Source organism: Salvia miltiorrhiza, chromosome 7 (assembly GCF_028751815.1).
Source record: "Salvia miltiorrhiza cultivar Shanhuang (shh) chromosome 7, IMPLAD_Smil_shh, whole genome shotgun sequence".
Lineage (NCBI taxonomy): Eukaryota > Viridiplantae > Streptophyta > Magnoliopsida > Lamiales > Lamiaceae > Salvia > Salvia miltiorrhiza.
The window spans coordinates 25113842-25185930 of NC_080393.1; the positions used below are offsets into that span (position 1 = coordinate 25113842).

Genomic DNA, 72089 nt, shown 5'->3' on the forward strand with positions numbered 1-72089 from the left:
AAAACACCTCTCTCTTCCAGAATAAACCATTGAGTAGTCGGTTTAAGATTAACAACAATTGTTGGAGGGTCAAGAACCAATACAAGGAAAGCAAACCAATAATAAAAGCTCCATTTTTTCAAGTCAACAAATGAAATGACAAGGAATCTTGATAGAAGGCTGCAGTCCTCCTCAACTTTCTTAGATAAAATATCCTCCCATATCTGACATTTCACCAAACCAAATTGAAGCAGAGTTTTCATCATTAGGATCAGTTCAAACAAGATATGAGTTAGGAGCAAAAAGGAAATCCCCCAACTGAATAACATGTTCATACTTAATGAATAACCATGAGAATAAAATATACTTATGTAGTGAATATAAATGTTTACTGAATAACTATGCAATACATAAGGTATATATAGCCATATCAGTGAACAAAGCTCATTTAACTATTGAATAATATGGCATAGTTCATTGAATAATAAAGCTTCGAGGTGAAAGAAAAGAACCACTAGTATTGAAAAGGCAGGAGAACTTTGCCGTCACCTTCGTGTTTTCTCCACAACAACCCGTCAAATGCATTTTTAGCACTAAACATAGCAACTTGGTTTGTTCCATTACACATCACGGTTGGGGTAGCTCCAACCCACATACCAAACAAGTCTTCTTCCTGAACAATCATATGAGTTCAATGCATAGGTCCCTGGTACTTGTAGAGCTCGGGACACAATCCTCTCTACCGGTGCTGTCTAATTTTCACCACCTCAAACGGAGTGACGATAGCGAGAGCTCCCGAGCACTCCTGCATAGAATCCGGAAAACGATCTCCCACGGTGGGTGAGCTCCCCTGTCATCAAGTCCTTGAACGTCGACTACTGTTACATGTTTGACCCCATCTACAACGCCTATTTCAACATCAAATGCATAGAGCCTATTTTCAACATCAAATGCATAGAGAAGGGAGTCAATGCCTTCCACAATTAAATATTATAAATCAGAAATGAACTGAACCAATCTGTATAGTATTGACTTTTTAATGAATAAAACCAATCTGTTGTCGCACTACTGCTAAAATAAAATGAATAACTTCTGTATGTCATCATAAAAACTCACAAAATTCTGATACAGTTTTAATTACTTTCTCCACAGCTCCATTATCTTTGTCCTTGGTAACCTCCACAGCCTCTTAATAATGAATTAATGATCCTAAATATAATGATCCATCCATATTTAATAGAATATTAATTAAATTCTTTAGTTAGAATGCTCTCAAAAATATCCAAAGCCACAATTTCAAAAAATAGAATGCTCCCAAAATCACCATTAAAGAAAACGAACAGGAAAAAAATAGAATACATTATTTCTGCTAATTGTACCCTTAATTGAATAATAAAAAAATAAAAAATTAAACATAATCAGAGAACCTAAATTGTATTATTGTAATTTGTGAAGTGAATAACTTTAATTCTTGTGTATTACCTCTAGGTTTCTTCTTATTCTTCTAGCGTCGTTAATGTTGCTGCACCAGAAGCAAGATTCTTCTTTTTGTTGTGAACCCTATTTTGCCTAATCCAGTTTTCAAATCTTTTAATATTCACCAAAAAAATATGTCCGCTAAATAATAACAAGCACATTGAATTTTTCAATTGATTTTGCAAAATTTTGAAAAACAACAGCAATCAAAGCTCAAAAATCAGAACACAACACAAAAGACAAATATTCTCTAAACAATCTTTTTCCACATCCATTTGCATACAGTCGTACAAAAATCGAAACTTCAATACTAATAAGAACAAATCTGTGCGTTTTCGATGAACAAACTACTTTCACCTCTTTTCCAACCAGATTAACACCTTGAAAAAGTGAAAAAAAAAACACCACAATTAATCGATTTTGGATATCGTGTTGAACAAAATGAGATTCCAAAAATCAGGAAAAAAAACCATTGAATAACGAAAAAATCGAAAACTCCTATAGATCGGAACTTACTTTGGACGCTGCTTGTTCACCAAGAAGATCTTCGTCTTCGCCACTCGTGCCTACTTGGATGAAGCCCTAGATCTACTGACAACGAAAGAAAAGTAAGAAAAATCGGTTCCAATTTTGCATCTTATTCATTTACCGTGTGGTTGGAGTAAAAATGATATGTAAATCTTCACATTAATTAATCCCGGAATCGAGGAAGTGGGTGGGACGACATTTCAGGAGTTAATAAGAAAATTACCAAAAAGTCCCTATCCCAGTGTGAACGCATGAATTATAAGTGAACAATTAAAATCGGTCATAATCTCACAGATTATTATAGGCCATTGGATCATAAGATCCGATGGTATATATTTTGTCTTAGGTCTAACATTTACATATGGGTCTCACTGGAGCGCGCCCCTATATATATATATATATATATATATATATATATATATATATATAGGGAAGGGCTAAAATAAGAGCATTTCTTAAGATATAAAATAAGAATCATTTTCAGCCCTTAGATCACCAAGATCTACGATTGATTCGTAATCCTATTGGATGGATTTATGGTCCTGAGTTCGAATCCCAAAGGTAGCAAAAATTTATTTTTCACAATTCATACTTTTATACAGCGAATTCATACGTGTTCTATATAAAATTCATACATTAAAAATTACTCTTATTTCTTATTTTAAGATGTGCTCTCACGGTAGCCCACCCCTATATATATATATATATAGGGTTAATTACGCCAAAAACCATGAACTATACCCCAATTTCCAAATTTACCATGAACTATGATTTTTATCAAATTTTCCCTGAATTTAAGGGCGTGATCAATTTTTCCATGATTTTCGAAAATCCCCAATTTGACTGCTGACTTGGCACCATTTAAGTCACCTGAAAGCTGACTTGGCACCGGCGACGATGTGAAGAAACGACATCGTCCTATACTCGTGAAACGACGTCGTCCTGTTTGAATTTCCAATTTTCAGATCGGGATTTGGGGCGGCGGATCTGCGAGGGGTGGAGGTGACTGGCGCGGCGGCGGCAGGGGCGCCGGAGGCAGAGCAGAGCCAGAGCTGCTCTCGGCCAGAGCAGAGGGGGTGGTGGAATTCGCCGGAAATCGAGCAGCAGCAGTCGAGCCCAAACCCCACTGCTGCATCTGGGAGGCGGCGGATCTGCAGAGATGGTTGGTGGGGGCGGATCTGGTTTTGCGAAGGTGGGGGGAAGGTGGTGCGTGGTGGAGAGAGAATGGAGCGGCGGCGATGAGAAAAAGAAAAAAAGGGGGAAATAGAGGAGGAGTTAGGGTTTACCGATTTCGGGCGGCGGCGCGGCTTACGCCATGTCCGTGCGCGTGTGAGAGTGTGACAGAGGGAATGAGAGAAGAGGGGGGAGTAGGAGACGGCGGCCGTGTGGCCGGAGAGGAGGAACAGGCGGCGGCGCACCGCGTTAGTGGTGTCTGCTGTCCTGTTTCCGGCAGAGTGAGCGAGAGGGATAGAGGCGAGAGGGTGAGAGAGGAGAGTTCAGGGAAGGAGAGAGATGGAGCAGCCGCGCCGCTCGCCGGCAGCGGCGGCCGCGGACAGAGGGACCGAGAGAGAGAGATGAGTGTGTTTGGGGAAGAAGAAGAACGATCCACGTAGGAGCCGAGAGAGAGAGAGAGATGAGTGTGTTTGGGGAAGAGAGAGAGAGAGAGCCGAGCCACGTAGGCGCCTTGTCAGCTCGGTATTGCCACGTAGGAGCCAGCTCAGACCGGAGTATTACCGGAGGTCAAAATCATGGAAAAATTGATCACGCCCTTAAGTTCAGGAAAAATTTGATAAAAAACAAAGTTCATGGAAAATTTGGAAATGGGCCCAAAGTTCATGGTTTTTGGCGTAATTAACCCATATATATATATATATATATATATATATATATATATATGGTCAAGTTTAAGTATATATTTCATTTTGAACAAGTCTATACATTTTACGAACAGATCGACATAACTAACGAACAGACGTATTTAGTAAAAAAAGAGAAAAACTCGCCACCAGCAGGATTCGAACCCGGGGCAAATTGCTGTTCATGCGGTACATTCATTTGTTCGTAAAAATTGTAGATCTGTTCATTTTTATTTCACGAATTCTCTAATCTCTAAATATTTAGCATTCTCTGTTTACATTCTATATATATATATATATATATATATATATATATAGGGGGCCGCTCCAATGAGACCCCCTAATTTTAATGAGATCTAAGGCACGATCTGGTGCGTTTATTTTATCAATCCTATGGCTGATATTGTATCTGAAGGGAGAATTTTTTTCGCAGGGTTCGAATCCTGGAGGGAGCAGAATATTTTAAATTTTGTTATTCATTGTATATACTGCATTGTTCATCAATATATATTATCTTGTTCATCAGTATATATGTCTTATTCATTAACAATTTTTAAAATTTTGTTTTTCATCAGTATATACATCTTGTTCATTAGAAATACGTTTTGTTCATTAGTATTATGTGTCTTATTCATTGTCCTAGTGTTTCACGAAAAATAGAGGGTCTCACTGGAGCGCGCCCCTATATATATATATATATATATTAACAGATGGATCAAATTACACAAATATAACATTAAGAAGTTTATTATTTTTTGGATGTAAATGTTAGGGATGTTTTTATTAGTTGAAACTATTTTATCAAAGTTGCATTTGGGATGGTGCACTAAACTAGATAGGAATTAATCCGAAGTTCTTTAAGCCATAATCGAAGGTTCCCCACCAATCAATACACTTGTAATGCCATAATTGTGTCGTGTTTTTCCTCAATTATTATTGTGACAGTTTATGGCATTCCATAAAGTAACAAATCTAAGTGCTATATCTATGTTAGACTATACACACAAAAGGATTATCCGCTTAATTGTGTCTCCCTGTGCCCTAAAAATAGTTGAAACATTCCAACAGTAATCGCAGCTCTTCTGCAAATTGTCTTGTTTCTTATTCAAAATAAATAAATTATTTCTTATTTCCACACAAAGAAAATCAGATCCAAAACCAAGCTCGTGATGTCCACATGTGTTTGACCAAAGTCCAATTGAAAAAATATATTCTTTTTCCTTCCCACATATTATATAATAAACATTTTACAGATAAAACAAATTAAATGTAAAATATAATACTACTTGTGCCAGTTTCATATTTTGTCAGCAGGCAAACATACAAATTGCACAGGGATAAGGGGTGGTCAAAATAATACTACTACATAGTAAAAAGTAAAAAGAGTATAAATTTTTGGTCTGATAAAGGGCAAATGAGATGGGCAACAATCATTTTCATGTAATGACCAGTAATTTATATTTAATCCACACAAACTATCACGATTATCATGCTCTAATGTCTGCAAATTATATGGCAGCCCTTCCAAATTGACACGAAATCACCTCGTTATGATTCTTTGTATTTTTTTTTTTTCTTGCGTTTTGAGATTGGTGTGTTGTTTAGTGACTGTATCTGTACTTTACTTTTTGGGGATGAGTACCGCTGGTACTCTTCCACATTTGTGTTTATTAATGAATTTATTTACTTTTCAAAAAAAAAAATCACCTCGTTATGTTGGGGGAACAGAACCACGTTAAACGTACGTGTCGCCTTCTGATTGGTCGACTTCGTGGACATGTTCCTGTGCCTAACTAATCATTTTTGGTCCACCTCAACTTCTTTCCTTTTACTATATTTTTTCAATCTTAAATTCGAATTTACAATACATCTAAACTTGAATTTAACCACATATGTTTTTAATTAAACAATAACAGGGGTGTGAAAATGTAGAACTGAAACTATAAACCGAATCCACCTGATCAATTCAATTAGAATATATTACTATTATTTTCAATTTTGGTTTTCCCCTGTCAATAGATTCAAAATTTAACTATTGATGCAGACGCCATACCTCCTCTTCCACTTTTTTTTAAAAAAAAAATTCTAAGAAATATCTATTATATACTCCAATAAAATAAGTCACCAAAATACAGACGAAATCTCTACATCACACAAAAATGATAAAATAATCGCATACAAGTGGGACCATTACTCACACAAAAATAGAAAAAACTACACCACACGTAAACGAGATTGAACCAAAACCTCATGTTCCTCCTTTTATTTTCATTTAATCTGTTTGATCCGAGTTTCTATTATTATTATTAGGTGGGTGTGATGAGGCACATTTTTGCGGGTCGGGTCGGGTCGTGATATAGGGCAAATTCGACCTGTTGCAATTACAACTCCATACTGCATGTATTTGTGGGTAATTTGTAAATCATTCATATTTTCAGGAAGACTTGTGCAATTTTACATGCAAGTACATGGAGTAATTGACAAATAAATCAACCTTTATTAATTGTAAATTAGAAGTCGAAATTTAATCATTACCATGGCGTAAGTAATTTTCATTTTCTTAAAGCTAAACACATATGCACGGTCCTACATTCTTGGTCCATCCCCATCACATTAGTTATTGCATGTAGATTCGTTTTAGGTTAGTTTAAATATTGATTTCATTTTACTAACAAGAATATATGCTTCTGCTGAAATAAGATTTTATTAAAAGAAAAGAAACTTAACAATGGAGAACCAAAAACCCTTGAAAGCACAAAGCTGCAGACTAAGGGCCGAGCCTCGTTAAAACCTCATAACAGCTGAGGAAAAAGAGTACTCGTCAAGGACCAAGGTTGACAGAGCTGAGTTAGGAGGTCTCAAGGATTCCGGCCGAACCATTACCCTTAGGCCTCCCGGCTCACAACCGATCCAGAACCAAGAGAAAAAAACCAAAAAATTAAGCGAAACGAGTAAAATAGGGAATAGAAACATCCTCCTTGACAAAATCATTTAAACCAGCAATGGCATTAGGCCAAAAACCCTCATCCGAAGCTTGAGAAGCCAAAAAATCCGCCGATCTGTTGCCTTCGCGAAAAATGTGAGAAATGCGCCACGTGAAAGTATGGAGTTTGGAGAGAGCAAGCTGCCACCGAGGCTTGAATCTCCAAGGAACCGTCTCAGATAGCGACTGAAGAAGCTGAACCACGTAAGAAGAATCCGACTCAAACCAAACTCTCTCCCATTTTGCGCGATGTGCAGATTTAATCGCAATAATAATAGCTAAAAGCTCTGCTTCGAACGGAACCCCATGGCCGCCTGAAAAATGATAACAACCAAGAACGTCGTTGAAGGCATTCCTAAAGACGCCCCCCGCATGAATCCTCCCTTCCTGTACCGAGCCATCAGTATTAACTTTAATCCAAGACGGCGGGGGAAGGTGCCAAGCAATGTAAATAAAGGAGAAAGGCTTCCTGGGTTGTCCAGCGATGGAAAGATTCTTAAGAATGAGAAGATCAGTAACCGAGTTGGCCATAGTGCCAAGGACGAAATTGTTGGCAGCTTCACAAAGAAAAACCCTGACCTGCTTGAGAATGAGGTGGCGCGAAGGTGCTAAATTGTTGTGTATGATGTTGTTGCGGTGAGACCAGAGACTCCATAGGAGAGAGACCACCCCAACTTTCCACAAATTGCCAACTTGTTTGCTGTTTTTCTGGTGGATAGAGAAGCGAATCATGCTGCCCACATCCAACGGCAAAGTTTGCTCAATCAAAAACCAACGAAAGACATCCGCCCAAATAGAAGCCGAGAAGGAGCAGTTCAACAGAACGTGATCCATCGTCTCTTCTGCTGCCGAGCATAAAGGGCAGCGGTTAGGCCCCTGAAAACCAAGTAGGCGATTCATATCAAAGGTAGGGAGCTTGCCAACAATAGTGCGCCAGACAAAGAGAGATCGTCGAGCGGTGATAAAAGGGGCCCAAATCCAGGATCCCCAGTCGACCTTAGGGAACTGAGGTCGTATGTGAGCAAAGGCCGAAGCAGCAGTAATGTTCCCGAAACCCGAGTGAATCCAGGATCTGTCGTCCGCCAATCCAGGAATGGGGGTAGATATGATGTCGAGAGCAATGCGCGGGAAAGACTGTATAAAACTATAAGTGTGGTGCCACTTATTATTAAAGTAGAAGTCTGAAATCTTCTGAGAAAAATAGGGTGTCATGAACTCCGGAATATGAAGTCTGTCGATCAGCCGATACCCGAGCCAATTATCTCTCCAAAAATAAATCGTATCACCATTCCCAATCGTGCAGAAGGTATCCGAAACAATCTCCCGAATTGTCCTTCTAACACCAGTCCAAATCGACGAACTCGCCCATTGGGAAGCCCAATCCATGGTCTGAGTGAGATATTTCTGACGAAGCAGCCGATAGCCGAAGCTGTTCATGTTCAGAATATACCAACCTAGCCGAAACATGAAACTATTATTGATGTCAGAGAAAGATTTGACTCCAATGCCGCCCTGTTCCTTCAGAGCGCGAGCTCTGATCCAACTCACAGAAAAAGAAGGTTTCTTCATAGTACTCCCAGTCCAGATGAACGATCTACAAGCTCTGTCAAGATCATGCAGAAGTTTCACCGGCCATTTATAAACAAGCATACTATGTACCGCAGCACTGTTGATAACAGAAGAAACTAAGCAGAGCCTGCCCGCCATAGAGAGTTGACTACCTTGCCACCTAGGGAAATGTGCAAGAATACGATCAAAGATAGGTCGAAGTTTAGCGGAAGAAGCTCGACCCGAGAAAATAGGCACTCCCAAGTATGTGAAAGGCATGGAGCCAATGTTGAAGTCCAAAATCCGTTGGAGCCTAGAACGTCGCCCAGGCGACACCCCTTTCCCGAAGTAAAGAGTAGACTTATTCTTGTTGCAATATTGACCAGAGACCGTGGAATAGAGCTGAATAATCGAGTCTATCATAATGCAATTACGCTTGATGGCCTGACAGAACAGGAGCACATCGTCAGCGTAAAGCAGATGAGAAGGGAAATTCAAAGATCTCGAGAAACGCATGCCGGCGATTAAACCCCGATTACCAGCGTCCAGAAAAATACGGCTAAGAACATCTTCCGCCAAGGCAAAAAGAATGGGAGACAAAGGATCTCCTTGTCTTACTCCCCGACTGCATTCGAAATAGCCAAACTGTTGAAGCACGAACAGAAGAAAATCCCATCTAAGCGTATCAAAGGCCTTATGAATGTCGACTTTAAGAGCCATGTTTTTGCCGTGTAAAGATCTCTCCATGCAGTTCGCCCCTTCAGAGGCAAGAGTGATGCACTCATGAATAGAACGTCCCAAAATAAAGCCAAATTGGTTGTTGGAGACGATGGTGGCAGCAGCAGCATTCAGTCGGATCGCCAGAATCTTGGCAATAACTTTGAAAAAGAAATTGCCAAGAACGATGGGCCGATAGTCAGAGATAACCTTGGCATTAACTTTCTTGGGAAGAAGGCTCAGAGTATTGGAATTGAGACCCGAAGGGAGATAATGATGAGTGAAGAATCTTGTGATGGCGGACGTGAAATCATGCTCAATAATATCCCAAGCGGAACGATAGAAAGTACCTCCAAAGCCATCCGGGCCGGGAGCGCTATCTTTGTCCATAGCAAAGACCACTGCTTTGATCTCCGTCGCAGTCGGACAAGTAACCAAAGCCGATTTATGATCCAAAGTGAGGCAACTGGTGATATAATTAGTAATCCACGAAAGATCGCCCCCAGGATTGATATCCGCCGCAAAAAGAGATTTATAAAAGTTTTCCACATGAGACGCCAAAGTGTTATGATCTTCAACCAGGACGTCGTTAATCTCAAGATGCTTGATAGTATGGCTAGCGCGCTTCATTCTCAACATGTTATGATAAAACTTTGTATTTCGATCGCCATCCTGGAGCCATCGAATTCTACTTTTCTGGCGATGTAGGTCCTCTTGCCGAGAGAGCATGACCGAGATAGAGGCTTCAAGCTCAACTTCTTGATCAAAGAGCGCGTCAGAGTAGCCAACATTATCGATATGTGCCTGAAGAGAAGAGAGCTTATTATAGAACTCTTCAAGCAAAGTGTTGAAGTTCCCAAAAGTGGATTTATTCCAAATTTTGAGCTCTTTCCTCAAACGTTTCAACTTGTGCATCATACGCACCATGGGGCAGTTCGTGTCAACAACAGTAGCCCAAGAACGATGAACCATTGGAATAAAATCAGAGTGAGAACTCCACATGTTCAGGAAACGAAAAGGACGGGCGCCATAGGTATTAGGAGGAGTGGAACATTTAAACAAAATAGGAGCATGGTCAGAGCCAAGACGAGGCAAAACCCGACTCTCAGTAGAATGCCATTGCGTAGCAAAATCCTCTGAGAAAAGAGTGCGGTCCAGGACAGACTCAGTAGTCATAGGAAATTTACGCCTGTCCGTCCAAGTAAAAAAAGGCCCAGAGGTGGGAGCTTGAATGAGAGTATGACGATCAATGAAAGCTTGAAAATCTCTACAGGAAGCACGGCTGGGAAACCTGCGTCCACGCCGCTCATGAGCTCCAAGCACAGCATTAAAGTCCCCAAGAATCACCATTTGAGGGACCATACAAGAAGAGATATCATCCCAAAGAATCAAGGGTTTTCGATCGGAGATAGAGGACGAGAACTGCATCATCCGTTCCGGAGGACGACTGATTTCCGCCGCTGCGGTCTCTTATCCGGCGGGAGGTCGTGCAGCGGTGCTTCGGTGCAGCGGTGCTTCGGTCGGCGAGTCCACGGCTGGAGGCGTGAAGACGCTGCGCTAGGAGCAGCGGAGCGTGCTGCGCTCAACTCTGGATCCTGGTCCGCAACTCTCGATCTCCTGGTCCGCCGCTGCGGTCTCTTTTCCTCGCACCAGACCAGCCGTGATGGAGCAGCAGCCCGCAGCTCTCAGTCGGAGCAAGCTATGGCGGCTGCCGCGGAGGGGCCGAACGTCGGGTGGCGGTGGCGGACGGCCGTACCAGACCAGCCGTGAGTGTTTCGGCGGCGCTCAGCTCTTAGTCGGAGCAAGCTAATGGAGTGGCCGAACGCCGGGTGGCGGAGGGGACGGCCCGGTCACCGGCAAAGGGGAGACGGAGGACGTTAAAGTCAAGCCCGTGGGCTGCGCGCACTCCCTCAACGGGAGAGAGAAACTTTTCAGCCGAAAGCTTCACTGTAGCATAACAAGAATATATGCTTCATTATCTCGTAATTAAGAGTTATTCTTTATGTTTGTAGGGTTCCTTTAGATAGCTAAGAACTTCTCTGATGATATGCTCTTCAAGTCCTTTTCATTCAAAAGATGGAAAAAGCCGTCGACTTAAAACATGGATTAATTAAATAGTGGTTGTATCATCAATGTATACCAATCGATCAGTTTTCTCCTTTAAAGTCGAGCTATTAAACATAACTAGCAATTGTATCCCATGCAATGGACGGAAAATATTTTTATATTTATATAAAGTTGATATAAACTCAATTATCATATTTATAAATATAATAAAAAAAATTAGTTTTAACTGAATATATTTGAGCTGAATATTGAAAAAATAAAAAAATAAGAATAATTCACAATAATAAAAATTGATATTATGAAAAGGCAAAAAAAAAAAGAATTGAGAAATAGATTTATTCAAGAAAGAGAGAGAGAGAGAGAGAGAGAGAGAGAGAGAGAGAGGAAAGAGAATTTTATAAAATTTTAATCTTTAAATAAATAAGATTTTTACAATTTAAATCAAATATTTATATAAAATATATCTAATTAAAGTTTGTTATCGTGATCCTTAATTTGATATGCTTATTAAATATATTTTACAATTACTCCAATTTCACAATTTTAGAAAGAAATAAAATAAAAAGATTAAAAAAAAGAAATAAAAAGAAAAAATATAGTTTACAAATAAATTTTTAATTTTGTGATAATTATAAAATTTTCGCTCAATTTTAAAATTGATTTGAAATTAATTTTAAATTAAAAATTGCCTCTTTAATAGATTATTATATATCAGTAGATTATAGATTGGCACTCGATAATTAAGATGAAACAGCGAGAATGCATTTCATTGAATACTAGCGTTTAGTCCCTCGAAATTTGATGGGAATTATTTTATGTCATCATTTATAATTATTTTATGTTATTTTTATTACTATAGCATATGAAATAGTTTATATATAAATTATTTCTTTAATTAATTTGATATGATCAAATTAAATTAGTAATATAATATTTGAAATAATATTAATCTTAATCACTTTCGCCAATTAAATGTAGGTTGTGATAATAGAAATACATTTTTATATAAATATTCATTTGATGAAGTTTATAAAAAGTTGATGTGGGATTGAAGATTTTAGAAGAAAAAAATATGTAAATTTAAAGTATAATATGATGTACGATTGATGTGTCGCATCTGCTGTTAAGCGTATATCGATAATATTTACTCTCTCCGTCCCTCAAACATTTTCCTTTTTTTATTATTTTTTTTTTCTATTTTGGTTCGTCCCCAAAACATCTTCCTAACCTATTTTTGGAAACAATTTCACTAATTATTATTCTTACAATTTCACTTTTTGTGGGACTCGTGTTCCACTTTCACTAACTATCACTCTTATAATTTCACTTTTTGTGAGACTCATTCTCCACTTATCAAATACATAACTAACTTTTATTAAAACCTTTTTCAAAATCTTTAAATTTGATGGATAATAAATAATTTAATTAAATATATGTCATCTCTTATGGACCTACCAGATAATCATATGAAGCTCTAGAGACCAAATATGACATTTGAACGTCAAAATTTTGAAAATCATATCCTTTGGAGTTTTAAATACCACATCTGAATTTTGAGCATCATCTTGTATGGAGCTTGAAGATTATAACTTACTTTGTGAGTATCATTTTGTCTAGAATTTGTGAAACTATAATTAAGTTATGAGAATAATCTCGTCTCAAACTTTAAACAACATCGTCAAATTTGAAATCATATTCAATCATATATATATATATATATATATAGTTAATTATTTAAGTAAATACATCTATATATAAACGTATTATTAATACATATTAATTTGTGAATATGATGTGATAAACTTAAACTAATATTATATAATAAAATAAAATACAAATATAAATCTTTTTTTAGATATGGAAATTGATTAAAAATTTAGAAAAAAATAAGAATGAATGAAAATTGAAGAAAATTAAAATAGAGTGATTATACGGTGCCATGTAGGATATGATTTATTTTGCTATTATATATATATATATAGATTGGGCATAGGCATGTATTTTATTTATTTATAACATTTAGTTGAAGAATATATTTTCTAAAAAATGAATTGACATTTGAATTGATTGCTTTTCATAGATTAATTTATTGGTATGCTTTATTTAAGTTTTAGTCACACTTGGAACAATCTCAATTAAGTGGGTATAAGGATTTCTATTCTGGATGCTATCATTTTATTAAGTTAAATTTTTCGGGTGGAAAAAAGGTGGATTGTGAGGCATGATGAGTTCTTGTTGGTCATTGAGTTTATATATATATAAGAAAAGTTGGTATAAGGTTGGGAGGGATTTCAGGCGTTTGAAAACAGACGAATGGACCCTCGAAGTGCTAATGTGTTTTAATTTGACTGAGTTCTGATAATCAAATGGATATGTAGGATTTATAATTAAATGAATATGTTGGATTTATCTAATAGTTTTATACAATTATTTAATAGTACGGACTTTATCTAATAGTTTTATACGATTATTTAATAATGTAGAATTTATTTATAAATTTATATGATTATTTAATAATTTTTAAATGTAAAAATTAATTAGAAATGTATAAATAAATAAGAATGAATGAGAATTGAGGAAAATTAGAATGAAGTGATTATACGATGCCACGTAGGATATGATTTATTTTGTTATAATGTAAAAATTGATTAGAAAAATATATAAATAAATAAGAATGAATGAGAATTGAGGAAAATTAGAATGAAGTGATTATACGATGCCACGTAGGATAAGATTTATTTCTCGAAGTGCTAATGTGTTTTAATTTGGCTGGGTTCTGATAATCAAATGGATATGTAGAATTTATAATTAAATGAATATATTGGATTTATCTAATAGTTTTATACAATTATTTAATAGTACAAACTTTATCTAATAGTTTTATAAGATTATTTAATAGTATAGAATTTATCTATAAATTATATGATTATTTAATAGTTTTGAAATGTAAAAATTGATTAGAAATGTATAAATAAATAAGAATGAATGAGAATTGAGGAAAATTAGAATGAAGTGATTATACGATGCCACGTAGGATATGATTTATTTTGCTATAATGTAAAAATTGATTAGAAATATATAAATAAATAAGAATGAATGAGAATTAAGGAAAATTAGAATAGAGTGATTATACGATGCCATATAGGATAAGATTTATTTTTCTATAATATATATATAGAGATAGATTTGTAAATTGTATAGTATATCATAGCTTGATTTCAACTTTAGCTAGCAAACATCCTAAATATATAACTTAGTATAGAAACTCACTACATGAAATACACATGATATATCCCGAGATTCAGTTAATCAGGTCAATTGTCGACTTTATTAATGAGTTCAAAATTATTTCATTCCCAACTATCCATTTCTAGTGTATATATGTATATATACTAGAAATGGTTATTTCTTGAACCTCTCCCTATATATATATATATATACACGAACTTCATAAGTACATTAATTTAATATAATCATATACTCTCTTTTTTTGATAGACCCTTTTGGACTTTCTTTGAGATACACTGTACTAACACTCATAATTAATTATTTCTATTATTGATCATATCAAATAATTAAAAAATAAATGTCTTAAACAAATTGTTGTGCCCACATCCTATAAAAGTAGGGGTACAATCGAGTCGAGTAGAGACAAATAGTGTCTTACTCAAGCTTGACTAATTAGCTAATCGAGTTGCTCGTTTAATTATAGATCGAACTTTAATCGAGTCAAATACAGTATCGAGCCAAATCGAGCTTTTTAAATTTAAATTTTTATTTAAAATTTTAGTTATTTTTATAATACATAAATTATTTTTCAAATATATAAGTTATTTTATTCACAACAATGTAATATATTTACTCTTTTCTTGTAAATAAATGATGTTAATTAGATACTTAATTCAAATATTACTAATTATAGTGTACAATATAAGACATTTAATTAATAATCTTATGTTTTTAAGATAAATCACTTAACGAGCTTGTTCACGAGCTAACGAACCGAGTATCGTCGTGCTCAAGCTAGCTTGACTCATTTAGTTAAACGAGCTGCTCATTAATTAAATTACCGATCGAGCTTTTATCGAATCAAGCGTCGAATAGCTCACGAGTAGCTAATTGACTCGTTTACAGCCCTATGTAAAACCCATAAAAAAATTAAAATATAATCTATATTCCCCTATTAAAATGTTGTATGTACGATGGTACGAGAGTCTCTCATATTACTGAATTAATTAGGGTGTGTTTGATATATAAATTGAGATAAAGGGTGATAAATAAAACTTAGATAAATAATATCAGGGGGAGGAGATATTAAATTTCGCAGTGAAACAGTGATATAAGAGCGGGCCTCTCGCTTAATACGGGTCTTCTTATTAATCAATATTGTTATCAAACGCTTAGATAATTATTTATCTATTTTGCTTTAGTTAGGGCTGTCAAAATACATATCCTAAAGTATATACACTAGCTAGCTTATATATAATCATATATATGTATGCTTACTAAATTAATTGCGCGGTCCATTAACCATATATGAGGTTGAAATTATTACAATTTTATCTTTTAATATAATCAAGTGTTGTATGGTAGTCCCCTGGTTAGGTCATGTTTGAACAGGAGATAGTCCATTTCATCATTTAATGTTTTTGGAACTAAGATCCCCAACACCTCACATGGCTTACACAAATTCGCACTTTAGTCACAAATTTTGGGAATTGTGAGAGACGTGTGTATCTATGTACGTAGTGGAACAATATTTCAAACCTAGGGTTTCTGATACAGTTTAATGTAAATCAGATTTACAAAAGTCAAAGATCTTCGACAAGATTTAGGAAAATTTCTGCATTAATAAATTTAATGTAATGGGAATCTTTCACAATACACAGAATAAAAATAGATAAAGAGTTTTATCACAAAAAAAAAAAAAGTTAATTGATTGTAAATTTATACATATATTATTATCAAATTCAATTTTTCCCACACATTATGAAATTAGTACAATATAAACACTATGTTACTTTTTGAAATTATTTTTTGAATTTTCTCCCAAATTTTAATTTCTCTCAAATTAAAATTGAGGTGGCAAAATTAAAATTGACGTGACAAGATATTATTGATCAAAACGACATTGTTTTAAACATTTTTTTTCCAATAAAATTCAAAAATCTATTTTTCTTTCGCATCTTCTCATCTCTCACATCTTAGCACCGCCCCACCAAGCCCGCATCGTGGAGAAGCATATGTGCAAGGCTGCTGTTAAATTGTTGTCGTCGCTTCCGTTATTCACTAGCCCTCCATATCTTCCTAATCGATGTAGTTTTCTCACCGCACGCTCGACCCTTTTCCACCCAATCAAGTCGGCTTTCATCACCCACATCTACAGTGATAATCTACTTGTGCCCATCACAAAAATCAAACTCCACTCGCCACGGTCGCACTTCTTCGTCAGCCACCATTCCAAGGAGTCCTCCACTAGCCGCTTCTCTGACTCGCTCAACTGAGATTCTACAAGGTCGCGCCGCATGATGTTAGATTTGGGGCAGGTCCCCCCAGAAGGTTTGCCAGATGAATTGGATGGACTGCAATGTGATTGAAGAATGGTACGAATGATTTTTTTTTCGTAGCATTCGTATCAAGTATGACAGATCTTGGAGTGACTGGAATAAATGGTACTAAAGTGCCTATTTGCATCATTCGTGCCAAGTATTGGCACGACAAATCTTGGAACGGACAGAACGAAAAAACTCATTTGTACCATTTCGTGTAAAGAAGTTGACAGTTTGTTCCAATTACAATTCATAAACAAAATTCGAATGAAATGAGCAAAATAACACAAAATATTACATACTAATTAAACTAAATCTACATTTTCTCTCTAGATCTGGAACTCAAACTCACAAATCTTGTAGATCTGAAGACGACGGCGCAGTGGTGCCTTGGTGGAGTTCACTGAATTATGGAGATGATGGCAACAATGGCTATGAATCGGAGAAGATGATGGTTTGGTGCAGGTGATGACATCGACAAAGAGAATCAGAGAAAGGGGATGATGACGGCGTCGCCGAAAAGAATCAGACAAGTTGATGGTGATGATGAAGAAGATAATAATAAATAAATAAATAAAAAGCGGACCAAGAGAGAGGGACTCGTCGGAGAGAGATGAGGAAACGAGAAGTGCAAAAGAAAGAGAGAGGTTGGGGAAGAAAGAGACAACGTGCGTAATTTGTACGTATAAATTTAGGATAATTTTATATACGCAAAAACTTCTGTACACCCGGTCTCATGTATGAGATGGGTCTGAGTTAAGGGCAAGGCGTGTATCGAGTACAGGCAGGGCGAGGGGCGGGTAGGGGCAGAACGCGGGTCAGGTTTGAATACTAAAAAGTAATTTATCGTGACTAGAAATAATAATTGGTGTTAAAAAAAGTAACATTTTACAAACATTATAACATTTCTTCATGTTGATTATTACTTTTCATCATAATAATTACTTCGAATTATTCATATTTTGAAACATTACCTTTCTTCACATCAGTAATTACTTTTTCTTACGATAATAATTACATGATCAAATAAGTACAAGTTCTCTGCCTCTGCCATTCACACCGTCGTCGTGCCGCGCTACCTTTCTGCCGATGCGCCCCAAGCCCCGCGCCCGTGTTACCTCTCTTTCCAGCCAGCGTGCACCCTGCATTGCTCCCATGCTGCTGCTCTGCCAACCACCCACTGGCGCACCCTCAACTCCGCGCCCTTAGCCACTCATTTCCTACTACGTGTAGGGTCGGGTCGAGTAAGACCCGTTTCTTAGGTGAAACTGGTCTTACTCAAGACCTAATCTTTTATCTACAATACTGAAATTTTAGCTAAAAATATTTATAAATTAAACCTATGATTAATTGTTTATTTACAATGGTTAGTACAAATTTCGCCAATCGTTTTTTTGAAACAATTTTATATTTAAGTTAGATGTAGGTGGAGGTAGGTGTTGGACTATAATTGTCACTCTTTCCACAGAACAAATTTAATAAATAATACTTTCTCTATTTTATAATAAATGTCTTTTTTTTTTCAGATCGAAAATTTAGGTGATGATGATTAAAGAGTAAAAATGATAAAAAGTGGTGAAGCCCACTTTTATTTTGTGACATAAATAGAATTTAAGTGGAGATGATTAAAAAGTAAAAAGATAAAAAATGGTGAAGCTCACTTTTTTTTTAAAAAATGGACTATGGAACAACTCAAGTGAACACTTGTTATGGGATTGAGGGATTACCACTTATGTGTCAAATTTATAAGAGATTAATTAATTTCATTTCCATAAATAAAAATATATTAACTCGATGTAAAGATTTTATTTCATGATTAAGCTGATTCGTTTCCCATTATTATGCTCTTACCTTAAAAATGAATGATGTTCTAATTAATGCTCATTCACACTTTCAGAAACTACCAAAAGTTTACACCATTTTTCTTCTCCTTTCGGACCCGTCACCTTTTGAGTTCAAAATTTTGTAGGCCACTAATTTAGGGGTGTTTTGTAAAATTAGACCATATTTTTTCGGGCTTATAAATTTGAGCCATTTATTATTAATTTCGACGTAAATGAGTCACATTTGGGCTCGGTCAGGCTATAATGTGGCTCACTTATGCCGAAATTAATAATAAATGGCCCAAATTTGAAAGCCCGAAAAAATGTGGCCTAACTTTGCAAAGTGCCCTAACTTAGTGGCCTATAAAATTTTTTTAACTCAATTAAATTGGTGGCTAACATTTGATTTTCACTATCCATTTCGCATATTTCGCACCATTAACACATTTGAGAATGTATATAATGAGAATAAGTATAAATAAAAGAAATATGAGAAAAATTCAAATAGTGAGATTTTAGATTGTCATGTAGAAGAGAAAATTAATATTTTCTTATTATATATAGTATAAGATGTCTTTTTATAAATATATAAATAATTATTGTTATCTTGAGGAACATATATATTTTTTTACACGGTGCATTAGGATATCTTGAGGAACATATATATTCCTACAATTTATTTTCGACCCTCCAATGTGTCGTCGAGCAAAGACAATTATTTGTATATTTTAATGTATTTTTAAAATGTTTTTTTAATTCATTTTTTATTTGTGTTTTTTTAATTAGGATTATTTTGTGATTTACTTTTACATGTGTATAAATATATCAAATAAAAGAATGAAATAAAATTCAACATCAGTGTTCGGGCTCTAGCTATGACGTCACGCACGTCTCACGTGCAAAATAGTTCGATCGAGCCCAAATGTGGCTCATTTACGCCAAAATTAATAATAAATGGCCCAAATTTGCAAGCCCGAAAAAATGTAGCCTAATTTTGTAAAACGTCCTAAGTTAGTGGCCTACAAAATTTTTGAACTCGTCACCTTTTAGACACATTGTATAAGGACAAAAACATAATAATAAATAAATAATATGTTTACTCGACTGATTAGCTAAAGAAAGAGACGAAATTTTATTCTAATTATGATATTAGATCATCAAGAGTTGAGTTTTTGAAGATTTAGGGTATAAATATTAATGAAATGTGAAGTGATAGTTACACCTAAACAGTTGACTATTTTTTTTATTTTTTTTTATTTAAGGGTATATGCCTATATTAATTAGGGCAATTATTTTGTAGCTAGGAACTCCTATAAAACAGAGCAATTTCCTAATAAACATTACTGTTCGGTTTGAAGAATTAGATAGGATTGGATTAGATTAATCTTATCATATCTTGTTTGATTGGGTGGATACGGTCCGTGATTCAATCTTGAGAGAGTGCCACATAAGATTAGTCTTGGTGTATGAGTCTTGGCTTACCCCTTATGACAAAATTAGTTTTGGGCCCAAGCTTGGCCGGTCGTGAGCAAATTGAAACTATTTCTATGCATGCTTAGGTAAAGTATGAGTCTATTTAAAAAAAGGGTAAATATCATGAAATGTTCCCACCTCAATACTATGTTTCTAAAAGTTAGTATAATAAGATTTTTTTCCAAAGATTTATAAAATATCTATATTTTTTATTTAATATTTGGAAGTCATACTCATCATTTAATTTCTATGTATTTTTAATTTAATACTTAACATAAAATAGTTAGATGTAAAAATTTGAAAATGATAATCATTTAAGAAAAATGTGTGCATCATTATCTCTCTAAGAGATGAATATTAATTATTACATAAGTCAATATTGAAATATCACTTATTTAATTTTGCGTCTATATATTCATCTCCATTCGTGACTATCAAGCATATGTTATCATTGTTTGTACTTCAAAACATTCAAATTTGTATCAATTGATCTAAATTGTACCCAAACATGACATCAATGAAACATAACAAAATCAAATAAAAAGATATCGCATATGTGCAAAATTCCAACACAACATGCATGATACTCCCTCCGTTCCAATAGTAATATCCCACTTTTCTTAATGGGACGATCCAATACAAATTTCTCATTATTTTTTTGGTAATATATTTTGAGTAAATGGGCTCACTTAGCCCTTCCAACTTAATAAAAGGAAAAAATGTTCACTCAAATTAAAACATGGAAATAGTAGCCTTTAAGACTTTTTTACCCTTATTTGAATTTTTAATAATTTATAAAAACTGAAAAATTAAATCCTATTTTGTTCAATTAAAAATATAATTAAATTAAATAAAATTACATCACAAAATTACCATATCAAATTTACCACACCCAAAATTCACACTCAAACCCTAACATCTCCCCATCGCCTCTGAGTTCTCACGCCGCCGCTGTGACGTCGACGTCCGACGCCGGCCGCCCGCTCCGCCGCCGTTCCGTCATTGTCCAGCAGCCGTAAAACCCCACGGCTGCTGCCTCTCCTCTCCCGTTGGGACGTCCGAACCGTCGCCGTCTCTCATCGGCTGCTGCCTCTCCTCTCCTCTCCCACTGCGTCTCATTTCCTCTCCGCTGCGACATCCGAACCGGCCTTGTGTTCATGGTTACACGGAAATATACTTGTTTACACACAAAAAATGATAGTTACACACATTATCAATAGTTACACATTTTATTCGAGAGTTACACACAATTTCGGAAGATAATGTGTGTAACAGTGCAAATTTTGCACTGTTACACACAGTATCAGCCAAAATTGTGTGTAAACGTGAAGTTTGAACCATTACACACATTTGTGGTCGATAATGTGTGTAATGAAGCATTTTGAACGGTTACACACAATTTGGGAAGATAATGTGTGTTTGCACTGTTACACACATTATCTTCCCAAATTGTGTGTAACACTCGAATAAAGTGTGTAACTATTGATAATGTGTGTAACTATCATTTTTTGTGTGTAAACAAGTATATTTTCGTGTAATCATGAACACAATGCGAAAATCACAAATCAAGAACCAACAACAACAAGAATATTCACTAATACTAAACCAAATCAACCAAATCTCGTTGTTTGAACATCATTACAAAGGGGATTAACACATCCCTCTAGTATCAAGAATCCAAGATTTACCCAACAAAATTTCAAAACACCATTTTTTCAAAAACCTCTAGACAAATTCCGTGTTATGAGAGATTAGGAGGATTTGACTTACCGGAAAAGAGAGGAACATAAGCAACATGGCCTTGGAGACAGCCTCACGAGACCGCCGGAAAGACGTCGCCGTAAAAAAAGCCGCCGGAGACGGTGGTAACTTGGGGAAGAAGACGGTAACTTTTTTTTACCCAAATATGATTTAACCCAAAATATAGGTTTTGTTTTTTTGTTAACTTTTTTTGATTTTACAATTTTTGAAATTTTCAAAAATTAGTAAAAAAACTAATTAATCAATATATATTATTAAGGGTAACTTTGTCAATTCAACACTAAAAAGGCTACATTTTCCATATATTTATCTTCATGGACATATTTTCCTACAACTAAAAGGTTTTGGCTAGAGTAGGGGTTTCACTATATATTTTCTCTCTATATCTAATATTTAAATAATTTTCACCAACCAACTTTATTTACTTTTTACATATTTTTAATTTCCGTGCCCAAAAGCTATGAGACATTACAATTGCAACAGAGGGAGGGAGTGTAACAAGTAAAAGCAATGCAAGATAATTATTTATCAATAATATGACATCTATATATAAAAGGGGAGTTTTTAATTTCCATCCATTTTTGTCTCCTTTTTTCTCTCTATTCTCCCACCAATTGTTTTCACTATTTTTCTCTCTTTATTCCTACTAATTTTCTCTCTCTTCTCTCTCTTTTTAATTCTTTTATGAACATCGTCAAATTTGATTCATGATTTTTTTAATATGAATCGTAAATTTAAGTTCGTGATAAGATCTTTAACATTCCTTCCGTCCATGATATCGTTTCCACTTTCCACTTTTGTCATTTTGGTTTGTCCACGATATCGTTTTCACTTTTGCTATTTGGGTCCGTTCACAATATCATTTTTATTTTTATTTGTAGCAGTAGGATCCACAAATTCCACTCACAATAATAGTGAGATTCAAACTCCACTCACAATAGTACCCACTATTATCAACTACTTTTCACCATTTTCTTAAAACTCGTGCCGTCCACAAAGTAGAAACGATATCGTGGACGGAGGAGAGTATGATATAAAAATCATCAAAAATAAATTTAAACGAATTAGTTATGAAAAAAATTAAAATTAAAATATTTTATTTTCTCTCTCTCTTTAGTATTTTCTACAACTTGTTATTTATGTTTATGTATGAAAATATTTATTTATTTATTTATTAACATATATTTTATATTTATTTATATTTTAATTATATTTAATATTTATATTTATTTATTTAAATATGTCGTTTAATTTTGATGTTCGTCGTGCATCGCATGGATGGACGTATTAGTCTGTATTGATAGTATATGCTTGTGGGAGAATTAGGTCAAATGAATTTAGTTATATATAAAATACTACGAATTTATATTAAATATTATGAATTTGTTGTTAAAAATAATAATTAATACTCCCTCCGTCCTGCTTCAAATGACACTAAATTTTTTGACACGGAAATTAAGGAATATGTGATAAAGGTGTAAAGTGGTGGTGAGACCATTCAAAAAATAGTGTTAAATATTTCTAAATTTGGATTGAGTCATTTAAAGTGGGACAATTCAAAATAAAAATAGAATTATTTAAAGCGGGACGGATGGAGTAAATTCAAAAAAAATTCAATTCTTTTTATAAAATTTGAATTTATCGATTCATTCAACAGAGTGATAGTATAAAAGATATCTTCGCCATATAAAATGTTTCATTGCGTCATCAAAATGTTGATTGTGTCGACAAGCCTCCTCAAAATTAGAACCAGCTTTGACGGCTCTCCACATGCCAATTTCACCATTATCAACGCCGGTAACCATATTGCCTGTGGCTGTGGCCGTCACAGAGGAAATGAATAATCCAATTTACACATGGCATATTGTTTCAATAAATAAACTAACACACATAAGTATTTCAAAATGAAAACAATCAAATTAATTATTTTCGCATTTGGCATAAATTAATTTACGTAGCCCATATAAATAAGTGTAAGTAGTGAAAATAATTAAAAGTATATAGGGAGAGAAAGGGTCCGTTGAAAAAGCAAATATTTTTGCGAAATTGAGAAGACATGAACAAATCAATAATTGTTCTGAGGATGTTAATAATTTTTATGAATAGTATATTGGTCTGGGGTTCGAAGCTTGAAAGATTGGAATTTCTAACTTATTAGATAAATACGTCGTCAGATCATCAATTATATTGATTTATTCGTAGAATTTTTTGATCTGTTTATTATTCTCATTTCTCATGAAAAATAATTTGTTCAATAAAACCTAACCATCATTCATTATAGTTTAACATGGTTATTTAAAAGAAGAGTGATTAAAAGATAAAAGTGACAAAAGTGGCACGATCATTAATGTTTGAGATATATCATTATTAATGGGACGGACAGAGTTATTATAAATGAGATGGAAGAAGTATATAATAGAGAGAATGGGATTGGGAGGGCGCATGAGCACGATGGTGGGTACTCTCCTTAGAAAAGGGACCATGAGTATGAGTTAGGTAGTCTCCTTCCTCGTCTCTTCCCTGATCTCATTCTCATTTAATTTCCCCCTTCCCCTTCACAAACATTCCTAACAGAAAGAAAAGCAAGCATTAAACGTAGAGAGAGAAAGAGGTATGGGGAACTGTCAGGCGGTGGAGGCGGCGGCACTGGTGATCCAGCACCCATGCGGGAAGCTGGAGAGGATGTATTGGCCCCTCAGCGCTACCGACGTCATGAAAGCCAACCCCGGCCACTATGTTTCTCTCATCATTCCTTTGACCATTCCCGGCGCCGATAATCGCTACACGCGCGTTAAGCTTCTCCGCCCCACCGACAAGTTGCTTCTCGGTCGGGCCTATCGCCTTCTCACCACTCAAGGTCTCTTTCTATTTCTTTTCTCAAAATTTCACCTTCTTTTAATTAATTTCGTCCTGTTTGTTTTGCAGAGGTGATGAAAGTGGTGAGAGCAAAGAAGCATGCAAAGATGAAGAAGAACATGTCGGAATCAGGCCATTTGCAAGACTCTGCGCCGCCGGAGACCAACCGTCATCATGAGGTAATTAATAATTATTCTTGCACGATACCATAATCGGATCGTTGAAATTGATGCTTTAGCTGACAATATTTCAGGGTGCAACACACCGCCAGCGGCCCACCGTAGGCGGCGGAGGAAGGCCCAAATCGTGGCGGCCGTCTTTACAGAGCATATCTGAGGCATCCAATAATTAATCCAATTTTCAATAATTAATTTTAGTCGTTAATTTTGTATAGCTACTAGATATTAGACTACCAAAATACTGACTCCCTCCTTCAACATAACACCCACTCATTTTTATGATTACCAATTAATCAATCACAATTTTATATTAACTCTCTGCACTCTCTCTATACTTTTACTTCTTTTTTCTTAATTTCTTCATTTTTTTTGCCAATCGATTGGACTTCTAAACAAACTATTGTGGATTGTGTTACATCTTCTATTCTAAATTCTAACCATTGGCATCGCTAATTAAAAAATACTATATTTTGATTGAAGCACAACGAGAGTTCATATTCCATTTTGAATTTATGAGTAAGGATGAATGATCAAATCAAAAGCTTGACATCATTCACCTTAATATATTCCTAATAATAGGATGCTTTATTATATGATATGGAGAAGAGATATTAGAGCCGTAACACCTCAACCACAAAAATAAGTTTCTATTTGTTTTGTGATTAAATTAAAAGAAAAAGATAAAGAAAAAAGATCACATCTTGGAGTCTAGCTAGGACAACTTGGCCTTGGCTCATAGAGCAGCTTTAGTTTATTGAGATATGCACAAAAGTGATTGGGTAGTAAAAACTTAAAAGCAAGTAGTGTTTGCACAAGTGAAGGGGCCATTTGTTGTAACAAGCTAAGAAGCAGAGATATTGTGATTGCATATGTTACCAAACCCTAGGAAAATATATAAGAGGTGAGGATATCTAGCTAGGCTCCATGTGATCTAGATATATCATGCTACACCTTTTCTAAATTTTTGCTTTCCTAATAAAGATTCCGACCAGATTCTGTCTTGTATTGTGTTTAAATCATGTTTTTGTAGCATACAAAGAGGGAGAGGTTCAAATAAGAACCACTAAATAAAATTAGAACAGAGAATTATTTTAAACCATTCGATCATCAAGATCTACGGTGGATGCATCATCTTGGTGGATGAATGCAGATCCTGGGTTCGAATTCTGAAGGGAGCAAAAAATTTATTATTTTCGGATGCATTAAATTTAATAGCGAATGCATTAATTTATATAGTAGATGCATTGATTTTAATGGTTCTTATGTTCTCACGATAAGTGTGGTTCTCACTATAACCGCACCCTATACAAAGATGTATATATATATAAATATATGTTATAGTATAAATGTGAGTGTATGTCATAGCATTTGGATGCCTTTACGAACATACTTAAATCTTTGAATGGTTACATTAACACCCGATTAACACCCAAAATAAATTTAATGAATTTGTTCTTCTCCAAGCCACCGCTGGTTCTTTTTAGGTTGCGTTTACTTTGATGGATAAATTTATCCATGAAAAAGAATGGATAACACAAATTTATCTATGCATGCCTTTAAATGTCTCCTTCTTTTTCCAACATTTGACACAAAAGAGATACTCACTATTTTTCCTTTCTTATTTTCACTTTAAGGATGAATAATATTATCACACCATTTTTCAAAGTAAACGCAGCTTAGAGAATTCTTCAACATCCCAACACGCTAAAAACAAATTCAAGAATCAGTCAACGAAAGAGCAGAATTTGAAGGACTAAAAGGATTCCATAAATACTTACTCATACTAGCTAGTATCTTAATTATGATTTTCTTAGCTGGCGATAACTCATAATTTTCAATTTCGTAACAAAATACGAAATTCACACAATAATTGGTGAAGACCCAGTTTCTTAGGTAGCGAGAAAAAAAAGGTCATAAAAGGCTTACTTTTCTCCAGGAAATGCGGAATCAAAAAAGCCCAAAATTGATCAAAATAGTGAAACCGTGGAAGTACCATGATTCTCTTCATCCTTGAATTCCAATATTTGTCTGGTTTCTCGAATATAGGGTTCTTGCTAGGAAATTTTTATTTTACATATGTATTATGACGAGGATAATTAATGGCCACGTTTAGCCATTTTAGATCGTTTAAATAGAGCTGATCTTCGGTATAATCGGATTGTCGGATTTGAAAAAAAATTCAGGAAAGGGAAGGAAAAAAGATGTTCATGTGGGGTCGGGCTCGCCGTAATGCTGATCGCCATTGTTGGAGTGATGGAGCTTTTTTTGTTTTGGGACCTACAAGAAATAAAAAAAATTAAGTTAAACGGCATTTAACGGCCAATTAACGCGGGGGCAATTTGCACTATTGTTTCGGAAGTTCAGGGAGGTCAACGCACCTTGACTGAGTTTGAGGGTTAAAAGCTATAGGGGTGCCAAGTTCAGGGGCTAATGTACACCTTAATTTGCCCTTTTTTTATTATTATTAATATGGAGAACCACACACTCATTCATTTATTTTTTATATGCAAATGTAAACGCATAAAATATTGGGAGGAGAAGATCATGCTTCACCGCATCTTGACATAGAAGATGAAAATCTTGAATTACTTTCTCAAAGCCAATTACAACAAAAAATAGAAATTAATGCGTGGAGAGCGAGTATTGCTAATGCTATGTGGGAAATGAGGCCAAGGTCTAAGGGTGATGAGAATGAAGAAGGTGGCAATGAGTATCACAATAATGACGATGAAACTAATGAGGAACACATGGATAACTAGAATCAATGATTATGCAACATTCTAATGCATTTCTTTAATTACATTCATATTTTTGGTATACACCGTGTTTTGCATTTTTCATTGTTGTTTTAGGAACACATAGATAAGAGCACGCATAGCAGAAATCTCTTCCAGCAGAAATTTCAAAATTATGCTCATAAATTCCTTCCTAAAGCTTTCCTATTTAATTTTAGGATCTCGATTTTATAAATACATACATCAGATCTCCTATTTTCTACATAAAAACAATAATTATGTGTGGGCCCTACTAATTATAAGCTTAAAATAAATTTGGGGTGGGTGTAAATTTAAGATTGAATTTAGGTAGATGTAAAAAATTTTGTGGGCTCCATCCAATTTAGGAGTTATGCTTGATGCATTTTTGTATCTCATTTTCAATTGTTTTAACCTAAATTTAGAGTTAGTGATGCATTTAGGTGATCTGCGGGGAGTGCTCTAATGACAATCAATGACTGGGCAACATTCATATGTTTTTTGATAGATATTTTTTTTTATTATAACAATCTATAAACTTATAAACTCTATGAAAATATAGATAAATCAATGTCACAGAATCTGCTAAACTCTACATAAAATTAAAACAATCCATAGAATTAGTCGAATCCATAGATTATAAAAAGTCTATCAAAATCTTTTAAATTCTTAATTGAATACACCTCCTAAATAAATATTAGTAGTAAACTAGCTAAATGGATCAAATTGTCATTACTTTTCAATCACAACTCCTTTTCTTTTCTTTTTCTTGTTCATTTTTTACAACTTATTATTTCTCTAGCATCTAATTATTTAGATCTCACATTTTTATTTTCTATCTCTGTCTCCATTTTCTCCGATTCAAACTCAGTTGCTTCCGTTGCAGGCGATTCAGTGCTTTACCTCCTTTTTTGATATATGGGGTTTTAAATATATTTGTTCGAACATATTTTGTGCTTAGCCCATCTATGAATGTGTTTCTTCTTTAAAAAAAAATCATTTTTCAGATCTAATCGTGATAATCTGTTTAGCTGTATTTCAAGTTCAATTATATGGTACAACTTGTACGTAAGAGAATTATTCGTACCAAGTGTTGTGCGTCAATTTTGGGACGAATGATACGAATTGGTCCATTCGTATCATTTGTGCCAAGAGATTGTGCGTAAATTCTTGGGATGAATTGTACGAAAGAGCTTCATTCGTACTAGTAGTTCCAAGTGTTGCGGGCTATCTATTGGGATGAATGGTATGAAAAATCTCCATTCGTACTAGTCATTCCAAGTGTTGCTCGGCGCGCTTGTCACCAAAAACTTTAGAGCCACATTTGAGGCCTTAAACGATCTCTTTAGATTCTAGGCCCTAAATACGATCTATTTGTCTTATAAAAAGCTTTTCGTAGCCAACGAATAACCTCAATTGGAGTTCAATAGCAAAAATTATGACAATCATACGGAAATTTTGAGAAATATTGGGTTCAAGGACAATCTCATCTGAAAAATGCAAATATTAACTAAATTTTAGTGAAATAATATTTGGACAGTTATTGAATTTGCCTATTTTATATGGCTAGTTTTTGGACAATCTCATCTGAAAATCCAAATATTAACTAAATTTTAGTGAAATAATATTTGGACAATTATTGAATTTCCCTATTTTATATGGCTGTCTCAAAAACTGCATCTATAAAGAATTATACTAATACTCATTTTATAAATTTACTAAAATACCATTACAGAATTACGATGCAAAGAAAGCAAAATAATTAATGAATAAAAATAGTTAAAAAGAAATGGATTATCATGAACTTATTTAATTTCCATCCCTTTGAACTTTTTTTTGAGGGGCATCCCTTTGAACTTTGTTGTGCCAATAAACACGGGTCATTCTATTCATAGCCCAATTTTATTCTTTATAGCCCCTTATTTCAATAATAATTAACAATTTATCATTTTACCCTATATTTCATAGTCTTTAATTAAATTAAATTTTTAGTAAATTAAAAATCAATATCTAAGAATATTTATAGCCTCTTACCGTGAATAATTCACTGTATACTGTATAGCCTCCAATTAAGAATTTTAAGAAGCACAATTTTCTTCTGTTCTTGCCTCGTTAAATTCTATACAAATCAGCCACCACAATCACAAAATAATCAACCAGTAGCTGTACATGGACATGAATGGAAGCAAAGTTGATGAATAGAGTTAAACTATCAATATCCCTCTGAATTAGCAAATTATCGGAACTCGAGTTTGTTTGTGTAAATAGATTTGTTTGTTGATAGATGGCTTTTCTTTTCTTATTTACACTATCGTGCCACTCATTATTTACTTAAATGAAGAAATTGCTAATTAATTCTAAAATCTGTATCCACTTCAAATAGAAGAGCAGTCAAATTTATTTGGGCTTCTCAGTTTATAACTACATCGGGCCTATTATTAGCTGCGGCCCACATTATTCGAATATACGTAAAAGCTTGGCCTCATATCTAGGGTTTAGAATCCCTCTCATCAGCTGCTGCAGTTTCTTCATCACCCTATCTCTCTTCCACCACCGAATTAGCTCAGCAGTCATGGTGATCTCGCGTTTCTTCTTCCGTGCCTAATGTTTTGGGATTTATGGTTCAATGCTGTGCTAATTAGTGTTTTTGCTTTTGCTGCAGATTATTTCGGAGAAGAACAGGAGAGAGATCTCCAAGTACCTCTTTCAAGGTTCGGTTAAGCTCATTAAAATCTCTCTATATTACATACTGTAACTATGTATCTATATCGTGGACTTTGTTTATACTTAAGATTGTTTTTTTTTTTTTTTGTTGAACGCGGTCAAGCGATAATCAGCTATGAATCTGCAAACTCATATTGGTTTTTCGTTAATATGTTATGTTTACAGAGGGCGTGTGCTATGCGAAGAAGGATTTCAACCTAGCTAAGCACCCCGAGATCGATGTCCCAAATCTGCAGGTGATTAAGCTTATGCAGAGCTTCAAGTCGAAAGAGTACGTGCGTGAGACCTTTGCTTGGATGCACTACTATTGGTATCTGACAAATGATGGAATTGAATTCCTCCGCACATACCTCAACCTTCCATCAGAGATCGTCCCCGCCACACTCAAGAAGTCGGCCAAGCCCCTCGGCCGACCCATGGGTGGCCCCCCTGGCGATCGCCCTCGGTAATAAACGCTCCTCACTTTTAATTGTTAGAAATTTATGTTATCCGATATCTGCTGGGAACACTAGTATGTGAAATGGTGCTAAATCTATTTGGCTTGTTAATTATGTGTGCTTGAAGCCCTGTTTTTATGATGATAGTATATGTGTGGTTTTCATCTTCTTCTTTTTTGGGGGTTTGGTAGTTGGATTTGGATTTCACATTTGCAGGAAACTCATATTTTCCCGAACTTCAGCTATGCTGCTTATTCTCCATGTAATAGCAGTGACAGGGCTGTATAGCCTTAGTGTTCCTGCACATCAAAAAACTAGATATTAAATTACATGTCACGCTGCGTATATTTAGTAGATTAGTATCAATTCCTTGCATTCTTCAATCTGGCAAGGCCTTCTGAGTTGGGGTTTTGCTGACCGAATAGCTGCAACACCTCTTGTCTGATCTGTGTCTTGCCTACTCTGAGTCTGTGTGGATTGCAAGGAGAAATGTAGATCCATGTAGTCCAGTAAAATAAAAGGTTTTACATTCATCAATGATCTCAGCTGCTGATATATGGCTCTTCGGATCCGTGTCGTGGTGAGATTTTAGGAGTGATCCTAGAAAATCATTCCCAAAACTCTCTGCTTTCCCAGTTTGAACTTCATCTTGTCTCTTCTTTACAATTTGCATGATGGAATCATCAAGCAATTGCTCTGTTTTGTCTGCTTCGATGTCGTCTTGTGTTCTTGTAAATTTTCTACGACGTGGAAAGTTATCAGTACTAACACTTGAGCTAAAAATGAGGTCTAAAATGGATTAAAATCTTTGCATGAGAGAAACATATGTAGTAACTGGACATTTTTCTTGCTTGAGGTTTGACCACATGTCATTCTTGATAGGATGACATATTCGGTATTTAGGTTTCCCTTTTGTTGAGCGTTCTTGGTGAAGCTTATTTTTAAGAAGCTCTCCTACATTATACAGGGTGTGTTTTGGGGTGGGGTGTATAAGATGATGTATCCTATTTTAGTGAACCAATGATAAGGTAGTTAAAACTAAGCTGTAATTCGAAGGATCAGATATGAATGAATTTAATATTACTATAAAAAACTTGCCCCTTTAGTAAAAGCTAAATTCTGATCCTGTCAAATGACAAACTACAATGTCTGGTTGAGTAGTTTTTCATTTTGAATTGATGTTATAAGCTTATTCATTTTGTTAACTTCTAAATAAGATCCTACCCAGTTGTATTTTATGTCTCAAGTTGTACTTTAAAAACATATCAGTTGATTTTGTACAGATTACAAAACTCCTTTGTGTCATTTGCCTTTGTCACTTGTTTCAAGACTCAAAATGTTATTTTGGCCTGTTAATGATGTATTCTTTCCGATGTAATGACACAGTGGACCTCCAAGATTTGATGGTGACAGGCCCCGTTTTGGTGATCGGGATGGATACCGTGGTGGACCAAGAGGACCACCTGGTGAATTTGGTGGGGAAAAAGGTGGAGCTCCGGCTGACTTCCAACCTTCATTCAGGGTAAGTCTTGCTCTGTAATCTATTTGTTAGATCATGAGCATATTCTGTTGTTGGCGTCTTCTGGACTTCTGTTATTTGTGTCTTCTTGAATTACATGAAATTTTCAAGTGATTTAGTTGGCTTACCTCTATTTACTATGATTTTTATTCAATCATTTTAGGTGCACGCCTTCTAGCAACACATGTCATGTAAAGCGTGTGCTGCTGCTATATGAAACGGGCTTCTGAAATGTTGCAGGCTGTAGATTTTAGGTTTCATTGAAATAGCAATAATAATAAAAAAAAAATTACCTTCTTCATCCTCAACGGTCAACCTTTACCTGCCTCAATTTTCTCTCTCTATGCATTCTGTCTTCTTTGAGTTTGAAGTTCCATTTTCCTTTATTTACCTTTTCTCCTTCTGCTTCTGGATACTGTGCATGTTCTATTTCATTATTTTTATTTCCATGTTTATTATGCTGATATGTACAGAGAATGACAAAATAAGATAAAAGGGTGTTATTATTTGGAATTCAGCTTGTAATCTGTAATAACTTAATACACTGATTAAAATCTCTAAAAAGAGTGATATAATAAAAAAATACTATTAGGATGATTTGGCTTGACTATTGTGCCTTGTTGTTTGTAATACACGTAAAATAGGGTAAATTTCCGTAAGAAGTTTTTTGATGATTTCTATGGAAGTGACATTTGTTGGTGCCATGCAGGGTGGTAATGGGGGCGGTCGTCCTGGTTTTGGCCGAGGTGCGGGTGGCTTTGGTGGATCACCTTCAACCTAAACTTCTCTTGTTGTCTATTGCGTAGTTTTTTTATTAGATTTTGCGAGTTGGAATTATGTCAAACTAGAACTTCTATTTTGCATGAGAAATTGTTCTATTTTTTCGGGTATCATATATCTTGGTTTGCGTTATTGGTTTGTTTGTTAGTTATGTTCATGGTTTAATTTATTACGAGTACTATTATTATTATTATTATTATTATTATTATTATAGCATATAATCTTTGTTTCTTAACCATAGGCGGTGGTGGCCACTTTTCTATTTTGGTTTGTTTTATTAAAAGTGATCACTTTTCAAAATAGTAAAAATTTGGGCTTAATTAAGTCTATTAATTTAAGTTTAATTAAGCTATTATTATTATTATTATTATTATTATTATTATTATTATTATTATTATTATTATAATAAAATGTTGAAATTTTAGAAATATACACACATTGCATATATATATATATATATATATATAGGGGTGTAAATGAGCGGAGTCGAGTCGAGTATTGCTTTGCTCAGACTCGAACTCGGTTGTTTTCATAAAGCTCGAGCTCGAGCTCGAGCTCGACTCGGTCGAGCTTGATTTTTTTGAGCTCGAGCTCGACTCAGTGCCATATTCGCGAGCCCGAGCTCGACTCGATTAAGCTCGATTACCAGTTGCACCAAGGAAGGAGAGCAGTTGCGCCGGGCTAAGAAAAGAAATGCAGTCGCGCCGGGCTGGAAAAAGGGCAGTCGGTGGTGGTAGATACTATTGCTGTCGCGCCGGTCGTCGGGCCTGGAAAATAAGAACCAAAGGCGGCGCCGCGGTGGCTCCGTGCTGCACTGCTACTGCTGTCAGGCTCATCGGAGCTTCCCCGGGAGGACGAGCTGCCGTCGCGCCGAGTGCTGGAGTGTGTGTCAGCGGTCGCCGGTCAGCCCACTGAGAGAGAGAGAAAAGAGATTTGGGTGGTCTGGAGTGTGTGGCAGCGCGTGATTTCATATGGTTTGGATTTTGTGTAATTGTTAATTGTTACAATATAATTGGGCTTGCGACTTGGGCCTTCTTGTGGGTTGAATTATATTTATTTTGGGCCTATATAATATATATATATAGGGGAGGGCTAGAATAAAAACACTCTTAAGTGTATAAAATATAAATGATTTTCAGCCCTTAGATCATCAAAGATCTACGGTTGATTCGTAACCCTGTTGGATGAATTCGTGGTCATGGGTTCGAATCCCAAAGGTAACAAAAAATTATTTTTCACAATTCGTAACCATGTTTGATGAATTCGTAACCATGTTGGATAAAATTCGTATATTAAAAAACGTTTATATTTATATTTTAAGAAGTGTTTTTACCGTAGCCCTCCCATATATATATATATATATATATATATATATATATATATATATATATATATATATATATACTTGTTTGGGCTCGATTAGGCTCGCGAGCCTAACGAGTCGAGTATCAAGAAACTCGAACTCGGGCTCGGTACCTAATCGAGTAGCTCGAGCTCGAGCTCGACTCGACTAACATCGAGTCGATTTCGAGTAATTTTCGAGCCGATCCCGAGTAGCTCGCGAGCTAGCTCGACTCACTTACACCCATATATATATATATATATAGGGGAAGGATCATGTGTAAACATTAAATATTTGTGAGAACGGGGAACCAATTATAGCCGACGATTTGTTTAGATCTAACGGCTGCCAAATCACAAACATATCCGCAGTTGTTTAAGGAGTTAAGGGGTAATTTGTCATTTAACAATTTACATAACCGTATACTTCCTAAAATTATGCGATATTGGGTGTATCAATATCTAATGTTGGAAACTTATTAATTACCACATATTGAGGTTTAACCTCTTTCTTTATTTCATCGGCCTTCACAATATTCCATGCCATCTATATTTTGAAGTTTATCCAACAATGTCTAATGAATGTTAGTTTTTAATTCGATTTAATAATTATTTTCGACTTTACACACATTATTCATCTGCATATATCGTCTTGTTCATAGCAAATAATAATATTAATCAGTTTCTTGTTCATTATTTTTATCGTGTATTTTTGTGTTAAATGGAGATTAAATTTATTTTCATTGTTGAAATGTACGTTTGATTTTTATTTAAATATCTTTATTCTTTAAAAAAAAATTATACTATTGAATCTGATTCACAGATTAGTTTGTTATAATTTATACATATAAATATTCATCAGTGAACGGATAATACATTGTACAAACAACTTATTATATTTCATTGTTTATTGTCTCGTACATATTATTTAAACAACAACAAACATTGTTATAACTGTATGCGCATATTCAATATGTTACTATTTTACCTTGTAATTATGTGTTTGTTCATATTGATTAATTATGTGTTTGGATCATGCAACAAAATGAACGATTAACATATAATGAAGTAAATAGGGTCTAAATTTATTAATATAACTAATTAAGTTCAAAGCGACATTATTCAAAATATAGTCAATACCATATGGTCATAACAAGAACACGTGAAGAAATACTACTCACAAGGTTCGACATTAGCAACACTAAATTGGCCTTGAAATCTCGATCAACTCATAGCTCATGATAATGTTCAATCTTTAACACAATTGCATTCACTCTGCAGAATAGATGTTGATTGTACGCGTATTCAGCTTTGGAAATGCGTCCCCTTGAGCATTTACCGACTCCCTAGGTTAAGTAGACCAATGCCCTCTGTGCTTACACTTTACATCTTTCGAATTTTTCAGTTTAGTCTTCTTGAACAAATGTCACTATACCTTGAACATATGTGTCACCATCAACGACAACAACCAACTTTTCTTTCACATGACTATTCCTTGAAAGCAATATGAAAATGCATCACATTGTTATTCACTTGAACCAAAATATGTGTAGAAGCATTAACAAACTCAATGAACAATATTACATTGCTGATGAACACAATTCATGAAGAATGTGAACATAACTATATTAAATTGAACACCAATATATCTTCATTGAACAATATGTTCAAATATGGAGAAAATTCTAAAAGCATTTATGTAATAGATAATGATAGGTTCAAATGGTAGGTGAAAGAGTTTGGATGATATCATAACTTTAAAAACACAACTTCAGAAACCCATTGCTATATTTTTTTCGCAACATATATTGTTGATGAACAATATTACATTGCTGATGAACACAATTCATGAACAATGTGAACATAACTATATTAAATTGAACACCAATATATCTTCATTGAACAATGAGTTTAAATATGGAGGAAATTCGAAAAGCACTTATGTAATAGATAATGACAGGTTCAAATGGTAGGTGAAAGAGTTTGGATGATAAAATAACTTTAAAAACACAACTTCAGAAACCCATTATTAAATTTTTTCGCAACATATATGGTTGATGAACAATCTTATGTTGCTGATGAACACAATTCATGAACAATGTGAACATAACTGTATTAAATTGAACACCAATATATATTCATTGAACAATGGGTTCAAATATGGAGGAAATTCGAAAAATACTTATGTGATAGATAATGACAGGTTCAAATGGTAGGTGAAAGAGTTTGGATGATAACATAACTTTAAAAACACAACTTCAGAAAACCATTTTTACATTTTTTTCGCAACATATATGGTTGATGAACAATCTTACGTTGCTGATGAACACAATTCATGAACAATGTGAACATAACTGTATTAAATTGAACACCAATATATATTCATTGAACAATGGATTCAAATATGGAGGAAATTCGAAAAGCACTTATGTGCTAGATAATGAAAGGTTCAAATGGTCGGTGAAAGAGTTTGGATGATAACATAACTATAAAAACACAATTTCAGAAACCTTAAATCACCATGAACAAACAGGCTCAAATACAAAAACATTTTCGGCGACAACGATAAAAAATAAAAGGGATGAACAAATCAAACCAAATTGATTCTAGAGATTTGCAGAGGAACAGACGGCGCGATAGAATATTCTAGAGTGCAAATGAAGAAGATGAGCGGTGAGAATGATAAAACATGAAAGGGCTGAACAAATCAATAAAAAAAAGGAAAAAAAATATATAACCAACTTATTCATAGATTTGCAGATGAACAGGCGTCGCCGGAGATAAAAGGCTCTATAGTGAAACTGGGAATGATGACCAGTGAGAACAAAGAAACATGAAAGGGATGAACAAACCAACCAAACAAAGTAAAATAAATAAAAATAAATCAACAAACAAACAAACAAATAAACATGTTCACAGATTCGCAGAGGAACAGACGACGCCGGAAATGGAAGTCTCTAGAGTGCCAATTGAAGAAGATGACCGGTGATAGTGATATAAGGGATTTGGTGTATCAAATAAAGTAATCCAAAAAACTGTTCACCAAAATACCCCTAAATATTAGAATTCGAATTTATATTCAATTTTTATGCTAAAAATAATTAAATACATCATCAAATATCCACCCTTGGATCTGGATTAATCTATGAACTAGAATGGTTCCTAAGTTTCACAATTAGATTAAATACACACTAAATACTGACCCTATATATATATATATATATACATATATATATATATATATATATATCTTTTAGGGCTTTATTTTTAATCTCGGCAAAGTTTTTCGTTAGAGAGCATTGGTTGGGTCACATTCGTGCCCACATTGGGCCCAGCCTACCGGCCCTTCCCGTTGCCTCCCACCCCCCCCGCTCCGGTTAATTTGACGAAGTATCATTTTTTGTTATTAAAAATATTATTTGCATGCATTAAAATTATCATTTGTAATGTATCATTGATTTTTATACAAAGTATCATTTGTGAAGTGTCATTTACCATTTAAAAAATATTTTTGTTGTTGTTAAAAGTGTTATTTGTATGTCAGCATCATTTGCTTTTATAAAAAACAGCATAGTGATTATCACGATACCTCACACAATATATATGAAACACTTTATAATTATTAAATTATTATAATAATATTAAAATTAAAATTTAATATTTATAGATTTAAAATAACAACAAACAATAAAATACAAACATATATAAATAAATATTTAGAGAGATAAATCTAGATAGTTTTGAAAGTATCAATAATCAAAGATATGAAAACTTGTTTTAATATCCGTCAAGATAATCATTTTGATATAAAAAGCATATTCCAGAAAATAAAAATATTTTATTTAACAAAAGTAATTCTGGACAAATCAATGGTGCATTCAAATGGTTATAAAATTAATCACGAACTTACACTTATTTTAGAAAATAATTTTTGTAGTTGGGATTTCCTAGAATGAAATTAATATATATATATATATATATATATATATATATATATATATATATATAGGCAAATGTTCAATGAAGAAGACCTAAATGTAATAAAGAAGAGAGAAGTAATCTTGGCCCTCCATATCACTTAATCATGTGGTCAATTTTCATCAAACTTTCAGCCAAATTATAGGAAGGATTCGACCCTCATATAAATAATGAAGGCTCATTTCGTAAATCAACATTTAATCTTAACCGAATTCCCATATTTAATGATTAAAAGATTCAATTTATTTAAGGAATATATTATTCCTCCCTAAATTAACGTGATATGCTTATATCAAATATTTGATATTGCATTAGAATAGCTTTTCGGCGCACAATTATTGTAATTATTCAGATGATTTCTGCGTCTATATGTTCATATTATTGAGAGTGAATATTATTGTTTAACTTCATATTCAAATCTATCATTTAAGTTCACAAGTTATTATATGTTTATGTTCGAATTCAATTTGAATTATTAGCAAATGTTTGATATTTGGGTTCATATAGTTCAGTAAATATTGTATGTTCGACAAATCCAATAAACAAGTTCAACATAAATAAACTTTGAATTTTTCAAAATTCATCACAAATAAACTTTGAATTTTTCAAAATGAGTGAAAATTCAATAAATATTATATGTTCGACAAACGATTCGAACAAGTTCAACATAAATATATAGCAAACTATAATTAACTTTTACTGAAATAAGATTCAAACCCATAAAAAAATGAAACCAAAAATCCAAAAAAACATTATGAACTTAACATTTCCCTGCATTGAAATTTCACAATTTGGATGAACTTATTATATATTTTAATGAACTTCATAAACTACCTAGATACTGCACCTCATAAGTATGAGGATATCTAAGGATAAGGAATTCATCGAATACCACTTTGTTATTAATCGAATAAAGAAAATTCAATATTGATGATTCAAATTTATTCAAGTACCTAACTTTGATTAATTATTGGAAAAATGTGCAGATCCATTCTTGTAGTAGATAGTAGCCCCTATAGCGTATAGCTCCCCATAGTCGAAGTTGGATCAAATTTATTCAATATAAATTTTTAATACATTTTTGTATGAACAAATATATAGTTATATCCTTCTTACTTTAATGAACAAATCTCATTTTCTAACTTACCAAATCTCATTCTCTAAATGAATAGTGTATTAATTATGATGAACGTATTTTACTGATTTGATGAACATATTTTACTAATTTGAACGTAATTTGTTGAGCAAATAGTTATATCATTTAAACTTTGCTAGAGTTTCCCGGATTGATAAAATTATATTTTTCGTTTAGTATAATGAATTTTTAATACGTTTTGTACGAACAAATAATTATATCCTTTGAACTTTCATGAACAACTCTCATTTTTTAAATGAACATAACTCAATTTTTGCAATGAATAATTTATTAATTATGATGAACTTATAGCACTTTGTTTATTTTTTTGAACATAATGACAATTTTTTTTAAATCTCAATTTTCTATGAACATAATGGCATTTTTTTTAACGTATTTAATACTTTTTAATGAACTTATCGCACTTTGTTTATTTTTTTTGCACCAAAAAAAGCTTACCTATAAATTTGTTTGTTCCGTTCAATTGAATAGACAAATATGCTGAGTGAAGTATTAAGATTTTTGACAGATAATTGATTCATATAAAAAATTATCTATGAATTTTTTATGAAAATTAATATACAAATATATGTTCCCTCTAGTTTATAAGGGCATCGATTTTGATACATAATATCATAGAGAAATCTCAATGGAAGAATGCAATCGTTGAAATAAATGATAAATCTCAACCATTAAGAAAAAGAACAAAAGAAAATTTTGATGAACATCACAAAAAGTGTGATGAACAATCAAAAACTCTCGGTGAACATCACTTTCTGTAACCTTGAACCTCCTCCTTGCATCAACTTCAAGTTCAAAAGTCTGAGGATTGAACTTATTCAGAACCCAACATCCCAATCTCTCCGGTAAATCTGTTCTTCGACCATATACACAAACAAAACTACAATCATCAATAAAAATTCATATGTTCGCATCAATACAAATTTAAGTTTATTGAAAAAATAGGAAAATGAAGTAAATCTTTAATCTGCTATTTGGGTTCGTCAAAAAATTACGCTGCAAATACACCCAAAAACAAAAAAGAACATAACAAATTAAATAAATAGTGTTTACGAACAAGCACTGAAAAAGTCCTAAGAAATCCAACAAAAACAATGAAAAGTACATAAATACACACATAGATCGAAATCAATAACATAATTATCCCGAATAATTTAGAAAAATCAGAAACAAGTTCGCAATGTATCAAAAGCCGAATAATTCCGAACAAATCTAGAATGAACCAACCAGTAAAACTCGCCCAAAAAATTACCTTCTTCAGGCCACCACCCCTGTTTACCCTTTCTCGAACAATTCGCAGTGTAATAAACGCCGAAAATTATGAACAAATCACCTTCTTCATGCTGCCACACATGTTTCAATGGAAACGTGAAAACACCTTCTTCAGGCCGCCGCCCCAAACCCTCTTTCGCGAACAAGTTTGAGTTATTAGATAATAGCGAATAGAAAATGGTGTTGCCAAAATCTGAAAGTATTTACAATCTCGAATCGCCATTTCAATGGAGAGTGACAAAGTTGTGAGATTTGATTTTACCACAGATTCTGGGAGAAAAGAAATTGACGAACAGGCGCTTGGTATTCTGGGAGAAAAAATGAAAAATAATGAACCATCGCTTGATATTTGGATTCCATGGTATTCAATCCAAATCTTCTCCTTGAATGGAAATGTAGTGAAATACGGGATTTGATTGCAGAAACAAATCTGTGGAATACTACTATCACAGATTTACCCTTCCGAACGAAATATTCAACAAACTGCTATAAATCCTAATTATTGAATTAAAAGATTGAAATAATCTCGGCCGCCCATTATCAACTAACGGATGGATTAAAATATGACACAAGAATAAATTTGTTCACAAATTGTAATTATAACTTGTGGATGCCAGTATGGCGAAATAATTCACTAAGAATTCTTAGTGAACTTAAAAAAAAAAAAATCTAAACCAACAACTACAAGAACAGTCTTTGGCTAGGCTCATAAGCTGAGAAAACAACATACTAAAAGCAATGAAAATCTTTCTCACAACACTCGTGACTAACCATTAATGAGCTAGTGAGAAACATAAATATTATAAGAAATATTGTTATGAAAACACACTCAACAACAAACGAGACTTCGGCAGAATTTCTCAAACTGGATGCACACTTTTTGATCTGATCTAACTCCTATTTATATAGATAGGAGCCTTGACATGCAGGTCTATATCCTCCATGTTTCAGCCCATATCCATAGTGGAAGTTGAGATATAGTTATTATTCCTTAAAAATAAAAACTACTTTCAACAAATTTTAGGGCTATCTTCTTCAATGACTTGCAACTCCAGATTCGTCCCTATTTACATGGAATTCAGTTGGAATGATAACGTTGGACCAAATGTGAGCATAACACACGTACTAACACACACACACAAACAAACTATATCCTTTTGCTTTTCTTGACAAGACCAAAAACATCTCCCCCATAATTCAGTGAATTCAGTTCACAGCCAAAAACCAACCATGCATAAGCATAACACTTCAAAGTATGCTACAATCAATTACTCCCCCTGAAAAGGCACGATGTTGTGAATAATATTGTGGAAACAAAATCATCAACATCGAACAAAATAAAAAAATATAGTTGTTGTTATCTTTTTAATTTTAATTAAGTATCTGTATTCTTTCTTATTACTCCTTATGTTATGTTGTTATTATTTAATTATGTATAAATATTATGCTTTTATATTTAATTATTTTCTTTTAATAATAACATAGTTTGGACTTTTAAGAGTCCAAAATTATTATATTAAGTGTGAGTTATTAATTTTGTTATATTTGTGGTTTAGTCTTATCTGCTCAAATGAGATAGACTTAAATTATTTGTTATGTAATATATAAATTTAATTATTATTATTATTATTATTATTATTATTATTATTATTATTATTATTATTATTATTATTATACAATACTCATTAAATTTAATATTATATTCATTAAGTTGATAATATTGTTATTATACATAGTATTATTTCGAATCAATTACTAATAATTACTCCATCCGTCCCACGAATCTTGACACATTTCCAAATAAGGTAATAATTATTACCTTCTCTCTCCTACTTTATCACTTTTATTACCTTCTTTCTCCTACTTTATCACTTTTATACTTTATTAACTACATAGTTAAAACACTAGTCTACAACTCCTTAATTTCCGTGCCGAAACCAAATGTGTCAAGATTCGTGTGGGACGGAGGGAGTATATAGATAGAAAATATTTTTTGTTATCAGTTAATCTAATTTATAAATGATGATATTTTAATATTTTTATATACTTTAAATCTTTAAAAATAATTAAATATATTGTAATTCATGTATCGCACATAGTAGTTATATATATGTTACACGTAAGTTTAGAAGATATTGAGTTTGGAAATTTCATTTGGAAACATTTTGAAACGAACGGGGCTAATTTCGAGTCAAATTTGTTTAGATTTCTAAATTGTTTTCTTTTTATTTATTTTAACTTATTTATTTATTTTATTTGTTTGTCACACGCCAAAAAAAAGGGAGAGTAAAGAAGGAATTTGAATTCTAGTAGAAAGAGATTTCCCACTTTCTTTTTCCAAATGACTAGATTTGCCCTTCGTGCGATGCACGACAATTATTATTAAATTAAGTTAATAATAAATTATATACCATAATTATATAAGTTGAATTAAAACATACTTTAAACTTTCAAAAGTATATATTATAAGAAATCTAAGTATGAAACATGTAACCATATCACGAAAATATAGAAATACACTAAATAATTAAGATTTTTTTTTAAATAAAATGAATACAATATTACAACTGCATCCAAATAATTATATATACATTTTGATAAAATGAGTAGAAGTGTTGGAAATTTTAGAAAGAAATAACTAAAATATTTTTATTTAGTCACTCTAATGTATGTATATATATATATATATATATATATATATATATATATATATAGGGGAAGGCTAAAATAAGAACGCTTCTTAAAATATAAATTAGGAACCATTTTCAGCCCTTAGATCATCAAGATCTACGGTTGATTCATCACCTTGTTGGATAAATTCATGGTCCTGAGTTCGAATCCCAAAGGTAGCAAAAAATTATTTTTCGCAATTCATGCATTTATACAGTTTATTCATGCGTGTTGTACATAAAATTCATGCCTTTTTGCTGGTTCGTAATTCTTAAAATAAGGGTGGTTTATTAAATAACCGCCCCCTATATATATATATATATATATATATATATATATATATATATATATATATGAAGAAGATCAAATGAGTCCAAGTAAAGAAAAGTAATTTTTTTTACTAGAGTACAGAAAAATAAAATAAGATATTAGTTCAAATAAATCGTTAACACAAATTAGAAAAATGGATTATTCCTCAATCTTTAGAATGATAACTATATTTATTTTTTTCATATCAAATATCAAATATCAAATATCAAATTAAAATTATTATCGTGAACTTTGTGTATTTTCTAGAAAAATGAATTATCCAAATTTGATAGATATATTGAACTTTGGTCATTAGTGAATTTGTGTATTTTTTGAAATAAAAAGAAGAAAAATATAATTAAGATAAAATGAAAAAAAAAAAAAAAACTTAGTGATGTGATATTCTCTCTCCTCTTCATGTTGCAAGGAATATGGTTATAATTTGGAGAATGCCATTTTTTTAAAAAGTATTTACAAAATTATCATCTAAATTAATTTGAAATTGAGTTCAAATTGAAAACTCCCTTTTTAATCTAAAAATATAGATTTAACGACTGACAATTTTTTTTGTAAAATCCGAAGTGCGGTTTCGAAAGTGCCATTTAAATAGAAACACTCTCTTACTGTGTTTCTAAAATTTTGTTGGAAACCATCTCTACCATAAAACTTGATGGTATAAATTAATTTTGGGCTCAGTTGAAGGCCCAAACTAAATAAAATGAGGGGTTTATTCAAAAATTAAATTTGGACATAAAATATACTCTTTGGAGTTGGAACTTAGAATTTGTTTCCTGTAACACTATTGTTAAAAACGTGGCAAAAGAATCCGTGGACCACGCGACGACTAATAAAATCACGATGCAAAAAACTAATCAAAAGTTGTTACACGATCTTACTTGGCCCTATCTCCTTAAACACGCACTAAAGTGCTGTGTAGACTGTAAACTAGGTAAATGTCTGTTTTCTAATTAAGAAACACAAAATTTCATGTATACCCAGATGTACGGTACGTTCGGACCGTATTCAATTTGGATCTTAACTCGGATCTAATTCAACTGAATTATCCTACTCAAATGCCAAGTGTTAGTATCATTTACATGTAGTGTTAGTGTCATTTCAATATAGTGTTAGTGTCATTTGTAAAATAAAATAGTGTTAGTGTTATTTTCGAAATAATGTCATTTATAAAACAAAACAGTATTAGAGTCATTTCAAGAAAAAATGGGCCATAATAGTCCAATTGGATGAGGATCCAAGCCGGATACAACCAAGATGTACGGTACACTCGGGTGTACAAGAGACCACCTCATTAAGAAATTACTACATTTCTATACATATATAAAAAGAAAACCATTAGCAAATATAATAACTTATATTTACCGGTCAAAATCATATTTTTATTTTTAATTGATTGATGAGGAGTAATATGTGCAGAGTAGAAAAGGGACATAAATCAGAGGAATCATCTTCATCAGAAGAATCATGCGGAAAAATGGCCATTGTCAGGGAAGCCATCACTACCAGATGAGTCATCCTCGACGGAGGAGCCATCACTACCAAAAGAGTCATCCTCGTCAGAGGAGTCATCTTCACCAGAGGAAGCATCCTAGTCAGAAAAGTCGTCAATACCAGAGAAGTCGTTGACATCAGAGAAAGTATATCCGTGCCAGAGAAGTCACTACCGCCAGAGGAGACGCCTTTGCCAGAGACGACGTGTTTGCCAGAAGAGTCATCTCCACCAAAGATTACATCGACAGAGAAGACGCTTTTACCAGAGGAGACATTTTTTACCAGAGGAGTTGTTAAATGCGCGGGAAGGTCTCCCGCGTATTATCGAAATTACCAGCGTACCCTTCCACCACGCAAGACGCATGCACCGAAGATGTTTTTACTATTTTACCCCTCCGCTTGTAAATCTATAAATAGGGCCCGAGCTCGTGTACTGTTACTTACGTTATCTCATATTTTCAAATACAACTGCTATTTTCTCTTTGGGTCAAGGTTTCCAATCATTTTTACTTCGTCTTCTTCAAGTCATCACACTAGGTATAATTCGCGGTTTCTCTCTATAGTTTTAGGTGTTGGTTTCGTAAACACCAACTGGCGCCGTCTGTGGGAAGGTTACTGTGCTAGGACGTGAGATCACGGTCGCCGGCGTATGCAGATCTGAAATTCCAATCGGATCTGCGGGCGTTGGCACCAATCGCGCCGATAATTCGGACACCCAGCTGTTTTTAATCGATCAATTGCGTCTTCTGGTCTAATATACTGATAATCTACTGTGAATTGCGTTGTTTTATGTTGGGGATGCATGGGGAAAGGTGGCGATGGGTATAAATCGTGAATTGGGGATTTCTACGTTTATTCACCGTTTGTTTGGTTTAATTGTTTACGCGCGAAGGGTTTCCTTGTAGAATTAGTGTTTTCTTCATTGATCTAATGTTTTATATGAGAAAATTGTGGTGTGATGCCCTGTTTTGGTTATGGCGGGTGCTTTTCTCTTAACGGATCTAATGTTTTGCGTCGATAAACTGTGGATTGACCTCGTGTCGCCGGTATCTTGGGTTTACGCTGCTAATTTACGGGTGTTTTACGTATGAACGGGATAATTGTGGGTGATCTGCATGTTTTCTCCAATAATCTTTGAATTGTGCTTATGGGCTGTGGAGTATTATTCTGTTTTAGGGAGGATGTGAGGGTTTGTTGTTAATTAGGGGCCTTGAACTGAGGAAAGATTATTTCGCACTTTGTCTCTTGTCTCATGAACTTCTTATTTGTGGATTTACGGGTTTCGCGCTGATTAATACGTCGATTAGTGCTTTGGTGTTGTTATCATGAGGATTGTGTTGCTGATGGGTGGATAGTTTATGTTTGGAAGAATAATCGTGGATGTCCTTCATGTTTGCTTAGACTAATTTTCGTACTATGCGTTGAATACTGCCTTACGCTAATAATTAGGGTGATGGTCGTGATAATCCTGTCGTTTATAAGCTTTGTGACTATTATAGAACAAGATCATGATAATCTTGGCTTGATTGCCGTGGTAATCTTGTCCGTTTCCTTACATAACTCCCGTTTATCTATTATCTCTAACGTATTACGCTAATAATTTTGTTGGTGGTTGCCCTGTTTCTGCTTGTCTTTGGATTTCCTATTTCGGTTCTTTGGGTGCTCTGTTTTCTCCGTCGGACATTGGTGAGGGTTCACAGGGGAAACCACCGTTATGCGAGCTCTGTTTTCTTAATCTATGCCCTGGGTTTATTTCCCAGTGCATAGAGTTACTATGTGGGGAATTTCCTAACGGTCTTTGCACCGGTGGCCGGGATTTCTTATTGGATTTCTTATGTCGGGATTCCAATCGGTAGTAAGGGGTTTATTCTTTCGTCGTTAGAATGGTTTCTCACTTTGTTTATGTGTAGGTACCATGGGATCCTCCGATGCACACCGCAACCTAGAAAATGAGTTCGACTCCGCTGCGCTTACCACTGAGGTGCCTACCTCATTGTTCAACAACTTGCAGGGCAACACAACCTTCACTACGCCACCGGGATTCCCCGCTGTCTCGGTTACTCCGCTGATGGGATTGAATGGTAACTTCCAGAGGACTGCTCTGATGACGCCAGGGTCAGAGGTGCCGAGCTTGGCCCCCACATCTGGTGGGGGATCGATTAACTTTGGGATAGCAGAGCAGATGATGGCCTTGCTCAGTTACGCTAACATGCGCCAAGCAATGGGAACCCCAATGCTGTCTATGGTTCCTACTGTAGCTCCCCTGGTTGGAGCAGCAAACCCGCAGGGCACTGAGGCCCCACCTCCAGCTGCTCAGGAGGTAAACACTTTAGCAATCAACAAACAAGCTGCGATGCCTCTGGAAGTGCAAGGGGACCCGGCTGACAGGGAAGCGGAAAGAAGACCAGAGGGGAGCCGGGTCAGACTCAACAGTGTTGTGAGAAAGGAGAGGGTTGACGAGTCTGATAGTCAATCCGTCTCCCTGGTGTTCGAGGAGGAGAGACCAAGGGAGAAGGCTCGGTTAAAAAACCAAGTGTCTCAGCTGAAACATCAACTCCAGGACCTGGAGGAATCACTTAGGGAGAAATCCCGAAGGGAGGATAGGGAACAAAGGTCAGGAAAATCGCACCGGGTGGAGAAGTCCCATCGATCGGAAAAATCGCGCTACACAGAAAGGTCAGAGGAAAGGGAGCTGGAGTATTCCTCTGGTAGACCTGAATATAGAATCCACAAGCGCCACGCTCATGATGCGCCCAGAGAAAGAAGGGAGCAGGGGAGGCATAAGGGGGACAAGAGAGCTAAGACATCGAGGTTCCACCCGATTAACAACCGCAGTCCTTTCTCGGACGATAACTTGGCAGATACCTTACCAAGAAGCTACAAGCCTATCTCACTGGATTACGATGGCACTACCGATCCGGAGGTACACCTCAATCGGTTTGAAGGGTTGGTTACGCTGCACATGTACACGGAGGGCATCAAGTGCCGCATCTTTTCAACTACGCTCACTGGACCGGCTCAGTTGTGGTTTGGGATGCTTCCCCCGAACTCTATTCATTCCTTTGAGGATCTACAAATGCGTTTTTTACGACAGTTCGCGAGTTCGCGGAGGGTAGGGAAATCAGCTCTTTCGCTAATGGATATCAAGCAAGACCAGGGTGAAACGTTGCGGGAATATACAGCAAGATTTAATCTCGCTGCTCTGGAGGTGCCAGAGGCTGAATCGCAAATCAAGAATTGCACCTATGTCAGAGGACTCAGGCCAGGAATCTTCTTTGACGAATTGCAAATTCGTCCAGCACGGGATTTTGATGACATTATGGCAAGGTTGCCAGGTTATTTGCAGTTGGAGGATGCCAAGATGGCAAGAAAAGTGGAGAATGATAAGCATAAGGTCAAGAAAGCTGAGGAAGCACCCGAAAGACAGAGACATCAGGAAAGGGCCCCGTTCAGAGGGTTGCCTCCTAGGGTATTACCACCCCAGGGAGGAATGCCGGCTCAACAGCAGCGCACAGTGAATGAGGTTACGCGGTTCACCGAGTACACACCCTTGAATAAACCACAGGAAGAAATTTTTCAGTTGATAAAGGATCAGCCGTTCTTTCGAGCACCAGGAACATATCGGACGGGGCCGCCACAGGAGGGGCCTAATAATAAGTTGTGCGAATATCAACTGAAACCAGAGGGGGGAGTAGGGTGTATACCCGTAATCCTCAATTTACAAATTCAAAATACAAACTGTTTCTTAACAGGACAGGGGCGAAACAAATACAAAAAACTGCTTCTTAGCAGGTCAGAGGGAAAACAAACATCAGGGATGAACACCTTTTCTTCCACGACCCAACACTCCGAGTTCTTCTTCGTTGCTGGGACACGCTCATCTCTCAGATCTACTTCAACTCCACTTTGTGTCTGCAGAATATCAAGGAAAATAACAAGTCAAAATGCTACAAAGAAGAAATACAGGAAAGTGGCAAACCAATGACTAGATCCGGGGAATCAACACCCAGATCCGAGGAATCAACGCTCAGATCCGGAGGACCAACGTCTAGATCTGGGAAACCTGGTAATAACGCTCTCAAGCAAGGGAAGTCCGCTCATTACAACCACAAAGTTAGGGATCTGCATCAGAAGCACAGAGGAAAAGGCGGAGCCCTCAGGGATGTGAGTGTTCAGAGGGGAACTTCCCTTACTTGAGTGCTTTACAACCGATCTAGGGAGGCAAAATGTCGGCAGATCTAGGGTTTGAGAGAGCAGAAAGGGCAACGAGAAAATTCTCTTCAGGAATCCTGGAGATAAAACCCTCAGGCGGAGGAGAGTCCTGTTTTCTCAGCCACCAACGGGAGCCGGTGTACTTTCTCAAAAGGACTGACTCCCCCGACTGAGGGCGTTACAATCAGGATGAGGAGGCAGCTGATGCCAAAGGATTAGGAGATCTAGGGTTGGAAAAGAGAGCAGTTTGGGGCGGCGGAAAAGAAATGAGGGAATTGTAACCTAAATCGCGAAGGGTGAAGGATATATATAGAAGCAATACTGGGCTTAGGAAATGGGCTAAGAGATAATGGGCCTACGCGAGTGTATGGGCCGAGGAAGGAGTAGGAAATAATGGAACCAACATGTTCATAACGGAGTATTGCACATGTCACCAGAGGGGGGAGTAGGGTGTATACCCGTAGGTCCCAATTTTTAAATTCAAAAATTGCTTCTCAGCAAGCCAAGGGAAAAACAGAGGGATCATGCTTCACCAGAGCAGAGGGGTTACACCCAACCAGAACAGAGAATGTTCCTGACAATCGTAAGCCGCGAAAGTTGGTTGTGCCACCTGGGCCCTCCATGCTCCGCGCAGAGGTCCCTGACAATCGTAAGCCGCGAAAGTTGGTCGTGCCATCCGGGCCTTCCATGCTCCGCGCAGAGATAGCACTTAATCGTAAGTCGCGAAAATTGGTTGCACCCCCCGGGTTTTCCATGCTCCGCGCAGAGGTTGCTTTAACCGTAAGCCACGAAAGTTGGTCACACCCCCCGGGTTTTCCATGCTCCGTGCAGGGTGTTCCTGTCAATCGTAAGCCGCGAAAGTTGGTCGTGCCATCCGGGCCCTCCATGCTCCGCGCAGAGATAGCACTTAATCATAAGCCGCGAAAGTTGGTTGCACCCCCCGGGTTTTCCATGCTCCGCGCAGAGGTTGCTTTAACCGTAAGCCACGAAAGCTGGTCGCACCCCCCGGGTTTTCCATGCTCCGTGCAGGGTGTTCCTGTCAATCGTAAGCCGCGAAAGTTGGTTGTGCCGCCCGGGCCCTCCATGCTCCGCGCAAAGATAGCACTTAATCATAAGCCGCGAAAGTTGGTTGCACCCCCCGGGTTTTCCATGCTCCGCGCAGAGGTTGCTTTAACTGTAAGCCACGAAAGCTGGTCGCACCCCCCGGGTTTTCCATGCTCCGTGCAGGGGGTTACTATTTAATCGTAAGCCGTGAAAGTTGGTCGTGCCACCCGGGCCTTCCATGCTCCACGCAGAGGGTTACTATTTAATTGTAAGCCGTGAAAGTTGGTCGTGCCACCCGGGCCTTCCATGCTCCACGCAGAGGGTTACTATTTAATCGTAAGCCGTGAAAGTTGGTCGTGCCACCCGGGCCTTCCATGCTCCACGCAGAGGGTTACTATTTAATCGTAAGCCGTGAAAGTTGGTCGTGCCACCCGGGCCTTCCATGCTCCACGCAGAGGGTTACTATTTAATCGTAAGCCGCGAAAGTTGGTTGCACCCCCCGGGTCTTCCATGCTCCGCGCAGAGTGTTCAAGTTTGGATGGGAAGCAGCTTTGAGAGGAAGCAGCTTGGATGGGAAGCAGCTTGGATGAGAAGCGCAAAATCGCTGACAAAGAAATTAACCAAACCCTCGTAAGAGGAGGCGGTGAAATCCCTAACATAAAGGTCAACCAAATCCTCGTAAGAGGAGGCGGTGAAACCTCTACCAGAAGGGTCATCAAAATCCTCGCCAGAGGAGTCATCAAAATCCTCGCCAGAGGAGTCATCAGAATCCTCGCCAGAGGAGTCATCAGAATCTTCGACAGAGGAGTCATCGAAATCCTCGCCAGAGGAGTCATCAAAATCCTCGCCAGAGGAGTCCTCAGAATCTTTACCAGAGGGGTCAACAAAATCCTCGTCAGAGGAGTCGTTAAAATCCTCGCCAGAGGAGTCGTCAAAATCCCCGTCAGGGGAGCCATCAGAGGCCGCGACAGAGAAGTCATCAGAATCCTCGCCAGAGGAATCATCCAAACCCTCGCCAGAGGAGTCAACGGAATCCTAATTGCAGAAATTAAAGCAACTGCAAGGGAGGGGATCAGAGAAGCATCAACAACAATCATAACAAGTCAACTCAAATCAACAGGGGAAAGACGGAAATATAAACCCCACCTCAACAAGCAGCGAAAACAACACAAATAACAGAGATAAAAGAAGCAAGGATGGGAAAGAAATTTCATTAAAGCATGCCCAAGAAGCAAAGATGTACATCAAAAACCGGCGGTAAGTGTTCAGTTGGTACAAATTAAAGAGTTACAAAATTTTCTTTTGATAAAGTCAGGAGAGAAAGGGGGAACATCAAGAGGGAGGAACAGAAGCAGCTTGAGCAACAGCAGAGGAGACAGGAGCAGAGGCAGATGAAACTGGTGGAGGAACACCACTGGCAGAAGCATGGCCAGAAACGGCTTTCTTTGTGAACACGGGCAACATACCTGCTTCCTTCACTGGGGGAAGACGAGTCCCCAAATCCAACAGCTTCACAGCCTCCTGCACATATAGGTTCTCATCTCGATACAGCTCAAATAGCTGGTCCACCGCGGCAGAGGAGGAGGCAGAGTCAGAGAAAGCTGAGGGTGCCATGTCAGAAGGCAGGGGAGGCTCCATGCTGAATTGAGAAAATGTCCGGGTGCTCTTGCCAGTAGGATCCCGCAGCCGGTTCACAAAGCGTACTAGGGAAGCAGAGAAAGCAGGCATGTACATGGGCGCGGAGGGCAATGAGTCAGATCCAATCCCAAAAGTAAAATAGGGAATGGCCTTCTCCAGCACTGGGTACCACCATTCCGGTTTCCTCGGAGAATTCGCAGGGATCCCCATCAATGCATTGATCTCCTCATCCTTGAGGTTATCCATCAAGGCTCGGAAATTCAAGGAAGCAAGTTGCTCCGGGGTAGCTTTCGCCATCTCCAAGGTTTTTGAGGCCGTATGTTCTATCACGTAAGCAAAGAGGGGCCCAAAATCCTCCAGGTATTCGGGAGTCTTTTTGAAAGCCCCCAGAGTGCCTTCCAGCATTAACCCTAGGAAGTGTTGACCTTGCGGAGACAGGAAATACTCCAGGCGCTGATCTCGTACCCCCAGGATATAAGCGCGATTCTGAGCTTCTGCAGATGTCTTTTTCCAGTCGCGCCGGGCTCCTTTGTAGGCCTGCTCATACTCCGCCTTGAACCTGGCAAGGCTCGCATGGCTTTCTTTAGTTGTTCTGGTCAATTCAGAAACCAGAGAGGACTTCTCTACTTCTGCTTGAGCTAGCCGGGCCTTCAAATCAATAATCTCCGCTTCAGCTTTACTCAGGCGTTCCACCACCCCAGCGACAGCATCATCACGCTTGGCAACGTCCGCTTGTTCCTTCTCTCTCTCTTTCTCTGCCACCTCGTAGTCATGGATGCATTTAACAGCCCCCCACATCCCCGACTCCACCTGCAAGAAAATAAAATGGGTTCCAACAAAACAATAAAAGGTTAGTAATTTAAATTTTTTAACAAAGAGTATAAGATGTAGGATACCTGAAGAGCCAACCGGCAGAGCTGAGTAGCTAAAGCCGGTCGGGACAGCTTCTCCATTTTCTCTTGGTCCTTTGAGTGGACACGAGCTATCAAAGCATCAATCAATTCCTGCCCCGATAAACTCGAAATCGGCCCAGGAACAAGATCCTCTGGTTCATCAGCCGAGGGCACTACAGCTTTGCCCTTACCCTTTCCACCGGCCGAGGGGAGAACCTTAGAACCACCAGCTGACTTCTTAGCTGGCCCCTTGCCCTTGTCCCCAGCAGAGGGGAGAATCTTTACATCACCAGCAGACTTCCTTGCTGGCTCTGAAGATTTGCCGGCCTTTTTCAGGCCCTCCTGTTTCTTCTTCTCACCTACAGAGATTAGGGAGCCCCTCTTCCTTTTCTTCGAAAGCTCAGCAAGGGGGGCACCGGGAGCTGAATCGGGCGAAGGAACCTCATCAGTAATATCCACGATTTGGATATCTTCTTCACAGGTGCCAGCGGCATCACCAGCGCTGGAGCGTCTACCCCTATGAACAAGGGCTCCCGCATCAACTTCCTCCGCGTCAAATGGACGCGAGGCTTCCACATTCCCCTCTGAGATTTCAACTACAGGAGGAATAGGGGTCAGCTTGGCCCCAGTAGGCTGCTCCGAGGGATTTGTCCCGGAAGCAGAACCACCTGTGCCATGTTCCCCGCTGCCAGCAAGAGAGGGAATGTCGGGCAAATTGTCCCCACACTTGTGCCTCCAAGACATATCTGCAAACCAAAATTTCACAACATTAAAATCAGGGTAACAAAAGCTAATGTGTTTTTTAATGTATATTTTTTACCTATTGATTTCTCTGGGTACAGGGGAAATAGACCATTGTATGCCAGAGATGAATTATTCTCAGTAAGGTACCTACAGTCTAGGGGCTGGGCCTTGTTCATAGCGTTAAGGTGGGCTATAATACTCTGGTCACGGGTAGAAGGGACCTCGGGAGAGGCCGGTTTATAAGTAGTGCGAAGCTTATGCCATTCCAGCTCCAAAACGTGATAATCGCGCCAGGTGCCGAAAAGGGTGCGCACATAACAATAATGCTTCAGGAAGCCCTTTTCGAAAGAATTCAAAGAGGAGAGAAAGGTAGTAGGATGTTTTGGATGAGCTGCAAAGCTATACAGGGGACTGCCCTGCATGCGAAGGGTCTGGGTCTGACAGAACAGTTTTGCGGTGTCCCCAACACCGTGAGCCCGGCACAAAACATGGAAGGCATATAGCCTTCGGATAGCAGAAGGGGCGACTTGAAAGAAAGGGATGTGAAAATAATTACAAACATCGACCAGCAAGGTAGGAGGAGGGAGCCTTAAACCAGCATCTATCTGGGCTTTCCAAACAACTATCACCTTGGGATGGCGAAGGTTCTCGGGAGGCGTTGAATCCTTAGAGAAGGCCTCGAACTTTAAACCTTCAGGACGCCTACATTTGCTTCTCAATTTTTCCACCTCCGCGACACTAAGACGGGATGGAGGAACACTTTTGGGGGGTTGGGGGGTCTTCTTCCCCTTTTTCTTAGGTGGAGGGGGAGGGGGCGCAGTTTGAGATTCGTCAGAAACAGAGGGGGAAGGAAGATTTTTGAGATCTTGCTGCGAGGGGGAGGAAGATGAAGGGTCTCGGGCAGAAGGAGAAGGCGAGCGAGAGGGTTGAGGGGTGGAGGTGCAGGCCATGATGGGAAATGCCAATCCTAGGGTTTCTAACACGCTCAATCAGAGCACCAACAGTTATACCACTACGCTACGATTAAACACAAAATTGCAGTGAAGAGGATGCGCGAGTTACCTAGGCCAGAGAAAGATGGACGGTAAAACCTGGAGCGGAAAGGTCGCGGGAGGATGCCGGAACAGTGAGGAAATCGCCGGAAAATGCAGAAAAATCGTTCGGAAAGCTTGGAGAAGAAGAATAGTGAAAAGTGGGAGTTCGAATCGACTAAGTAAAATTGTACGCGGGTAACCACCAGCACGCGGGATGGAAGACACGTGGCATACGGAAAAAATCAACGGATGAGGATTTCTATGGAGAGGCGAAAAGACGCGAAGATTAAAAAGTGACCTCGGGGTACGGGGAAAATACTGTAGACTGGGCAGGCATTTAATGCGGATGACGTCATCCACGCGGACGAGTCCTCTGACTAGTTGTACCACTCCAAAGTGAACTAGCCAGACCAGGGGGTGGGAGTAACAAAAACGCCAGAGAACAATTTACAGGGTTTATCTTTGCTTTCTTATAGAATTAGAGTACTTATGTCTTCATGATTTGCAGGGATCAAGGAAAACAGCATAGTCTTGGCTTTCACAGTACCCCACTGGTTGAACACGAAGAATACCCGGTTCAACCAGACCAGAGGGGGGAGTGGTTGATGAGGAGTAATATGTGCAGAGTAGAAAATGGACATAAATCAGAGGAATCATCTTCATCAGAAGAATCATGCGGAAAATGGCCATTGTCAGAGAAGCCATCACTACCAGAGGAGTCATCCTCGACGGAGGAGCCATCACTACCAAAAGAGTCATCCTCGTCAGAGGAGTCATCTTCACCAGAGGAAGCATCCTAGTCAGAAAAGTCGTCAATACCAGAGAAGTCGTTGACATCAGAGAAAGTATATCCGTGCCAGAGAAGTCACTACCGCCAGAGGAGACGCCTTTGCCAGAGACGACGTGTTTGCCAGAAGAGTCATCTCCACCAAAGATTACATCGACAGAGAAGACGCTTTTACCAGAGGAGACATTTTTTACCAGAGGAGTTGTTAAATGCGCGGGAAGGTCTCCCGCGTATTATCGAAATTACCAGCGTACCCTTCCACCACGCAAGACGCATGCACCGAAGATGTTTTTACTATTTTACCCCTCCGCTTGTAAATCTATAAATAGGGCCCGAGCTCGTGTACTGTTACTTACGTTATCTCATATTTTCAAATACAACTGCTATTTTCTCTTTGGGTCAAGGTTTCCGATCATTTTTACTTCGTCTTCTTCAAGTCATCACACTAGGTATAATTCGCGGTTTCTCTCTATAGTTTTAGGTGTTGGTTTCGTAAACACCATTGATATTATTATATACATATATATTGATATATACATTGTTTTATGCATGTAAATTTAATAGAATGAGAATAGAACTTTATGTTTTATTAATATACAAAATAAATACTCTGATTAAGAAAATTAACTTATACTAATTCAATAAAGACAATAAAAATAAAACCATTATAATTATTCTTAGAGTAAGATACTCTATTCTTTGGTTGTTATTTATATAGTTTTGGTTTCTGATACCAAATGAGCTACCAGAAGTGGTACCGCGAAGCTGACGAATTTTACTTAGAGTTTCTCTTGAAGATAAGAGCACATATTGAGGATCTTTGTTTCTTTGTTTGTGAAGATTTTCGAACCATATCTTCAAGCTTCAAAGATGAGTCCTTATCATAGAAGGAAACTTTGGATTTCTCTCATATAAAAACCCATATCTTCCTGGAGCTAGGGTTTGGCTTTTTCGATACTTTCATCAAACAGTTCTTGAGCACAACGCTTTCCTTTGAGCAGTTCTTGAGCGCAGTGCATTCCTTCGCCGTCAAGCAGTTCATGTGCGCAGTATTCCTGGAGAACATCGTTGGGTTGAGTTCATGTTCTTTTCGTTCTTACTTTGCGTTTAATTTGGTGGATAGCAAAGTTGTTTTTGAGCAGCACGGTTTTTGTGAAGAGGGCATCATCAATCAGTTTATATGTCCTGGTATTTTGTACTTTGCTTTTACGTTTGTTGAGTGCAAAGTATTGATTTTGATTATTTTCTTTGTGAGTTGAAGGTTGTGGTTGTGTGGGATTAAGTGTGTTCGTCGGGGGTCACACTTAGAAGGTTAGTGTTATCTAGCTTTCAACGATTACTAGTGTTGCGGTTTGGGGAAATTATAGAGGCATCGAAGATCGAGTCTTGTATGAGTCCTGCTGTAATTTAATCTCTCATAGTGGATCGTTTTCCTTGGGCGAGGCCCCCAGACATAGGTGTTCTATTACCGAACTGGGTTACCATTTCGTGTGTTCTTGTTTATCTCTTTATTTGTTACCTGTTGTGTTTTGGTACTTCACTAAGTATTAATTCGGATAGCTGTGAGTTTTTCATGTGTATAAGGGCAGACGGGTATTACAATTATTATTACGATTAAGTAAATTAATTAATATATAAATAAGAGGACCGATTACCGAATATTTTTTCCCTACATTATAACTTAAACTGTCAGTATTAAAATATTCCATATAATTTATTGTAGCAATTAAAAGAATCATATTATATATTATAACTAGTTTTGCATTCGTGTTAATGATTCTCTTTTAATATATATATATATATATATATATATATATATATATATAGATTCATCACTCTATATAAAATGTAACCACTGCTTGATAAAATCATACTTGTTACCATAATCTCATTTCACTTAAGCTTTCTTTATTATTATTATTATTACAACCAAAAAATGTCAGATTGACAATCAATATAATGCTTGTGTGCGCTATCAAAATACGACAATATTATCAGTTACGAATACATTTTCAAGACCGTGATGTAAAATTCTAAAAATTATTAAATTCTTAAAAAAAAAAGTTGATTGTTTACTATTTTCATAAGGCACATGAATTTTATGTGTACACTTTAAGTTGAGTACGTGGGAAATAGAAACAACATTATACTAACAAAATAAGAAATCAAATATCATAATAATCCAAACGTGTCAGACCAAAATCTCATATTCAAGTAATTACTATAAAATCACCAAATTTTGGTTGAACAAGGACTTGACATAAATGAACGACTGAATTCGTAAATTGTACAATATAAATTTTTTGATACTAATATATTATTAATAAATACTTAAATTTAAAATATAAAAATTACTTTTAAATAATATTTATTTTTAAAAAATACTAATATTTTTCGTGCATCACACGTGCGCAAAATTAATTTCCAATAAAACAAAACGTGCAACAGGCGTTAAGGGTGATATTAATTATTTCTGTGCAATTAGATCAAGGGGCATTTTTTTTAGAGGATATTAAGAGACAAAATTAAGATTAACAAATGGACCCAAATACTCTGGTTCATTGGCCCGGCGAAAAACGTAGAAGGGTCTAAAAGATAATAAAGAGAAGAAGAAATAAATTAAATAGGAGTATAATAAACTTATAAGTTATAAACTTAATTATATAATTATACATAATGAAAAAAAATACTATATATATATATATATATATCATGGCATATACGCATGCATTTGTGCTCATTGTAGAAACAGTGATCCGCAGAGTTGTCTTGCACTTTTCGAATATGTTCCATTCTTGTATATTTCATTCTCTTTTACTTTTGATTTGATGTTATTTAAGCCTATTGAAATTTACACTAAAATAAAATCCTTAAATTATTGAATCAAGACTAGCTGCCGATTGATTACCCTTTAAATTATAGGACAGCAAAGAATTAAGTCCAAAAGGAAGAGAAAAAAATAACCAATCATTCACATAAAAATAAACTAAATGAAGTTCGTCAAATCTTGACATTCTTTCAATGTGTACTTTGCTACTCCTTTCCTCCCCCCTTTTCTTTTTTGCCCTTTATTGGTAAACTAAAATTTCACTAATTGATAAATGTGTTCAAATTTACCAAACTTTCGGCCAAACACAATCTTACCCTTCACTTTCCTCCCTTATAAACTGGATTGGGACCAACAAGGTTAAAACAATTAGATTTTAAACAAATAATTAAGCCACTTTTGTCAATTCGGCTAGTAATTTAATTACACAAATATCACAATAAACGCCAGAAACTGCCAATTTTGAGCTATAAATAAGCGGGGCGACGATTCCTATTTGCTTTTGTGATTAAGACAGGAAAAAATAAGATAATGATAAAAAAATAATATGATGAATTTATATTGATGATTATAGAGATGACTCTTTTGTCTCCACTCTTTATGAATTGGAGGGCACTATCACATTTCTCAGACGCTCCTCTCCATTAATGCATATATACTACCTCTACTGCCTCTATTTTTATTCCACTCTCTTTATTTTTTTTCAGCTCCTTTTGTGGCTTTCCAATTGGGATCCAAAGCCTATTTTTTCTCCCTTTTAGAGAGAGAGAGAGAGAATTAAAACACATCTTTTAACAAACCTATCATGTTCAAACTTACATCGCTTGCAAACTTTCACGTGTGATCTTTGCTTTTCGTTAGAAAAATCTTGATGAAAATGCCAATTTTTTCTTTTTGTTTATTGCATTGGAAACTCGTAATGAAAACAAGAGATTATGATGATCATTTGTCTCAAGATACAAAGTATGAAATTAATGAGAGTTGAAAATGATGAGATGGGTAATCAAGATTTTGCCACAAAACATCATAGGACTAATTAAAGATATAAAAAAATATGGATGAATTAGCGTATGAAGTTTGGCAGCTGAATAATGATGATGCATAAAATTCTACTTCAAAATCATTATACCTATAGCATCCGATAAGTAATCATGCACATCATGTTTTCATTACATCTACATTCCTATACATCACAACCATTCAACTTTGCATCTTTACATATGATTGCTCCAAATACTATAAATTGATAACGAAATTAATTGTTATACACAAACAGAACATACTTGAATGTTCTCTGAAAAACAAGAAACACATATATATCTTCCTTCTTTTTCTCTTATCCAATTAATACACTCTCGACATTTCCTCATACTTATATTTAATTTAGTGCGATGATAAATTACATATTTGTATTCCAAGAAAAGGGTATTTTTTTTAATGTTGGATTATACCTATTTTTCCTCAATTCGAAAATGGGGACCATTAGAAATGCAAGTGATGCTGTCTAGCATTCAGCATAAAATCTCAGCTGTGTCTGAGAAAAATAAGAAAAATCGTGAGAATGATTCCAACTTTTGAAATAAAACTTCATTTCAAGGTCCAATACAAACGCCCCACGAGAGGCACGTACAAGTCTTACACAAAAAATAAAATAAAAAAGTTTATAAAGCTGAATTTTTAGGTCCTCTCTTATCTTTGTCACACATATATATGCCTAAAAAAGTATGGGAAAATGTAGTTTAATTGAAATAATTTTATTATTTTCATGTAAAGGAGTAGGAGAAAGTGACTGAAGAACGCTCCCCTATACCCCTCCAATAGGTGCATTTCATGGTGAGAGAGAAAAGTTTTTTTGGCTTTTAGGAGAAAGACCACTTGGGATTCTCATATACTTGCTTCCACTGTTCAAACATAGAATGTAGTATTGGATTTTTTTCTTGTTCATATTACAAATTCTCCTTTTCCATTTTGGCATGCCTTGTTTCTCTTTTTAGTTATTCTCTTATGAGGATTGCTAAATCCTATTTTTATTTAAAGAATCAAAACTATATGGTAAAACAACTTGGAGCTCATAAATGATATATTGACACATGCTCAATAAGTAATATCATGAACATATATATTTCTTCAACATCTAGATTTTGCGCAAAATTGAAGAGTCAAGGTTTTAGCTAGCTAGTCATAACCTAGGTGATTTAATTATCAATGTGTATTGAAGGGTAATTAATTCTTCAAAAAAATAAAAAGATAACTAATTAATTTAATATAATATTAATATCGTGATAGAATTGTGAGAACGTGGAACATGCAAACTGATCAAGCTTTTCCAGTATTGTCACCAAGTAAAGGGGGCATCGTAGTGGAGATCTAATGCTAGCTGAAGGAGAATATTCAATATAATTAATTATCTACTTTACCAAGTTATACAATTTTATGAGCATTACATTACATCATTTACGACCCCACATCCTAAACAAAAATTTCCATGGTGCCAATATTGTTTATTTTCGACGCTTGTCTTTAGCATTTCTTTTTATTACACACATGTATTATATATTGTTGGTGTTGTTTTTATAACTCTTATTAATTTTAGTTGTTTTGCTTCTTTATCAAGGTTCGATATCTTATCCAATTACGTGGTATATAGTTGTTAGTTTTTATAGTATATGCCACAAATTAAAAGGAGAAGAAAGAAGGGCAAGTGAAAAGCTTGAAGATAGGATGATTAATTTGGACTTAATTTATCTCTAAGTTTGTTTTGAGTTCAAGTTTGGGCTTTGCTTTGGGCACAAGCCACGTTCTCAATCTTTTTAGCCTTGATTTCTATAAATAAAGGAGAAACATACTGCATTCAACATCGATATAAGGAGAGAAAAGTTTATTATAAATACAATATTGTTGAGCTTATTGGTTTCAACGTTCATATTAATATTCATACTTTGATTAGGAGACCCCTGAGTCATAAATTTTAATAGGTTAATAGAATAGTTGTGTGACACTTATAAGTCCAAGTATAAGTCTAATTATTGCTAATACATCGATAGGTTAAAAAGAATTTCTTTTCTGTTGTATCGCATCTACTTGAGAGAGGGAGATTCTTAATTGAGTACATTGCAATTCATTTTAAGAGGAATTCTTATAGTGAATTCGGGCTACAAGTTAATCAATAACTAGACATATAAAATATTTGTATCTATAATTTATTTTTCAATGTATTAATTACTTTTACAGTAATTATTAGATTCTTTAATTTAGTACACGTGTTTGTCAATCAGTAGAGTGGTTAATGCCGAACGTCAAGGATTTTGAATTCGAATTCGTCGTGATGCAATCTTTAAATTTCTTTATTTAATATTATTAATCTATGAAAAAATAAAAAATTGTTAGATTTTTTGTTCATACCATTAATTGAACATATTATAAATTGCGGGAAAAAAACTTTCACGTATAACTAACTTTACCACTGTTGTGGATAGAACAACACCAAAAGAATTAATATTAAATATGTCCACTCCTTGTTAGGCAAACTGCCTATTCACATCACAAACATGGTTTCGAATGGCCGATAAGGTCTAATTCAAGCAATAAAATTAAGATGTCAATAAATTTCTCTTTTTTGAAGTTAGGTGTTCAAGTCTCATTAATGACGTGTAAGTTATATTTTATTTAGATATTAAATTATAATTTATTTGGATATTCAATCTAGTTTGTAATAGCAATGATTATTCTTAATTCGTTAGTGTAGTATATATGTAATTTCATGACATAATCTTGTAATTAAGAAAATGGTTTCTAATTAGCTTAAATACATTAATGGACGTTTTTGTTAATTTCTCACTTTAGAGCAGCTTATTTTGTCAATCCAATTATCCTATAATTTGATTGTAAATTTGTAATATATGTATGTGACATACAAAAAAAAAAATCAGTCCGTTAAATGTCAATTTTGCCCTTGCAGTCTCTTCAATTAATGTCAAGAAAATGAAAGAAAGTTAAAGCTGCCACTGTTATTGCACAGCACTCGTGTCTTATATTTTTTTCACGAAATTTCCTTTCGTCACATAAAGTATTTTTGTTTGATGTAGTTAGTCGTGGCCTGGCTGCTATTGTATAATTAAGTATAGTAATTGGTTGTTAATTATAACCTACATGTAAGCTATGTAACCTTTTGAAGAGGGAAAACATTAAATTTGAATGTATATTGCTGCAAATAGTCCAAATCTTACGACTTAGCCTAAAAATTGATCTCCAATCGAATTGGCATTCGCCACGCACCCCAAATAATTGAAAAGAAGATAGCTACTTCTATCGTGTTCCATCATTTAAAATAATTAGCTAGATGTTTACAATAAGTTTGCTTATGGGAGCCACTTCATACACTACAAGAAAACTGGTCGAACACCGACGGAAATCACCGACGGACTATTTTTCGTCGGTAGATACCGACGGATCCCCGACGGACCGTCATCCGGCAACATCGCCGGAGCCGACATCTATTTCCGATGAAAATACCGACGGACTACCGACGGAATCACTACCGACGGACAATATCCGTCGGTAAATTCGGTATTTTCGATTTTAATAATTATTTTTATTTTTTACCGACGGAATACCGACGGAATCCCTACCGACGGATTAAACTCCGTCGGAAATTTGGATAATTTCGAATTTATTAATTATTTTTATTTTTACCGACGGATTACCGACGGAATATTCCGTCGGTAATTTCAATAAATATTATTATTTGTATTTTTATTGTTTTTTTTGTTTTTTTATTTATTTTTTTTATTTTAAATTATTTTTAAAATTAGTACCGACGGATAAAGTCCGTCGGTAAATTATTTTTTTATTATTTGATTTTTTATTATTTTTTATTTTTTATTATTATTTATTATTTAATTTTTTTTAAATTATTTTAAATTAATTTTCTATATTATTATTATTTTTAAATTATTGAAAATATTTTAAAATTGATAGTTATTTTTAGCAATAATATTTTCTCTTTTTAATAAACGATAATATTAATTTTTTTTATTATCTTAAATTCGATCATATATTTACCGTCATTTTTTCGCCGGCACCACAAGTCTTAGATATCATCTCGACATATTCTAAGGTTATGAATAAATGATATTGTATATTGAAATAGAGTTTAAATGAATTAATAGGTGCTAGTTATATCAATAATACGCGAGTTCTCTATTGGCGACCACTCGAAAGAAACTTCAAGGTTAAGCGTGCTTGACTCAGAGCACTAGTAAGATGGGTGACCCACTGGGAAGTTGGCCAAATCATATGCAATTAAGTTCAAAATACATTAGAAATATGAAATACTTGTAGAATACGAAGATAGATTGATAAAAAAAAAAAAAAAAATTAAAATTTAAAAATTAAAAATAATTTACCGACGGAAAATTCCGTCGGTAAACGCGCCACCTACCACGGCCAACGCCGGCGCCGGAGACTTACCGACGGCGACGTCCGTCGGTAATCCGTCGGTATCCACCGACGGACAGAAAAAATCCGTCGGTAAATCATTTACCGACGAGCGTTTTCACGACGGGTGAAATCCGTCGGTAATCCGTCGGTATCTCCATTTACCGACAGAAATTTGATTCTTATCGACGGAATATTCCGTCGGTGTTCGGCCAGATTCTGGTTGTGATATATATAATGCTTAGATTCAAATCGTAAAAGGACTTTGCCTAAAGTTTTTGTGCAATTTCAAAAGGCCTTAGCCCATATCAATGCAGATTACTCAAATTTCCTAAGTTTTATCTGAAATTAAGCTCTCATGGTCCCAGGATCTGGCCCACTCAAGAAAAAATATAAAATGCATATATATATATATATATATATAGGAATGGGATCATATAGATCCCAATGCTTATAATAGATCCCTAGATCCAAATCTTGACCACACATTTATGACATGTGGCGCATCAAGATGGTGACACGTGGCAAGGATTCCAAGGCAAAATCTGGAGGGGTAAAATTGGAATGTAATTTTCGAATTTAATAATTAAAAAATATATATATTTTTTTAGATTTTCTCAAAATAGATATATTTTAGATGCATATAGTTTCACACAAAGATGCATAAAGTTTTCACATGAAATGCATAACTTTGAACAGAAAAATGCATTTAATTTTTCCAGTTTTGGTATTTTCACCACCCCACCCCATACCACCCCCCAATCCAGCCCACACCACCCCCCAACCCTCCCCATTACCACCCCCCAAAAATAGGCATGTTTCACATGCATATAAAATCAAACAAAAATGCATAAAGTTTTCACATAAAATGCATTAAACTATACAAAAAATGCATTTCATTTTAATAAATCTGGTAGTTTCACCACCCCACCCCAGCCCCTGCCCCCTGCCCCCTGCCTCCCAACCCCACCCACCCCTCACCCCACCCACCCCCCCCCCAAAAAAAATTTTTTTTTTTTTCAAAAACTGATTTTCTAATTGCTGGCCCACCCCCACCCCCCACCCCCCCACCCCCCACCCCCCCCCCCCCCAAAAAAAATTTTTTTTTTTTTTTTCAAAAACTGAATTTCTAATTGCTGGCCCACCCCCACCCCCCACCGACCCACCCCCACCCCCACCCCCCCCCACCCCCCCAAATTTTTTTTTTATTTTTTTATTTTTTTAAAAACTGATTTTAAAAAAAAAAAAAATTTTTTGGGGGGGTGGGGGGTGGGTGGGTGGGGGGGGTGGGGGGTGGGGGGGGTCAGTGGTCAGAAAATCAGTTTTTGAGAAAATAAAAAAATTAAAAAAAAAAATTTTTTTGGGGGGGGGTGGGGGGGTGGGTGGGTGGGGGGTGGGGGTGGGGGTAGGGGTGGGTCAGTGGTCAGAAAATCAGTTTTTAAAAAAATAAAAAAAAATTTTTTTTTTTTTTTGGGGGGGGGGGTGGGGGTGGGGGGGTAGGGGGTGGGTGGGGGTGGGGTTCTGGGGTGGGGTGGGGTTCTGGGGTGTGGGGGGTGGGGTTGGGGTGGGGTGAAATCTTATGCATATTTATATGAAACTTTATGCATTTTTATATGAAAGTTCATGCATTCTCGTATGAAACTTTATGCGTCTAAAATATACCTATTTTGAAAAAATATAATTTTTTTTTTTTAATTTCGAAAATTACATTCCAATTTTACCCCTCTCCAGATTTTGCCTTGAAATGCCTTGCCACGTGTCACCATCTTGATGCGCCACATGTCATAAATGTGTGGTCTAGATTTGGATCTACGGATCTATTATAAGCATAGGGATCCACCGGAACCCAACCCTATATATATATATATATATATATATATAGGAAAAGCATTAAAACATATAGAATGATAATATAAACAGTTATTAGAATTATTGGGGTTGATCAAATAAAAACCTTTACCCGTACAAAAATTAGGAATTAATCTAAATTATTTTCATAATTGGACGCATTATCGTACTATAAAATGCATTATTCAACATGAAAATCAATTATAATGACTCACTCACCTAGCTAGTTTTAGCAAGGGCTCAGCAATCTCCACATATATAGGCGAAGGGTTTAATTTTTCTTTGAATTTATTTTGTTTGTTGATTGATGCATTACTAAATGAGATGATCTGGGGTACACCCGGTACAACCGGGTTATATCTTCACTAAAATTTTGACCCATATCCTGATTTGAATCCATATCCTGACCCAACCCATATAAATAATACTATTATGGATACGGGTCAACTCGATTGTACGGTACATCCAGGTGTACCCAAGATTTTGTGTTAGTTCTTTTTAAATTAGATGCCAGTGTAGTGAGGTAATCTCCAGTCTGTAGGTGACAAAATTTGTCACAGACTGGTTATATTATATGAAGAAAGTGGACCAGCAGCCACACCAGCTGTTGGATAAACAAAGCATGATTGATAGTGGAATCCCCCATTTTTTGGGGTACTAAATTAAGTAGTAATTTCGTACCATGTTAACTAAGGTTTAAAATAGAAGGGATAATGAAAGTATAGCCCCAAAAATATCCCATATCACCTTTTACAGACCACATTTATATGGGCACGAGCCATGTTTCTTTTATTTTTTGAGAGCCATGTTTGTTTTATAATACAAACTAAAATCGACAAATTGTATGTCGGGTATATGGGGGATAGGGACAACTTCCTTTGCTCGTCTTATGGTGCTCTCATTAGTTAATATTCACTTTCTCAAAAAAAAAAAAAAAAAAATTAAAAAAACTAGTTTTGATAATAAGATAGATATTGCAGGCAAGGTCACGAGACGGAGGGGTTAATGAGTCGTATTCATTGATTGGATGAGGGACCAATGGGGAGTCCCTTCATCTACAATCACCTCCACTGATAAACCAAATGGCAAACCTACAAATTCTTCATTGTCACTCACATGCAATCGCGCAGACACCCCATAAATGGGTCGAGGTCGGCTGGGTGGGGGATGCCTGCCTCTCCCTCTCCCTCTCCCTCACTCACTATATATATGGACTATAAATAATGTTTTATTATTGCATCCAAATACAACACCAACACCAAAAAAAAAAATTAACAAAGAAATTCCACAAAAAAAGGCCCCAAAGACCTCTGTATGGTTAGGCCACCTCCTTATTGGCCAGAGAAAGAGACATTTAATTTATCTCCTTCACAAATACATAGACCAAAAAAAAGAAAAGGAAAAAGAATTCGACGTATGTGCGTACATCCATCACACGCACGTGCGATCTACACCCCAGAAAAATCTAGTCCAGTATATCGTTAGGACAAAAGGAAAAAAAATAAATAAAGGAAAAGGGAGAATTCCCGCCAAAAAAGCACACATGCACATGCCTACACCACACCATACGTGTGTGTAAGCATCACTCAAAAAACCGGAAAATTTTGACAAAAAATGAAGAACATAGCTATGAACATCATTTTGGTAGTCTTGTTTTTCTGCCATTTCTCTCTCTCTCTTTGGAGCAGCAGCAGCAGCAGCAGCATTGATTGATTATTGGAATCCCATATTTTTCTCCAAGGCTTTGGATTCTGGGTCCCACCAAACTCACATCCCCTCGTTCACTTCTCTTTCCACACGCCATCACTCCACTCCCACTAGTATATTATTTTTCTTCTCACACAAAATTATATTACTACTATGTACCAAACCCCCTTCCCCCTTGGGAATCTGCGAGATGTAGCAATTCCCACTAAAGCAAATGGGTCACAATGAAATCTCTCTTGTACATACATACATACATACATTATACCTACTGCTTAATTATCTACATTATATATATCTCTCCCAGGAAATAAAAAAAGCTGAGGATTTAATTCTAGACAAACCTTGGACCACCTTTATTATTATTTTAGTCGTTTTCTTCTTTCTCCTTGTTTTACTTAATCAGAGCTCCCCTTGTCATCACCCACCCACGCCTTGTTATTCAATCTCCTCCTTTTATACGGTGACGACGTGGACGACGACGACGACGACGCTGATGACGACGTGTCGCTCGACGTCGTCATCACCCGCAGCTGCGGTAGCACCTTTGGTTGCTTCCTCGCCTTCTTCTTTCCCGCCAGTTTTTGAATCAATTGCTGGCATCTCGTGATGCTTTCCTGCAAAAACACTTTTTCAGTTTTTTTTTTTTTTTTTAAATCACTTTGTACGATCAACTTTCTTTCTCTAATTTTTCTTACTTTGTCGAGTCCATCACTCCATGATTCGGCATGCTGAGCGCTGATCAAAGAGAATTTTGGTAGATCGTTTGCTGCGCAGAGTATGGCAGCAGCAGCAACGCATGATGGCCGATACTCAAGGAAGCTGCTCTCTGTTTAATAAACAATTCAACTATTGAATTCATTTCTTTTCTTGGTACTTAAACAATAATTGATTTTATGTGCATATGTGGGCGCATCACGCATGCACATGCATATGCATATGCACATGCATGCATATATTAATGTGTATAAAAGTCAAAATTATATATAGTTGATTAAGAAGATAATTTAAGATTTTGATTATACAATACCTTGCATTGTTGAGAGGATAATTTCTTTTGCCCTTGATACAAGGAAGCCGGTATATGTCGCAGTCGGGTCAATTTTGACAGCAAAAAAGCTTAAATAGCAAAATGGAGAAATTGATCGAAGTCTCCAGTCCAAAACTCTTAGCACCAGAAGCTCCATTCTTTGGATATTTTTCGGTTCAAAAATGAATTTGGCACTTTCAACCTAAAAATGAAGAATTATATATATGTCAATAACGGGAATTTCTTATTATTAAAATACGACATTAATCATTATCTTATTACAAAAATTAATTACCTGAAGATCCAAAAGAGAAGGAACAAGAGGTTCCTCCATCTTAGCAGCTAATGACATACACGCAACGGACAACAGTTGCAACGGCCACCCGTTCATTTTCTGCAATTATTGTCAAGGAATATTCATTAGCATGCAGAAAAATAAACAAAAAAGATTAGGTGTGATTAACAAAAACTAATACACCACATTTCAAAATTATGGTGCGTAATACGATGCATTAATTCGGAGGTTGTTATAGACCACCAGGGGACAAATGGGCCAGTCCTTATTAAATTATGGAGAAGATAATTTTGCTTATTACTAACAAGCATGCTTAATATTGAGTCATCATTCACATACTACATAATCTCATCCAAGTCATCAAATAATAATGTATTACTATCAGGAAATTAAAGGGTACCCCGTGAACAGTACTTATTGGTAGTTAGATATAATTAATTAATGTTATTTATTAGTGTTTAATTAGGAGGAGGCGGAACTAATTGCCTTTAATTAATGAAAGCACCCTTTAATTTGTTGCTGTGTAGTCCATACGTGTGACACTTTTTGTCCATAAACACCAATTGGTATATTATTAATTTAATTAGTGGACACTGAGTGGTGGGACAAAGAATATTATTTATATATATAGGAATGTACATGGATTTAACCAAAAAGACATAAATGATATATAGTATGTACTTTATAATAATGTCCCTATCTTGTTGCATTACCAATAAAACCTGTATTTCATAAATTTTACATCAAAATCATAAGAGTTTATTTATTTTTATTTTTTATAATTCTACCTAATATATATGGATTTTACATTGAGTGAAGGATTCGGGTCACTGTCAAATTGGTGTTAAAAGTCAATATCTATTGTTTTAGATGAGAAAAAAAAAGTCAATATTATATATTCACACTAATTACTGAATGGATATGAATTTGGAGATTACTGAAGGGTGGTTTTGACCAAAAATTAATGAGGTCTTGTAGAAAATACTCTCATTAATTCCATTGTCCAGATTAAATGGCCAGTTCTGAAACTGATAGATATTAATTGTTGGACTAGTGAAGAAAATCAGATGTTGATTTGGATGAATATTAAAAATATTAACCACTGCATTAATTATTGTTATTTAGTGTATTTCCAAACTCGATAAAGAAAAAAACAAAAAAAAGAGAGAGAGAGAGAAAGGAAAGTAGAGTATTGACGGTGACGGGGTCTTACCGGCAAATGATGGGAGTAAAGAAAACGATCGAAATAGTTGACGGAGAGATACGCCGTTAATGGCTGGAAACCGTAATACCGTTGTACCTGCAGCAAGCCAAAAAACTCTTCAGTCAACTCACCATAAAATGCGCTGAAAACACTAAAGTGCGCTGTTAGCCACTGTTTCATCGCGTTCTAGAATCCTCCGCCGGCTTCCCCCACCCGCCGATGGATTCTAGCTCCTCTAACCACGACCAACTAAACTGCGCGCCAGTATCCTCAATGCGTAAAGTATTAGAACACTTCCAATACAGAACTACCGGTGATACTGTGCGCCACCAGCGTATTCTAGAAACTCCATTCTAATTTGTGCAGTCGAAAATTTTCTGTTGGGCAGTTCAAGCCACAGTTCGCCACCTGCGCATGATAGTGAAGACCAACGAAACGGAGTCTGGAATTAGGAATATACCTTGAGAATCCATGCAACGGATTCCGCCCTTGTAGATTCATCGATGGATTGATGAGAAAGAGGCGAATTAATCCCGGCGAGATCTCTCTCGTCTTCTAAAAGTCCGGCGATGGATTCCTCGACGTCCGGCGGGCCGGAGTCGATGTCTGATAAATATTCCGGCAAGTCATCTACGCCGGCGGCGAAGATGATATTGGAGTCCTCGCCGCAGAGAAGGTCGGAGAAGCAGTCGGAGCACGACAGTGACATAGCGAGTGGCGAATGCGACCACCGATGATCGGCCGTTAATCTCTTCTGATCATTCCAGCTGGAAATTTTTGGCTTCGATTATTGCCGGATATTCATCGGGATAGTCGCCGGAAATGTAGGCGGCGGGAGGTGTGTGCTAGGTTAGAATGTGTGTGTGGGTTTAGAGTCTCTCCTGTTTGCGTCGGATATATAGATAGATAGAATTGGCTTGTATTTTTTTATTTTTTGTCGATACGATTTCCATCTTTTTATTTTATTTCCTTTTAGTTTCTTTTCCCTCCTCTGTTTTTAGCTATATGTTTTTGTTCTTTAATTTTTCTTTATTATGTAAACTAATCTATAAAGTTTGTGATATATTTTTGTAAAGTTATTATATGCCTCTCTCAGAAAGGAAAAAAAAATTGCTATACGCCAAGTTTTTATAATATAATAAAATTTATTATTTAATAATGTATTCTTCTTATTTGGCTAATAATAAAAAACGAGTAATATTTATTAATAAAAAGTATTTTTGTTTTAGATAGATAGATTGATAGGTATGGGTGAGGGGAGGCGGGAAAAAACATGAAAAAGATAAATGTGTAAATTGTAATTAAGAATGCACGAGTAATTGCTGATACGTTGTATTGAAGCAGTGGGATTTGTATTATGTAGTAAACTAGTTGGGTTAATAATTAGTACTATGAGATTGAGCTATATATCATATTCATATTATATATAAATACAATATACAATTAATATAGATGGAGGATGGGGTAAGATTTAACCTCTTGTTTTGTGCCATTGTTTTTCTTGATGTGCCGTGTCCCAATTAAAATTTATGCAGGACCACATGTATGCTATTTGGAGAAATTAACTGCCTCTCTCTATATATATATTGGGCAATGATACTTATAAATATTCAAACAATTAATGTTGATGATAGTAAAAAATATAAGTAGCTAGGTTTGCTAGTTTAATCCTCTTATTAGTGATGCGAGCAACAACAAATAAATAAATAAAAAAAAATTGCTCTTGATTTATGCAAACAATTACATCATCAATTCTTACGTGACCCATTTGATTTATTTTTTTTTTGAAAAATTAATGATTAAATAAAAAAAATTAAAGATTCGAATTCAAACATTTGATCATAGACATTAATTATTCTATCCATAAACTAACACATGCACGCTAATCTAAATCTTTACATACTCTACCTATCGTGTGAATATTTTTGCGTATGGAGGGAAGACCTAATTTAATACCAAATAAATTGGGACATGAAATGTTAGGTTTAGCTCATCGAAATTTCATGGTGGTATTCATCAACATGCTTATAGGAGCGAGTATGACAATGCTTGGAGTTTGCACAGTTCGCGACGACTCTGAAATAGTATTGAGTATTGTATCATATGCAATATCCAGATTTATACTATATTTGTGGATGTAAATTTTAAAA

At 35.8% G+C, this 72089-nt stretch overlaps 3 protein-coding genes across 5 annotated transcripts; 2 read left to right on the forward strand and 1 right to left on the reverse strand.

Annotated features, from left to right (window-relative positions):
* Window positions 1-24161: 24161 nt before the first annotated feature.
* On the forward strand, window positions 24162-25109 carry LOC130993676 (uncharacterized). 2 transcript variants are annotated; one of them, XM_057918677.1, is made up of 3 exons: window positions 24162-24617; window positions 24686-24795; window positions 24870-25109. In XM_057918677.1, the coding sequence occupies exons 1-3, from the start codon at window positions 24374-24376 to the stop codon at window positions 24966-24968; spliced, it is 453 nt and encodes a 150-aa protein (XP_057774660.1). In that variant the 5' UTR covers window positions 24162-24373; the 3' UTR covers window positions 24969-25109. The 2 variants fall into 2 exon arrangements, with proteins under 2 accessions (XP_057774660.1, XP_057774661.1); XM_057918678.1 differs by having other exon boundaries at window positions 24162-24587.
* Window positions 25110-29711: 4602 nt separating this feature from the next.
* Window positions 29712-33140, forward strand: LOC130993677 (40S ribosomal protein S10-1-like). The gene is made up of 5 exons (XM_057918680.1): window positions 29712-30123; window positions 30211-30259; window positions 30438-30717; window positions 32096-32231; window positions 32938-33140. The coding sequence occupies exons 1-5, from the start codon at window positions 30121-30123 to the stop codon at window positions 33007-33009; spliced, it is 540 nt and encodes a 179-aa protein (XP_057774663.1). The 5' UTR covers window positions 29712-30120; the 3' UTR covers window positions 33010-33140.
* Window positions 33141-66916: 33776 nt separating this feature from the next.
* Window positions 66917-70908, reverse strand: LOC130993678 (cyclin-D1-1). Of its 2 annotated transcripts, XM_057918682.1 has the most exons (6): window positions 70400-70908; window positions 69949-70035; window positions 68736-68834; window positions 68441-68642; window positions 68109-68239; window positions 66917-68027 (listed from the first exon to the last, which is right to left on the reverse strand). In XM_057918682.1, exons 1-6 carry the CDS (start codon window positions 70646-70648, stop codon window positions 67809-67811), a joined length of 987 nt encoding a protein of 328 aa, XP_057774665.1. In that variant the 5' UTR covers window positions 70649-70908; the 3' UTR covers window positions 66917-67808. The 2 variants fall into 2 exon arrangements, with proteins under 2 accessions (XP_057774665.1, XP_057774664.1); XM_057918681.1 differs by having other exon boundaries at window positions 66917-68239.
* Window positions 70909-72089: the final 1181 nt, after the last annotated feature.

What these genes read in the sequence shown, in the direction of transcription:
- LOC130993676 (XM_057918677.1), top strand. Translation starts at nt 24,374, where the DNA reads ATGGGGAACTGTCAGGCGGTGGAGGCGGCGGCACTGGTGATCCAGCAC. An exon ending in TCGCCTTCTCACCACTCAAG is followed by an intron (nt 24,618 to 24,685) that starts GTCTCTTTCTAT and finishes TTTGTTTTGCAG; the next exon opens with AGGTGATGAAAGTGGTGAGA. An exon ending in AGACCAACCGTCATCATGAG is followed by an intron (nt 24,796 to 24,869) that starts GTAATTAATAAT and finishes ACAATATTTCAG; the next exon opens with GGTGCAACACACCGCCAGCG.
- LOC130993677 (XM_057918680.1), top strand. An exon ending in CTCCAAGTACCTCTTTCAAG is followed by an intron (nt 30,260 to 30,437) that starts GTTCGGTTAAGC and finishes TTATGTTTACAG; the next exon opens with AGGGCGTGTGCTATGCGAAG. An exon ending in ACTTCCAACCTTCATTCAGG is followed by an intron (nt 32,232 to 32,937) that starts GTAAGTCTTGCT and finishes GGTGCCATGCAG; the next exon opens with GGTGGTAATGGGGGCGGTCG.
- LOC130993678 (XM_057918681.1), bottom strand. Translation starts at nt 70,648, where the DNA reads ATGTCACTGTCGTGCTCCGACTGCTTCTCCGACCTTCTCTGCGGCGAG. An exon ending in TTTACTCCCATCATTTGCCG is followed by an intron (nt 68,835 to 69,948) that starts GTAAGACCCCGT and finishes CAATAATTGCAG; the next exon opens with AAAATGAACGGGTGGCCGTT. An exon ending in TATCCTCTCAACAATGCAAG is followed by an intron (nt 68,240 to 68,440) that starts GTATTGTATAAT and finishes TTTATTAAACAG; the next exon opens with AGAGCAGCTTCCTTGAGTAT.